General features: G+C 43.8%; 1 protein-coding gene across 1 annotated transcript; it reads right to left on the reverse strand.

Moving 5' to 3' along the window:
• Positions 1–25,616: 25,616 nt before the first annotated feature.
• BOD1 (biorientation of chromosomes in cell division 1) lies at positions 25,617–44,640 on the reverse strand. Its single transcript, XM_003404666.4, has 4 exons — positions 44,219–44,640; positions 39,840–39,964; positions 36,517–36,713; positions 25,617–35,463 (listed from the first exon to the last, which is right to left on the reverse strand). The coding sequence occupies exons 1-3, from the start codon at positions 44,447–44,449 to the stop codon at positions 36,518–36,520; spliced, it is 552 nt and encodes a 183-aa protein (XP_003404714.1). The 5' UTR covers positions 44,450–44,640; the 3' UTR covers positions 25,617–35,463; position 36,517.
• Positions 44,641–72,089: the final 27,449 nt, after the last annotated feature.

Here is a 72,089-nt window from a genome sequence, read left to right on the forward strand (position 1 = left end):
AAAAGCTCAATATCATCAGTCAGAACAGGACCAGGGGCCAACTGAGGAACGGACCCTCAATTGCTCATATGCAAGTTCAAGTTGAAACTGAAGAAAATCAGAGCAAGTCCATGAGAGCCAAAATATGACCTTGAGTATATTCCACCTGAATTTAGAGACCATCTTAAGAACAGATTTGACCCATTAGCCACTAATGACCAAAGACCAGACGAGTTGTGGAATGACATCATACATGAAGAAAGCAAGAGGTCGTTGAAAAGACAAGAAAGAAAGAAAGAAAAGACCAAAATGGACGTCAGAGGAGACTCTGAAACTTGCTCTCGAATGCTGAGCAGCTAAAGCAAAAGGAAGAATTGATGAAGTAAAAGAACTAACAAAAGATTTCAAAGGGCGGCTTAAGAAGACAAAGTAAAGCATTACGATGACATGTGCAAAGAGCTGGAGATAGAAAAACAAAAGGGAAGAACACGCTCAGCGTTCTCAAGCTGAAAGAACTGAAGAAAAAATTCAAGCCTCAAGTTGCAATAGCAAAGGATTCTATTCCACTGGGCATCCTGTATTTTATCTGGTAGGCCTAAGCCCTATTGTGCCTGTTGAGGAACTCCTGCTGGCATGAAGTGGGAGGGCGGGGTGGGCAGGAGAATGTCTGGGGGAAAAGTGTATGATGGACAGGGTGATGGTTCTAGCAAGTCTTTCCATGCGTCGAGGTGGCTGGAAGTTGTCAAGATTCCTTGCTCTGGGACAGTGGTGCTCAGCCCTGTCTTTACATCAACATCACCTGGGGAGCTTTGAAAAAATTACGTCTGGGCCTCACCCCCAGGGATTCAGATGTAAGTGTGTTTTGGTGAGTGGTGGGCAGGTTTTGGCATTTTTAAAAGTCCCCAGGCAATTCAAATGTGCAACTTCTAACCACCGCCCTAAGAGATCAGTTTCGGCAGTGGAGTGAGTGTGATGTGTGAGTGTGAGTGTGTGAGAGTTTGTGAGAGTGTGTGATACTATATGAGTTTGTCTGTGTGTGAGAGAGTACATGTGTGTGAGAGTGTGTGTGTGAGTGCATGTGAGAGTGTGTGTGTCTGAGTATGTGTGTGTAAGTGTATGTGTGAGTGTGTGTGTGAAAATGTGTGATACCGTGTGTGTCTGAGTATGTGTGTGAGAGTATGTGTGTGTGAAAGTGTAAGTGTGTGTGTGAGTGTGTGTGTGTCTGAGTGTGTAACGAAGTGAATGTGTGAGTGTGTGTGTGTGCCCAGATGACTGCAGTTTGCATATCCCCAAGTTCACCAGTCTTCTGGGGTCCTCCTTCCCAAGCACTCCCAGACCACGTGTTATGGAAAAGCCTAGGTTTCTCTCCAAGGCATTCCCAGATTCCTGGCGCTTATCCTTTACTGGTCACCCCCACTCTGGCTTCCTGTTCACACTGAGCACTCAGCCTCATCCTGCCTTCCCCTCAGGATTGTCTTTTTCTCTCTGTCCCATGTCAGCTTAATGCTGCTTTTCCTATGAGCACCAGCACACAGCTGTCAGGTTTAGCAGATGTTTCCTGAAGGTCTAGAATTACCGAGGGGTGTCACCCCCAAAGTCCATTACTTAAAACTAAAGATTCTCCATCTCTGTCCTAACATTCCCTGGCTACTTCTGCTAGGAGAAATCTCTCACTGGTCTGTTTCCACCTCAGACTCCCTCTGCTTCCTTTTCATTTCTGGGCCCACTCGCTCTCTCTCCAGAACCATCTCATCCACTCCAAAAAAAAAAAAGCAAATAAAGAAACAAATAAAAGTAGAAACACAGCCTTCCTGCTCCAGCAGCTGCAGGCCAGGTTCAAATGTCTGTCCCCTTCTTGGTCCCAACAGTTAACTCTTTTTCTCTGCACGTCTCCCATGTGGCCAGGTATTTCCAAAAGAGACCATCCTCCCTGTGAGGAACTGAGTGATTCCGGACTCCTCCTAGGCTAGCCAGCTCCAAGTGCAGCCAGTGTTTAAAAAAATATCATTTCTCACCTTCCTTTTACACGCGCTATTCCCTCAGTGACTTTAGCAAATTATCTTAACAGCTAGAGGGCCCTGCTGACTTCCATGCAAATATTCTGATCTGAGAAGTCCTGGGATAGAGCCCAGTAGTTAAGGGGTCATGGGTCCCCAGTTCCTGAGAAAGGCAGATGGTGTCTCAGCAGATATTCCTGAAGACCTGGGCTTTGGCAACATCTGTCCTTTGGGGAGGAGCAGAAGAAGGGGGTGGAGGAAGGGAAGAAGGGAATGTAAGAGAGGGCAAAGGAGACTGAAGATGGGAAGCTTCATCCATGGCTGGTGAGAATGTAAAATGGATAGCCGCTGTAGGGAAAGTCTGGCGGTTACTCAAACCGTTAAGTGTAGAGTTACCATTTAATTCAGCAAGCACGCTCCTAGGTATATACCCATCATGGATTGAATTGTGCCCCCCCCCCCAGATATTTGTCAACTCGGCTGCATCATGATTTCCAGTATTGTATGATTGTCTACCATTTTGCCACCTGATGTGATTTTCCTACGTGTTGTAAATCCTATTACTATGATGTTAATGAGATGGGTTAGCAGCAGTTATATTGATGAGAGCCACAAAATTAGCATCTTAAGCCAATCTCTTTTGAGATATAAATGAGAGAGGCAAGCAGAGAGACATGGGGACCTCATACCACCAAGAAAGCAGCGCCAGGAGCACAGCGTGTCCTTTGGGCCTGAGGCTTCTGCCCTGTGATACTCCCACACCAAGGGAAGACTGATGACAAGGGCCTTCATCCAGAGCTGACAGAGAGAAAGCCTTCACCTGGAGCCAATGCCCTGAATTTGGACTTCTAGCCTACTGGACTGTGAGAGGATAAATTTCTCTTTGTTAAAGCCATCCACTTGTGGTATTTCTATTATAGCAGCACTGTATGACTAAGACAATATTCAATGGAATTGAAAGGAAGAGGGACCTAAACAGATACTTGTATACCAGTGTTCATTGTAGCACTCTTCACAATAGCCAAAAGGTGGAAAAAGCCTGAATATCCACCCACAGATGAATGGATAAACAAAATGTGGTATTATCCATACAAAGGAACATTATTCAGTCATGAACAGAAACGAAGCTCTTATACATGCTACAGCTTGAATGAACCTTGAAAACATTACGCTGAGTGAAATAAGCCAGTCACAAAAAGACAAACATTGTATGATTCCACTTATATGAAATATCTAGAATAGGTAAATATATAGACATAGAAGTTTATTAGTGGTTACCAGGGGCAGAAGAGAGGAAGGGGGAAAGGAAGACACAATGCTTAGGGAACACTGAGCTTCTGTTAAGCGTGATGGAAAAATTCCGGAAGGGTTAATGATGATAGTTATACAACATGATGAACATATTTAAGGTCACTGAATGGTACATGTGAAGATTGTTAAAATGGCAAATGTTTTGTTACCCAGATATTTGCCACCATAAAAAATTAACTAAAAACAAAACTAAATTTGTCCCCCTAAGATAGAGTCTCCTCAGAAAAGGACTGAAGGATTAACAGGAGGAGAAAGAGTCCTGGTGAGGCTGAAGGCCTGGGATCCTGGGGCTCAGAGGCCAGGCTCGGCAGGATGCTTCTCCCTCCCTCAGCTCCCAGCATCCAGCCTTGGCCGTATGGAATGGACGCTGGTCAGCCAAGCTGCCTGGGAAGCCAAATTCCCAATGTCCAAGTGCATTTCCCACTTGTCTATGAGGTGGCCTGGGACTAGGATTTCCCAGGGTACCAGGCAGTCCAGACAACCTACCTTCCTGAGTCTTCCCACTCAGCCAGCTGCCTCTAACCTTCCTCCCCTACTCCCCACAAATTTTTCCAAAAGGATCAGAGGCCTTGTTTAAGAAGTTCAGTGTGAAACTTTTCACTCTGTATGCATGAGATTAGTGAAAATTAGGAAGCTGGACAATGCCAAGTGTTAGACCGTGTGTGGGAGAAAAAGGGACTCTTGTTTTCCTCGAGGGAGTGTGGGCAGATGCTACATTCTGGGGAGCAGCCTGGCTACCCAGGTTCAAGATAACTGTGTGTGTAGTTGTTATGGACTAACCATGTTTCCCAAAAGTATGTGTTGTAAATCCTGATGCCTATACCTGTGGCCTGGTAGTTAAGAGCTATGGCTGCTAATAAAAGGTCAACAGTTCAAATCCACCAACCGCTCCTTGGAAATCCTATGGGGCAGTTCTACTCTGTCCTATAGAGTTGCTATCAGTCGGAATCAACTCGACAGCAGTGGATTTGGGTTTTTGGTTATACCTGTGGTTATAATCCCATTGGGAATGGGTTTTCTTTGTTATGTTAATGAGGGAATATTAGCATAGGGTATGATTTACATCAATCTCTTTTGAGATATAAAAAGAGCAGATTAACCAGCATGCAAGCAAGCAGGGATGGGGGAAAATAGATACTCCAAGGAGCCAGGAAACAGAAGCTGAAAAGAGACGAAGATTTTCCCCAGGAGCCAACAAAGAGAGAAACCCTTCCTCTAGAGCTGGTGCCCTGAATTCAGACTTCTGGTTTCCTAAACTGAAGAATCTAGAAACTGAGGAATCGACTTGTGGTATTTCTGTTATAGCAGCACTAGATAACTACAACAGTACTTGTCTTAGTCATCTAGTGCTGCTGTAACAGAAATACCACAAGTGGATGGCTTTCACAAAGAGAAATTTATTTTCTCACAGTCTAGTAGGTTACAAGTCCAAATTCAGGATATTGGCTCTAGGGGAAGACTTTCAGTCTCTGTCGGCTCTGGAGGAAGGTCCTTGTCCTCAATCTTCCCCTGGTCGAAGAGCTTCTCAGGTGCAGGGACCCCGTATCCAAAGGAGGTGCTCTGCTCCTGGTGCTACTTTCTTGGTGGTATGAGGTCTCCAGCTCTCTGCTTGCTTCCATTTCCTTTTATTTCTTGAGAGATAAAAGGTGGTGCAGGCCACACCACAGGGAAACTCCCTTTACACTGCATCAGGGAGGTTACCTGCTTAAGGGTGGTGTTACAATCCCACCCTAATCCTCTCAACATAAAATTACAATCACAAAATGGAGGACAACCACACAATACTGGGAATCATGACCTAACCACGATGACACATATTTTTGGGGGACAGAAGTCAACCCATGACAGTACTCCACTAATGACCCAGCAATGCCACGCCTCAGAATACGGCCCAGAGACATCTTCTCAGGCGTCCATAAAGGATCATGTGAAAAGTTGTTCATTCAGCATCGTTTGTGGTGTGGGAGCTGGAGGCCACTCAGGTGCCCATCCATAAATGCACACCTTGGAGAAGCACCCGTCCAGTCAGGAGCAAGGGATAAGATGTATGTACACAGTCATGTGGCTGGGTTTTACAAATCCAGGGTTGAGTGGGGAAAGTAAAACAAAAGAGTGAGGTTTATGGCAAAATACACTTACAGAAATTAAAAATGCAAACACACATGCATCTCTTTAACAGAGTATGTTCACATTCAAGGATGCATGCCAAACACACAGAAAGGCTGCCTATGAGGAAGTGGTTATGAGTGGGAGATGGGGATTGTGGTGGATTAAAGGTGGCCCTGAATTTTTGGACATTCCTTCCATTAAGTTTTTTTTTTTTTCCATTGAAAGGGGGAACGTATGCCCCTGGCTGGGTGTGTGACTGCTTTGAGCAATATATTATGGCAGAAGAGAGGATGTGTCAGTTTCCAGACTGGCTTTAAGAGATTGACTTCCATGTCCTTGCTCTGGAAGCTATGAGTCTCCATGTAAAAATTCTAACTACCCTGATATCACCACACTGAAGAGGCTATGTTTAGATACCCTGGTTGGTATTCCCAGTTGAGGCCAGTCTTCTAGTCGCCTCTACTCCCCAAGTCTCCAGACATGTAAGTAAAGTCATCTTGGAGCCTCTCAACCAGACCCGACCAGACCACCTAAGGTTGATTATTACTGAGTGACCTCAGTGAATGTCACATGCAGCAGAAGAATCAACCAGCTGAGCCCTGCTCAAATTCCTGACCCACAACACTGTGATACTATAAAATGGCAGTTGTGTACACAGAGGCAGGAACACAGAGGTATAGGTGGGCTGAGAAATTATATTCCTTGCTTTCCTGAGCAGTTGCATAAATATAAGAGGGCTTTGAACTTCCAGGGCATGGGACTAGGGTACAAGACAATTTTATCAAAGGGATGGGGTGCTCTCGTATCATCTGCTTTTAAAAACAGTTCACAGGTATTGGCAGTACACAAGTCATAAATATTCTTCTTTTATTCTTTTCTTAAATACCAATTCATAGCTCCCAGTAGGAGCCCACGAAGAATCTCAGCTCCCTGTGAAATAACCGATTTACCCAAGTCTGCACTCAACTACTAACTTAAAGTTTGGCAGTTCGAACTTACCCAGCAGCGCTGAAGAAGAAAGACTTGACAATATACTTCTGTAAAGACTACAGCCAAGGAACTCTATGAAGCAGTTCTACTTTCTAGGGTTTGGAGATCAGTTTGAAGATCTCAGGGGGATTGGAATTGATTCAATGACAATGAGTTTGATTTGATTTTTTTTTTTTTTCCTTTGGAGCTATACAAAAGGAGTCCCTGGGTAGTGCAAACAGTATGCTTGGCTGCTAACCAAAAGGTTGGCAGCTAAAGCCCACCCAGATGCACCTCAGAAGAGAGGCCTGTCAGTTTACTTCCAAAAAATCAGCCACTGAAAACCCTATGGAGCATAGATCTACTCTAACACACATGGAATCATCATGAGTTGGAATCGACTTGACAGCAACTAGGATTATACAAGAAGCATTTGAACAGGATGTGGGTTCCCAAACCCCTGAAAGCTTTAAAAATGGCTAGGAAGACTGAGGGATACTAGTGTATTCATCTTTGGATAAATTACTGGCTCGATAGACTACACTTTTATAAATATCTGTAAAGGAGGAGAGCTAAGTAAATAAATGAAAAAAATGTTGTTGTTGTTAAGTGCCATTGAGTCGGTTCCCACTCATAGCAACCCTACGCACAATAGAATGAAACACTGCCTGGACCTGCGCTATCCTCACAATTGTTGCTGTGCTTGAGCCCATTGTTGCAGCCACTGAGTCAATCCATCTCATTGAGGGTCTTCCTCTTTGTCGCTGACCCTCTACTTTACCAAGTATGATGTCCTTCTCCAGGGACTGGTCCCTGCTGATAATCTGCAAAAGTATGAGAGACATAGTCTCACCATCCTCGCTTCTGATGAGCATTCTGGTTGCACTTCTTCCAAGACAGATTTGTTGGTTCTTTTGGCAGTCCATGGTATATTCAACATTCTTCGCCAACACCACAATTCAAGGCACCAATTCTTTTTCGGTCTTCCTTATTCATTGTCCAGATTTCTCATGCGTATGAGGCTATTGAAAACACCACGACTTGGGCCAGGCATATGTTAGTCTTCAAGGTTACATCTTTGCTCTTCAACACTTTAGAGAGCTCTTTTGCAGCCCATTTGCCCAACGCAATCCGTCGCTTGATTTTTTGACTGCTGCTTTCATGGGTGTTGATTGTGGATCTAAGTAAGATGAAATCCTTGACAACTTCAATCTTTTCTCCGTTTATCATGATGCTGTTTGTTGGCCCACTTGTGAGGATTTTTGTTTTCTTTATGTTGAGGCACAATCCGTACTGAAGGCTGTGGTCTTTGATCTTTATCAGTAAGTACTTCAAGTCCTCTTCACTTCCAGCAAGCAAGGTTGTGTAATCTGCATATTGCAAGTTGTTAATGATTCCTCCTCCAATTCTGATGCCCCATTCTTGTTCATATAGTCCAGCTCCTTGGATTATTTGCTCAGTTTAAAAATTGAATAGGTATGGTGAAAGGATACAACACTGATGTACAACTTTCCTGTCTTTAAGCCATACAGTATCTCTTTGTTCTGTTCGAATGACTCTGCCTTGATCCATGTACAGATTCCTCATAAGCACAATTAAGCATTCCAAAATTCCCATTCTCCTCAATGTTGTCCATAATTTGTTACGACTCACACAGCTGAACACCTTAGCATAGCCGATAAAACATACCAAACCAAAACCAAACCCAGTGCCGTCAAGTCAATTCTGACTCATAGCAACCCTATAGGACAGAGCAGAACTGCCCCATAGAGTTTCCAAGGAGCGCCTGGTGGATTTGAACTGCCAACCCTTTGGTTAGCAGCCGTAGCACTTAACCACTACGCCACCAGGGTTTAATAAAACATAGGTAAACATTTTCCTGGTATTCTCTGATTTCAGTCAGGATCCATCTGATGTCAGCAATGATATCCTTGGTTCCACGTCATCTTCTAAATCCAGCTCGAATTTCTGGCAGTTCCCTGTCAATATATTGCTGTGGCCGCTTTTGAATGATCATCAGCAAAATTTCGCTTGTGTGTGATATTAATGATATTGTTCGATAATTTCCGCATTCCATTAGATCACCTTTCTTGGGAATAGGCATAAATAGGGATCTCTTCCACCCAGTTGGCCAAATATTTTGGCATAGACGAGTGAACACGTCTAGAGCTGCATGTATTTGTCGAAACATCGCAATTGGTATTCCATCAATTCCCAGAGTCTTGTTTTTCACCAATGCCTTCAGTGCAGCTTAGACTTCTTCCTTCAGTACCATCAGTTCCTGATCACATAATACCTCCTGAAAGGGTTGGATGTTGATGAATTCTTTTTGGTATAGCTACTCTGTGTATTACTTGCATCTTCTTTTGATGCTTCCTGCGTTGCTTAATATTTTCTCTGTAGAATCCTTCAGTATTGCAACTTGAGTCTTGAATTTTTTTTTAATTTTTATTGTGTTTACAATAGTTTACAAATCAGTCAGTCTCTCATACAAAAATTTATATACACCTTGCTATATACTCCTAGTTGTTCTCCCCCAATGAGACAGCACACTCCCCTCCATTCTCTCTTTTTGTGTCCATTCTGCCAGCTTCTGAGCCCTTCTGCCCTCTCATCTCCCATCCAGACAGGAGCTGACCACTTAGTCTCATGCGTCTACTTGATCCAAGAAGCTCACTCCTCACCAGTATCATTTTCTATCCCATAGTCCAGTCCAATCCCTGTCTGAAGAGTTGGCTTTGGGAATGGTTCCTGTCTTGGGCTAACAGATGGTCTAGGGACCATGACCTCCGGGGTCCTTCTAGTCTCAGTCAGGGCCATTAAGTCTGGCCTTTTTATGAGAATTTGAGGTCTGCATCCCACTGCTGTCCTGGTCCCTCAGGGGTTCTCTGTTGTGTTACCTGTCAGGGCACTCATTGGTTGTAGCCAGGCACCATCTAGTTCTTTCGGTCTCAAGCTGATGTAGTCTCTGGTTATACGGCCCTTTCTGTCTCTTGGGCTCATAATTACTTTGTATTTTTGGTGTTCTTCATTCTCCTTTACTCCAGGTGGGTTGAGACCAACTGATGTATCTTAGATGGCCACATGCTAGAGTTTAAGACCTCAGAAGCCTCGAGTCTTGAAATTTTTTTTCAGTTCTTTCAACTTGAGAAATGCTGAGTGTGTTCTTCCCTTTTGGTTTTCTATCTCCAGCTCTTTGATCTTCTCATCGTAATACTTTACTTTGTCTTCTCTAGCTGCCGATTGAAATCTTCTGTTCAGCTTTTTACTTCATCATTTTTTTCTTTTGTTTTAGCTACTCGATGTTCAAGAAAAGTTTAAGAGTCTCTTCTGACATCCATTTAGGTCTTTTCTTTCTTTCATATCTTTTTGATGACTTCTTGCTTTCCTCATGTATGATGTCCTTGATGTCATTCCACAACTTGTCTGGTCTTTTGTAGTTAGTGTTTAATGCATCAAATTTATTCTTGAGATGGTCTTTAAATTCAGGTAAGATATACTCAAGGTTGTACTTTGGCTCTCATGGACTTGTTCTAATTTTCTTCAGTTTCAACTTGAACTTGCATATGAGCAATTGAGGGTCTGTTCCACAATCAGCCCGTGGCCTTGTTCTGACTGATAATATTGAGCTTTTCCTTTGTCTCTTTCCACAGTTGTGGTTGATTTGATTCCTGTTATTCCATCTGACAAGGTCTAGGTGTATAGTTGTCATTTATGTTGATGAGAAAATGTATTTGCAGTGAAGAAGTTGTTGGTCTTGCAAAATTCTATCATGTGATTTCCGGCATTGTTTCTATCACCAAGGCCATATTTTCCAACTACCAGTCCTTCTTCTTTGTTTCCAACTTTGGCATTCCAATCACCAGTGCATTCTGATTGCATGTTCGATCAATTTCAGACTGTAGAAGTTGGTAAAAACCTTTAATTTCTTCATTTTTGGCCTTAGTGGTAGGTGTGTAAATTTGAATAATAGTCATACCAACTGGTCTTCCTTGTAGGTGCATGGGTATTATCCTCTCACTGACAGCATTGTACTTCAGGATAGATCTTGAAATGTTCTTTTTGACAATGAATGCAACACCATTCCTCTTCAAGTTGTCATCCCCGGCATAGTAGACCATGTGATTGTCTGATTCAAAATGACCACTACCAGTCTATTTCCGCTCACTAATGCCTAGGGTATTGATGTTTTTGTGTTCCATTTCTTTTTGGACAATTTCCAATTTTCCTAGATTCATACTTCGTACATTCCATGTTCTGATTATTAATGGATGTTTACGGCTGTTTCTTGTCATTTTGAGTCCCGCCACGTCAGCAAATGAAGGTCCCGAAAGCTTTACTCCGTCCACATCATTAAGGTCAACTCCACTTTGAGGAGGCAGCTCTTCCCCTGTTGTATTTTGAGTGCCTTCCAACTCGAGGGGGCTCATCTTCCAGCACTATATCAATATTCCACTGCTATTCATCAGGTTTTCACTGGCTAATTCTTTTCAGAAGTAGACTGTTGGGTCCTTCTTCCTAGTTTGTTTTAGTCTGGAAGCTCAGCTGAAACCCATCCTCCGTGGGTGACTGTGCTGGTATTTGAATACCAGTGGCATAGCTCCCAGAATCACAGTGACACACAAGCCCCCAAAGTATGACAAACTGACAGACGCTGGGGAAAAAGATGATAAGATCAGCTAATCTGCGAAGGCTGGTAAGAAGTAGGTGCAGGTAACCCAGCAAACAAGACAAAAGATGAAAGTGAACCATCAATTTTTTTAAATAAATTTTTTATTTTAGAACCGTTCTAGATTTACAGAAAAATTGCAAAGATAATGCAGAAAGTTCTCAGATATTCCACATTCAGTATGGTGGTTAAGATTGTGTGTCAGCTTGGCTGGGCCATGATTCTCAGTGTCTTGGCAGTTGTATAATATTGTGATCACTTCCCTATTGAAATCTGATATGTGATCACCCCCATGATGGAATCTACTGAGTGGTACCGGCAGGGCTGGAGCTTCTGGCAACTCACTGCCCCTCAGCCTTCATCTCTCTGCCTTCCACTGCCTACTTCCTTCCTGCTTGCCTTGCAAAGGTTGTTGGCCTGTTCTGGATCCAGCAGCTGTCTCTTGTCTGAACTCTGGTTCTTGAGATTTGAGCTAGCAGCTTACCTGTCTATCTTGGGATTCACCGATCTTTACAGCTTAGGAGCAAGAGTCCTGCTCCCTGACCTGCCTATCTTGGGTTCGCCAGCCCCTGTAGCTACGTGACTCAGGAGAAATTATGTGGTCTTGCCTCCCAACCTTGGGAATTCCTCGACCGTCATAGCCTGTGAGGGGGAGCCCTGCTCTGTGACCTGCGCATCTTGGGTTCACCAGCTTCTGTGGCTCTGTGAATTGGGAAATGACTCTATCTTGATCCAAGGACCTGGAACGTTCCAACCCCTACAATCACGTGAGCTGTTTCCTTGATAGAAATCTCTCTTATGTATTTATACGCTTTGCTGGTTTTCCTTCTCTAGAGAACCCAGCCTAAGACATGCAGTTTCACCTGTTATTGACATCCTCCATTAATATGTACAATTGTCACAATTGTTGTTGTTGTTGTTAGATGCCATCGAGTGAGTTCCAGCTCATAGCGACCCTATGCATGACAGAATGAAACACTGCCAGGTCCTGCACCATCCTTACAATCGTTGTTTTGCTTCAGCACATTGTTGTAGCCACTGTGTCAATCCACCTCGTTGAGGGTCTTCCTCTTTTCCACTGACCCTGTACTTTGCCAAGCATGATGTCCTTCTCCAGAGACTGATCCCTCCTGACAACATGTCCAAAGTATGTAAGACTCAGTCTCACCATTGTTGCTTCTAAGGAGCATTCTGGTTGTACTTCTTTTAAGATAGATTTGTTCATTCTTCTGGCAGTCCATGGTATATTCAATATTCTTCGCCAGCACCACAGTTCAAAGGTGTCAATTCTTCTTCAGTCTTCCTTATTCATTGTCTAGCTTTCACATGCATATGTTGCAGTTGAAAATACCATGGCTTGGGTCAGCTGAACCTTAGTCTTCAAGGTGACATCTTTGCTCTTCAACACTTTAAAGAGGTCCTTTGGAGCAGATTTGCCCAATGCAATGTGTCTTTTGATTTCTCGACTGCTGCTTCCATGGATATTGATTGTGGATCCAAGTAAAATGAAATCCTTGACAACTTCAATCTTGTCTCGGTTTATCATGATGTTGCTCACTGGTCCAGTTGTGAAGATTTTTGTTTTGTTTATGTTGAGGCACAATCCATACTGAAGGCTGTGGTCTTTGATCTTCATTAGTAAGTGCTTCAAGTCCTTTTCACTTTCAGCAAGGTTGTGTCATCTGCATAATGCAGGTTGTTAGTGAGTCTTCCTCCAATCCTGATGCCCCATTCTTCTTCTTATACTCCAGCTTCTTTGAATATTTGCTCAGCATACAGATTGAATAGGTATGGTGAAAGGATACAACCATGACACACGCCTTTCCTGACTTTAAACCAATCAGTATCCTCTTGTTCTGTTCGAACAACTGACTCTTGATCTATGCAAAGGTTCCTCATGAGCACAATTACGTGTTCCGGAATTCCCATTCTTCTCAATGTTATCCATAATTTGTTATGACCCACAGTCGAATACTCAATAAAAAACAGGTGAACATCCTTCTAGTATTCTCTGTTTTCAAACAGGATCCATCTGACATCAGCAATGACATCCCTGGTTCCACGTCCTCTTCTGAAACTGTCCTGAATTGCTGACAGTTTCCTGTCGATATACTGCTACAGCCAATTTTGAATGATCTTTAGCAAAATTTTGATTGCATGTGATATTAATGATATTGTTCTATAATTTCCACATTCGGTTGGGTCACCTTTCTTGAGAATAGGCATAAATATAGATCTTTTCCAGTCAGTTGGCCAGGAAGCTGTCTTCCATATTTCTTGGCATGGACGAGTGAGCACCTCCAGCGCTGCATCTGTTTGTTGAAACATCTCAATTGATATTCCTTCAATTCCTGGAGCCTTGTTTCTCGCCAATGCCTTCAGAACAGCTTGGACTTCTTCCTTCTATTCCATTGGTTCCTGATCATATGCTAACTCTTGAAATGGTTGAACATCGACTAATTCTTTTTGATATAATGACTCTGTGTATTCCTTCCATCTTCTTTTGATGCTTCCTGCGAAGTTTAATATTTTCCCTATAGAATCCTTCACTATTGCAACTTTAGGGTTGAATTTTTTCTTCAGTTCTTTCAGCTTGAGAAATGCTGAGAGTGTTCTTCCCTTTTGGTTTTCTATCTCCAGCTCTTTGCACACGTCATTATAATACTTTACTTTGTCTTCTCGAGCCGCACTTTGAAATCTTCTATTCAGTTCTTTTACTTCATCAATTCTTCCTTTTGCTTTAGCTGCTCGACGCTCGAGAGTGAGTTTCAGAGTCTCCTCTGACATCCATCTTGGTCTTTTCTTTCTTTCCTGTCTTTTCAATGACTTCTTGCTTTCTTCATGTATCGTGTCACAATTAGTGAACCAATATTAATATGTTGCTACTAATGTATATTAATTCAGATCTCGTTAGTTGTAATCAAATATTCTTTTTCTGTTCCAAGATACCACGTTACATTTAGTCGTTGTACCTCCTAGACTCCTCTTGGCTGTGACAGTTTCTCAGACTTGCCTTGTTTTTGATGACCTTGAAAGTTTTGAGGAGTACTGGTCAGATATTGTGTACACTGCCCCTCGATTTGGATATGTCTGATGTTTTTCTCACAATTAGTCTGGAGTTATGGGTATTGGGGAGGAAGACTGCAGATGTGAAGTGCCATTCTCATCACATCATATCAAAAACACATACTGTCAACGTGACATCACTGTTGATGTTGACCTTGATCGCCTGGCTGAGGTAGTGTTTGTCAGATTTCTCTACTGTAAAGTTATCTTTTTTTTCCCTCTCTTTCCATCCTGTACTCTTTGGAAGGAAGTTGCCATGCCAGCCCACACTTAAGGAGTGAGGAGTTATGCACCACCTCCCTGAAAGTGGAATATCTACATAAATTATTTGGGATTTTTGGAATTTTTCTGCACAGGACAGTGAACCATTCATTTAAAATTTGTTACCAACCAAAGAGGGAAAAATGCCTCCAAGCCTCAAATTTCTCTTTCTACCCCTTACTGAAAAAAAGGAGATGGTGCCAATCAAGGAGAAGGGAAAGAGGAAAGAATGAAAGATGGGTACCACTGCCTGACTTCAATGCCCAGGCTGTTCCATTAGCCCTAGGATATGTCCCCAAATCTTGAGATACTATTGTGAAAAAGTTTTAATTTCTTTACTCTGAGCAGACTGGGGGGGGGGGAGGGGAAGGCCACACAAAACCACAGCAAAATAATCTTATCTCCAGAGGGTCTTTCCTCATTCTTCCCCTCCTGTGATGAGCAGCCCAGTGCTGAGCTGTTCACCTAGACTTCTTAAGTGAAGTCCTCAAGAAGCACTCCCCAGTTCTGTCCCAGAATCGCCTGGTCAGGGGAAGAGAGCCCTTGGGACTTATGAACAGGTCCCACCTCTGGAGCAATGCCACCAAGAATTTTTCCACTTTGTGATGGAAGGAAAGATGATTCTAGGTTGGTCTACTTAATGAAAGGCAGAAGCAATATGGAAAAAATAAGCTCAGGCTCTGAAATACAAAGGTTATTTTTTCTGCAGAGAGCCAACCATCTAATAAAATGCTGCAATGGCCAAAGTTTGTCGGGGCCCCAGGAAATTTTATGAGCACTTAAGTGTCTGTCCTTTTGATTACAGAGATGATTTGCTGTTAATGTCTCAAGGGGTTCAGTGAGAGCATTGCCAAAGTCGTGCAGTCCCTGCCAGCAGTCTGGTGTTGCCTAAGGGCCAACGTTGGTTTCCAGGAGAGACGATGATTTCTGTTTGTCACAGTCAGGTTACCATCCTTGCTGGTGCTGCCCAACCCCATGAGCTTCCACCCACATTCCTGCACACAGGCTACAGGAGACATCTTTTTATCCTGGGTTATTCTCTCCTGAGGGGCCCTGGTGGCAAAGTGGTTAAGCACTGGGCTACTAACTAAAAGGTCAGTGATTCAAACTCATCAGATGCTCTGTAGGAGGAAGATGTAGCAGTCTGCTCCCGTAAAGACTTACAGCCTTGGAAACCCTATGGAACCGTTCTACTCTGTCCTGTAGGGTCGCTATGAGTCAGAATTGGCTTGATGGCAATGGGTTTGGGGATTCTTTCCTGAGCAGCCTGCAGTCGCAGTGGCCTGAGATGCAAGTTTCTTGCTGAGGTCATGTACCCTGTGCATAGATCCATTCAAACTGGACAGAAGACGCCCTCCTATGGCTGCCTGTGAGCAAGTTTAGGGCTGAGTGAGATCCCTGTGTTCCTGAATCCTAAATTGAGGGAGCTATCCTATAGGGCTGCTATGAGTCAGAATCAACTAACGGCAACTGGTTTGGTGTTTTTAGCTTTAACCCAGATAAGGGAGCCCTGGTGGCACAATGGTTAAGCGCTTGGCTGCTAAGCAAAAGGCTGGGAGTTAGAACCCTCTAGTTGATCCCCCGGATAAAGATGTGGCAGTCTGCTTCTGAAAGATTTATAGCCTTGGAAACCCTACGGGGAAGTTCTACTCTGTCCTATAGGGTTGCTATGAGTCGGAATTGACTGGATGGCAATGGGTTTGGTTTTGGTTTTGGTTATCTAGATAAGTCCACCACTTGCCTGTCAGTTTGTTGTACTGTGGTGGTTTGCATGTTCCTATAATGCTAGAAGCTATGACACTAGCATTTCAAATTCCAACAGGGTTCACGCATGGTAGACGGTTTTCAGTGGAGCTTCCAGGCTAAGATAGACTAGGGAGAAATGCCTGGTGATCTACTTCTGAGAATTAGCCAATGAAAGCCTTATAGATCACAATAGAATCCTGTCTGACTTGTTTGGACACATCACCAGACAGGCTCATCGCTGGAGGAGGATATCATGTTTGGTGAAGTATAGGGTCAAGAAAGATTAGGGAGACTGTCCGTGAGATGGACAGGCACAGTAGCTGCAACTGTGGACTTGAACGTGTCGACGATTGTGAGGATGGTGGAAGACTGGGCAACATTTCATTCCATTGTACATAAGGTTGCCTTGAGTCAGAGCTGACGCTACAGCAGCTCTCTGTCTACCTAGCTAGATAAGTGGACCTGAAAGCCATTGCCCTTCTAGCAGGTATTGGAAAATAGTTTCCAGATGGGCACTCTCCCACTGGTTTGCTGCAGGCTCCCCATCACTTACAGAGAGAAAGCAGAGAGACAGTAGCAAAGAGGCTTTGGAGTCAGACAAAATTGGGTCAGCTTCCTCGATCTACCGTTTCTTTTCCATCTGATCTTAGACAACTCACTCTGAACCTTCTGTCCCTCAGTTTCTCTAATTGTGGGCAGAGGTATAAATGATGTACATCAAATGTCTGAAAAACAGTGCAAAAATTAAAGATGGTGAATTGCGAAGAATACATTTCCTCTTCTGATGAAGAGCTCCACGTCTGGATTTTTAAAAGACTACTTCCACTATTTTTTTTAAAAAGCAAACACTTGAACAGATTATTGATAAGGTTTTTAAAAGACTCCAATTTCCTCACAAATCCAAACATGATAACTTACCACAGTTAGCCTCAAACGAAGGAGCCCTGGTGGAGCAATTGTTAAGCATTTGGCTGCTAACCAAAAGGTTGGTGGTTCGAACCCACCCAGTGACTCTGTGGGAGAAGGACTATTGACCTGCTTCTGTAAAGATCACAGCCTAGAAAACCCTGTGGGACAGTTCAGCCTTGTCACATGCGGTCACTAGGGGTCAGAATCGACCCAACGCACCCAATAACAACAGACCTTAAACGAGGTTCCGCGTTGGATTTTCACATTCTAAAAAGTAGTTGAAGGGGGCGGCGGGGCGGGGGGGGGGGGGGAAGCAACAACAGAAGAGTATTTGACACATTTTATTTTGTTTTATATTGTGAGAGGTTTACTAAATTCTTTCCCCATGTTATATGGCTATGTAGGTGTGTGTATGCACTTACAAACTCTCGGATATATTAAAACGTTCGCCAATCTGATGAACTGAATAACCTTAGTTACCAACGAGCTTAACAGCGATGCAGATCTGTTTTTTCCTGTGGAACTGGTTTGGCCTGTACCAGTGGCTCCGAGTACAAACCTCGTTACATCTCTTTTTTTATAATGAATCATTTGAGTCCATCCTTTCCCTCAAGCCCTATTAATATAAAATTTAATGTCTCCGTTTTGAATTTTCCAAAACCCTGGGGCCTCCCTTAGTCCATCAGTCCTTGTTGCCCTTGCTCCTCCGCACCACTTCGTGGCACTGTTAAACACCAGTCCTACACAGCCCGGTGGTCAGGTAAACTGCTGTGGTGAGGTCATTGTTCTTCTGTATCTCTGCTATCTCTGCGGTGGTGCCCACACTTGGGTTCCATAGTTGGCTCCATTGGTTCATGTTCAGACACTACTCCCCCAAACCAGAGCCTGAGCAGCTCCCAGCCTCGCTATGATGGTACCAGAGCTACAGTCTCTGCTAGCTCTTAGGTGCTTGTGTTGAACCTGAATCATTCACGACCTAGACTCTCGTACTATTTTGGTGAGCTCCTCTGTAGGGCCCTCAGTGGCCGTTCCTTCCAACATCCTTTGCTCAGAGTCACCCTTGTCTTACTTGACAATAGGAGACGTGGAATACAGGTGGGCACATTCCTTGACCCATGCCATGTGGGAAGAGACTTGGACAGAGCAGATTCCTATAAAGTATGTGGCCTGGGGCATATTATCCAAGGGTCCCTTTTGCTAATGTCTAATGGAGTCCCTTTTAGCAAGATCTAAAGCCAGGCTGCCTAGGCTTAAATCATGGCTCTGCCATCCACTTGCGTGGGCCATCCACTAACTTTGAGCCTTGGGCAGCTGATTCACTCTCTTTGGGCCTCACTTTTCCCCCTAGAAAATGTGGATAATGCTGGGATTCACTTTGCAGGATCGTCGTGAGGATTACCTGAGTCAATCGATGTAAAATGTATGGAATAAGTCTGGCACATGGTAGCTATTATCTTTATAAAACTCACCCCTTCTTTGGGTGCTTTCAAAATAATCCGCTCACGCGTAAGCAGTAGTGATCAATGTAGACTCTCTTGAGATTTCATAGATGGGCCAGAGGCTTGGGGTTACGTTATTCTCTCTGCAATAAACAACCTAAAGATCTTCTTACAGAAAGTTCTGTTCCACCATTTTCTCTTTGGTCATCCTACCATCAGGCTGGCTGTCTCTCTCTGATCCTCTCCTTGTAGCCCCTAAACCAGTTGCAGTCGAGTCAAATCCAACTCATGAGGACTCCATGTGTTTCAGAGTGGAACTGTGTTCCATAGGGTGCCCAATGGCTGGTTTTTCACAAGCAGATTGCCAGGCCTTTCTTCTGAGGTGCCTTTGGGTAGACTCAAACCTCTAACCCTTCAGATAGCAGCCAAGCATGTTAACCTTTGCACCCCCAGGGACTCCTCTTGGCTTCTAAAAACCAAAGAAGCTCATTGCCGTCAAGTCGATTCCAACTAGTAGCAGCCCTTTAGGACAGAGTAGAACTGCCCCATAAGGTTTCCGAGGCTGTAAATCTTTACAGAAGCAGCCTGCCACATCTTTCTCCTGTGGAGCAGCTGGTGGGTTCAAGCCACTGATTTTTCAGTTAGCACCCCAGGGCTTGACCACTGTGCCGCCACGGCTCCTTTTTGGCCCCAGCCTTCCCATATTTCCCTGGCTCGTGTTCTGATCTAATCTTCACTCTCCTCCTCCTTGGGGCAAGACACATCCATTTCCTGGTCTCCGTGCCATTTAGTCATTTCACATGTTATTTGCATGTGTACCTGGGACGCTCCCACCACCCCAATTATTCTATCAAGATATTTCTTTCAAAGGAAATATTTGCTCTTGATCCTGCTCGAGAACATTTTCTCTCTTCTCTCATGTGTAGAACTGAGAGGAGGGCCATCGTGGCTTGTGAGGTTTTGCTACAGCATCTTATTTCTGTGTCTGTCTCTCTTCAAGTCAGGGGTGACCCTTATTAGTGACACCAGGGCCTGGCTCCCGGCAGGCACAAGTGCGGTGTGTGTGTGTGTGTGTGTAATGAATGAGTGGGTGGGTGCTGCCCTTGAGCTCTGCCAGGTCCCTGGGGCAGGCCTGCAAGTCCTTCCCCTGCTTTCATGGTGGGACAGCTTTCTGGTACACCCCATACCCTGACATTTCAACCTCCCTCCCTGGAACAGCACTTCCTAGCACCCGCTAGTCATTTCCATTTTCGTCTTCACTGCATGGCTTCTGAGAAGCTCTGTTCTCTGCTTTTTCCTAGCAACACAGCTTTGGCATTTAAAGTTAGTCTCGTTCATGCTGTTTCACCTTAAACAGAAAGAAAGCAAAGTGGCTGACGTGCCAAGACTAACTGGGGACCCCCACACCACATAGGTGTTCATGGGTGGGGCTCTGATATCAATCTATGAGACACACACAGAAAAGTACAAATTGAGTTTATACAAATATATTCAAATTCATGAGCAGTTAAGAAGGGATTCTGATATCATTTTGGTCAGATAGTCAAACCAGTAGCCACTGAGTCACCTCTGACTCATGGCAGCCCCATGTGTGTCAGAGTAGAACTGTGCTCCATGGAGTCGAACCCCATGTGACAGAGTAGAACTGCCCCATAGGATTTTCTTAGCTGTAATCTTTATGGAAGCAGATCACCAGGAGCCACCAGGTAGATTTGAACTGCCAACATTTTGGTTAGCAACCAAATGTACTTAGCTTAGATAAATGCGTAATTTTAAAAGTACACGCTACTGTGCTTGTTCCAAAAAACAAGTTGAGACAGCTTATCAAGTAGAATAATTTTTTTTTTTAATTTAACAAACACTTATTTGGCACTAATTTTATGCCAGAAAGTGTCCTAAGAATGTTACAAATACTCATTTGATCCTCATATCAACCCTACGAGGTAGGTACCATTATAATCCCCATGTTACTCGTGAGAAAACTGAGGCACTGAAAAATAATGTAACCTACTCAGAACACACTGGAAATCCTGGTGGCGTAGTGGCTAAGTGCTACAGCTGCTAACCAAAGGGTCAGCAGTTCGAATCCGCCAGGCGCTCCTTGGAAACTCTATGGGGCAGTTCTACTCTGTCCTGTAGGGTCGCTATGAGTCGGAATCGACTCCACGACACTGGGTTTTTTGGGTTTTACTCAGAACACACAGCTGGTCGGTGGCCGCAGGATTATGAACTCAAGCAGTCTGGCTCCAGAGCCTATTTTCTTAACCCCTGCCCTGGAAGGATCCCTGGTGGCACAATGGTTAAGTGCTTAGTTGCTAACTGTGAAGGTTGCTGGTTTGAACCCAGCCAGTGGCTCCACTGGTGATCTGCCCCCATAAAGACTGCAGCCTAGAAAACCCTATGGGGCAGTACTACTCTGTCACACCAGGTTGCTATGAGTCAGAATCTACTCGGTTGCCCCTAACAGCACGCTTCTAGAACTTCAGGGAGTCTAAGAAGTGTAGCCATTTATTGACCACACTTACGGGGACCACTGATGCTGGGCCAGCTCCACACTGGCTGTGGCCACACAGAGGGGAAGGTGCCTGCAGCCTGCCCTCAGGGGCCCCCATCTTGGTGTCCTCATCATGGCAGAGAGGCAAAATCAGCATGAGCATCCCAGTGCCGAGTCCAAGTATCAGCTGATCACCTGACTAAACTAGGCCCCAAGTGGAGCTGCTCGTGTTGAGTCCCACGGTGGCAAACCCAATCCTAAGTTTCCATTTCATGTAAATGCCTAGAGTTCCCAGGGGACAAAATCCAAGTCAATCAATCGACTTTCCCGACCCAGAAAACCTAAACTAGCCAACCCAGACTGTCTGCCATTATAAATGTTTCTCCACCAGTACCACACTTTGGAGCTCTTCTCTGACTTTCAGACCAGACCTTCCTCAGCTCAGGAACTGTAAAATAAAGCTTATGATTTCCTATGCAAATTTAGTATTGTAAAAGTTTTCTTTTTCACACAGCCCTGCCTCTCCAGAGCTGGGTGACCCTTGAGCATGTTACTAACCTCTCAGCATCTGTTCCTTGATTTGTAAAATGGGAATCATAACACTGACCCTATTGGGTGGTTTTTTAACGTTTAGATGAGGTGTCCTTTGCAAAGTGGTATGCGGAGCGCTGACACGTAGGAGATGCTCAATAAATCCATTTCTCCCTTCAGGGAAAAATTTCCTAGTCTACTTCTTGTTTCTATATCTGTTTGTAGAGTCAGTCAGTAAACATGCTTTACTTATTTCGGGCATTAGGAGTGTGCCTGGCACTGGTAAGGGAAGGGTGGGAAGAGCCTGAGAAGCTAGGAGGGCTGAAGCTGGGGCAGCAGAAATGATTTTCCAGGTGGAGCAGAGGTGAAAGCAGAGGTTCAAAGCCACACCTGGATTCTGATTCCAGCCCTGCCTCTGACCAGCACTGTGATTTGGGGCTAGTCTCCGAGACCCAGTTTCTTCCTATGTGATGGCCCCTATGCCATTGGGAGGTGGCAAGTATTAAATCAGAAGGTGCACGTGCAGTGGCCAGAGCCTGCACTGTTGATACTATTGTGATCATGCCTAGGGGTGAGGGGAGGCCATGGCTGAGTTAGGAGAAGAGCCAAGGACCCCAGGGCAGGGTGGTAGCCAGTCCAGCCAGGGGCGGAGGGCTGCAGAAGCCAGGAACATGCCCTGGATGCTCCCTGGCCCCTGGCTTCTCTTGCTGCTCTGCCTGGCCAAGGGCCTTTCATAGCTCGCCCTGCCCTGGGCTCTGTCATTATTTCCATCCAACCAGGCAGCCACCCTCCAGCTGACCTCCAGAGAGGCTGGTGGCCTCCTGGGCGACCAAGGAGTGGGTGTTTACTTATACTGTCTCAGGTCTGTTTATAGCAGTGGCACAGGCTGGGCCTGGGTGGCTGCCCCACAAAGACAGCTTTCAGGCCACACTTGCATGGAAAACTTGGGGACACAAGGGTGTTGAGACAGAAAGCAAGGTCAGGAAAAGGTCTGGTGGAAAGTGAAACGGGCATCACTAGTAACAGCTACCATTTTTAAGACCTTTCGGCATACCAGACTGCACTAAGGTCTTCATGGGCATTATCTCAGTCATTTGTGTACTTCACACAGGTGAGGAACGGAGGCTGAGAAGCTTGCCCAAGGCTGCTGGGGCACTGTTCTTTGGGAACTAGGATTTGAACCCTGATCTGAGGGTAAAAACTGTGCTGTCTCCATCTTGGTTACTTTGCCTCCCCCTAGGTGTCTCTTCCATGGAGCCCCGGTGGCACAGTGGTGAAGAGCTTAGCTGTTAATCAAAAGGTTGGTAGTTCAAATCCACCAGCCACTCTTTAGAACCCCTGTGGGGCAGTCTGTCCTACAGGGTTCCTATAAGTTGGCATTGACTCGACGGCAATGGATTTTCTGTTTTGTTTTGTTTTTGGTGTGTCTCTTCTTTATGTTGGTCCTAATTCACATCTTTTATACTGCAACCATAATTGTAAATATAGTGCTTCCTGAGTTGAGTCATTTTCCTGAGTTATTAAAACTGAGGAGCAGTGGGAATGCCCACATTTGTAGCCAGGTGGACAGAAATGTGGGAATCCTGGGGACCCCTGAGAGCCTGAGGTCTTGGGCAGATTTGGCAGTCTGAAGGACTGGGCCCTTTAACTGTGAGCTCTGACCTAGATCCAGGTGGTTAGGGTCAGAAGAACTTCACTGCAGTTAGAAACAGAATTGAACTACAGTTGATCCCCATTTTGGAGCTCAGAGAGTTTTTTCTTACCCTTAGTACCCAAAGTCATCTGGCTGTCCATCTGAGATGTGAACCCAGGCCGTCTGCAGACCATCCAAATGGCTGAGGGTCCGTTACATTCCTATGTCCAGGTCACACCCTGTCCAACATGCAATCCTTTCTCTCTCTGCTTTCCCCCATGCCCTACAGCATCTGTGCCCCACATTTCCCATCTCTTGTTCTTCTACCCACATCATTTGGACCCTGTTCCAGGCCCCTTGGAGGGTAAAGTCCATGCCCTGGGATGGGCTCCTGTGTCCTGCTGCAGGGTGGTGGTGGCCAAAGCAGGGGAAAACCCCTTGCTCCATTTCTACTTCCCTCTTGGGCCGGCTGGGTGACATTGGCCAGGTTACTTCGTGGCTCAGGGCTTCAGTTTCTCCATCTGTAAAATGGGGTGCTAATGGCTTCTCTCCATTCTGGGGTGTTGTGATGGTCAAAGGAACCAACACCATCACCAATATCAACAACCCCACTGCTCCTGGGGCTACTCTGAGCAATAATAGTGTTAATGAGCACTTCCTATGTGTCCTCAGCTTGCCAGTGCTCTGCAGGCACCATCTCGTTTGATAAACAATGCAAGGAGGCGAGTAAATGATGCCGGGGTTTCTGTGGCTCCTGTTATCTGCCCTGTTCCTTCTTTGATTACCTGTCAGAACCATCGAGTGGCTGTGAGGTAACAGCCCCCATGGAGCCTGGCCATGAGGGGAGTGTCATGCCTCAGATCCCACAGAACGAGAGAAGCTTCAGGACAGAGAGAAGAGGTTGAGCAAAGTGACCTTGGGCCTCGAGGATGTGTTGTGTTGTTCTCACAAGTGGATGGGGCCACAACTACACAGCTGGTCCCCACATTAGGGCACTAAACACCATCAAGGGAGACTTTGCAGCCTCTGGTGGATGTACCCTGTTGGAATTGGTTCAATCCCAGGACCCTGATTGGAGCATAGAGCTAGCACCAGTCTCCACTCACAGGCCCAGTGCCCTTTGCCTTCACCCTCTCTGACCATCTCATGAGAGTGCAGTGGGCACAGAGCTAGCACTGCCCCTTCAGTGCAGCCCTGCCAGCCTCTTTTTCTCTTTTTGCCTTAAAGGCAGAAAGCCCTAAACTAGGCTTGCCCCTCAGATTCCCCTCAGAAGAGCTCTCTCTTTGGGGCTCTCTCCGGCCTGACAATGTCCAGGACTCATATTGGTTCTCCTCTGGGTCTGGGACAGCCCATGTGCCTCTCCTGCTGTCCATCTTTCTCACGCTCTTTTTCTGCCTCAGGTAGGAAAGACCTTGCATCTGATGCTAAGCTCCAAGACCTGGTTTAGGCCCGGGCAAAGCAGGCAGAGCTGCCTTCTCAGCTCTGGCTGTGGTTCCGTGCTATGTCATTCTAGCCGGCTTGGGCAAACACGGCCCTGGTGTGGTCCAGCTTGTCTCCCTGGAGTTCTGTGTCAGGGTTTGGGGCCGAGGCCTCTGCTGGCAGTAAAGGCCCACTCTACCAGCATCAATTGTGCAAACATCTTCCTCGGGGACGTGTGGGAAGCCAGGAGGCTGGGCCAAGGTGAAACAAGTGACCCTGGGTCTCCAGGTCAAATGGGACCCATTTTTATAACTGCAAACCACAGGATGTTCCCAGCATCTAATGAGGAAAAGTAAAACGACATAGTACAATACTCCTTTTACGAAAATTTCATCGAATAAGGGTCACAGTGTTTTCATCCACCCTTGCCTAAGCATTTATGGAGAGATTTGTGCTTGGAACGGAAGCCAGTAAAATCCTAACTTATTAATAAGTTATGGAGTATAAACAAGTTTCTCTCTGCTAGTTTCTACAGTTTGCAAAAACTGCTGTGTGATGGGTTTTCACCAAATGGTGTGGGTGTGTTTGGGATGGTCTAACCTGGTGTAAAGGAGTCCCTGGGTGGTTCAAATCCACCCAGAGGTGCCTCAGAAGACAGGCCCAGTGATCTACTTCCAAAAAATTAACCATTGAAAATCCCATGGAGCACAGTTTTACTCTGACCCACATGGGGTGGCCGTGAGTCAAAGTTCACTCAATGGCAACTGTTTTTTTGTTTTTTAATAATCTATGGACATGGAATAAGTCCTGAACAGGGGAGCCTTCTACCAGTCAGCCAGAATAGGAGATGCAAAAACCAGATGAAGGGTAGCCTGGAGGCTACACGATATCGTAAACAAAGGAAAAACAGAAGGCTACTTTCAAAAGCCTGCCTTCTTTATGGTACACCACACTGACAAGGAGGTGAGCTTTCTTCTTGTCTCTAAGCCTAAAGTCAGCCCACCACGGCTCCTCCTGGCAGGCTGCTGTTACATGGTTTCGATCCATTGTTTCAGCACATCTCAGCTTGAGAGGCAGCCTTTTATTGTCCTTACTCTGTGGCCAGGTCCTTCTCAGGAAGACACTGCTAGTTCATATTATGGCACAGTGGTTAAGTGTTCGGCTGCTAACTACAAGGTAGGCAGTTCGAATCCACCAGTTGTTCCTTGGAAGCCCTGTGGGGCAGTTCTCCTTTGTTCCATAGGGTCGCTATGAGTCGGAATCGACTTGACGACAATGGGATATGACCTTAAAATAGGAATCTGATCAAATCTTTACAAATAGGTATTGAGCCATTAGATAGGACTGAGCAAGACAGGTGTCCGTGGGAGATGGAGGGGAGAGGATGGCAGTGGACCAGTGTGGGTGTCAGCTAAATTGCTTCAGGAAGAACAGTTGTCCTGGGGAGTGGCCTGATGGCAGTCCTCTTGCGTATGTGAGAAGCTTTTGTTGTGTTAAACTGCTGAGATTTTGGTGTTCCTATTGCTTTGCTTTACTCCGGCACAACCCTGTGGAGCACAGTCCTATTCTGACACATGAGTTAGAGTTGACTCAAAGGCAACCAACAACAACATGGTAACTAATGCAGCCCCAGGGGACAAGGGGCAGTCAGGATTCAGGTCTTGAGTCTTTAGCTAGGGCACCCACCTTAGGAGCTCGTACGACTGTGTGAGGATGGCCATCGCTGTTTTTAGACTCCAATGCCACGCTGAGCCTGACAAGCACCTCCCATTCCCCTCCAGAATTACCTCTATTGTGACCTGAACCCTGCCCCTTAAGAGTGTGGGCTAAACTGTGCTACCTTCAGTCTCTTGGACCATTGTTTTACTTCTCCATCCTCAATCTGTTGTTCTCGTTTTAAAAACTGTAAGCTATAGACATTGATTAGACTGTACAGCCAACCCGTCTTCTGGCTTTGGCCCTGGAGAGAGTGTGCCCCTTGAGGGGAGCTGGAGAGACTTTGGAGGATGCTGTGTGTTGGCTTTATCAGTCTGCATCCTGGTTGTTTCCCCCTCTGTGTGCCTCTGTGTCCTGCCACCTTCACTCTTCCTTGGATGGGTTCAATCCTGACAACCAGAGGGATGTTACAGAGGGAACTCCAGGCTCCATTCCAGTGTCAAAGATTCTAGAATTCAACTCAAGTAGCTGAAAACCTAGTCCCTATGCCTGTAGATCTGGCCCTCTAGCTAAAGAAATGTTTTTGAATAACCTTAAGTAATCACAGGCAATGACACTGTAGAGTAAGGATCTCCACAGAGGTCAGCAGGGCAATGGAAAGGAGGGAAGCCAGCCAGGGAAATTTGCGTGTCTCAAAGGTTGTCTAAAATGGTGAGTTGCTACTTAGCTCTAGCAGGTTGTTATCCAGTGGGAATACAGGGCAAACTGCCACACCTTGACACTTTTCGTAAGGAGCCAGAAATACAGATCTATACAGGAATCTCAGTTACTTGAGAACAAAATGGTAGACAACAACCACAGATCCATACATAGCCAACAGAACAGATCTGAGCAGCCTGTCCACTTGGTAAACTGCCCTGTGATCTACATTTGAGTGAGGGGAGCAAAGGGTGGCCTCGGTCAAGCTGATTTGATTATGGCCAAGATTTGGACAGGACTGTGGGCCCCAGAAGATTGACAAGTATGAACTTGTTAAGGAATAGGGAGACAGAGTGGCAAAGGGGTGAAAAGAAATCATGGGTTTTAAATCGAGAGAGGCTTGGATTCAAATCCCTGCTCCTCTGCTTAGGAGTTGTATGAGTTAGTTGCTTCACCTCTCTAAGCCTTGGTTTTCTCATCCATAAAACACAGAATTAATCCTACCTAACACACGTGTGTGTGAACAGGGTCATGAGAATTAAATAAAATTATGTATAAGAAAATGTCTGCCGCCCAGCAGGCTTTTAGTTCCTTTAGTTCTTCCTTTAAAAGGTCCGAGTGTGGAAGATACGTGATGAACACAATGTCTCAGGAAGGGTGGCCAAGTGGCAGTTTGCAGAAACTGGAGTCAGAAGACTGGCTAAGTCTCAGGTGGTGGGACCAATTTGAGAGGACAGATGATTATTCCCATGTGGCCTTGGGTCAAGCCCATCCCCAGTGACAAGACAGGAAGTAGACCCTCCCAAGGGTCTCCCAAGGTGATGGACAGGGTGCCTCGTGCATTGCCAACAGCAGCTCAGCTGTGCCAGCTTTCCCATCTGCTGCCCACCCCAGGCCTCAGCATTCTTATTGAAGCCACAGGAGGCAGGGCCTGGCCCTCCTGCCAGTGCTGATCTGGAGACAACTTTCAAACCCAAACCTCAGCTCCAGCCTCAGACATATTCCAGGCCCTGATCGTTACTGATGTCTGGTGGGGCAGTGGTTAAAGTACTTGGCTGCTAACCAAAAGGTCAGCAGTTTGAAACCACCAGCCATTCCATGGGAGAAAGTTGTGGTAGCGTATTTCTGTAAAGATGTACAACCTTGGAAACTTTATGGGGCAGTTCTACTCTGTCCTATAGGGTCACTATGAGTTGGAATCGACTTGACAGCATTGGGTTTTTTATTTTTTTGATTCTTGCTAGAGCCCCCACAGGCACTGTTCCTCTGGCTTTGATAGCAATGAAAGTCTCCTACAGAACTCCAGGTGATACACTGAGCAACTCTTGCAAACTCATCTCCAGAAGATGGCTTATTATTTTTTTCAAAGCCTCTGAAAACCCCAATGCCATCAGTCAATTCCGACTCATAGTGACCCTGTAAGGCAGAGTAGAACTGCTCCACAGGGTTTCTAAAGAGTGGCTGGTAGATTCAGACTGCTGACTTTTTGGTTAATAGCAGAGCCCTTAACCACTGTGCCACCAGGGCTCCTTTCAAAGCCTGAGGGGTTTAAATTACGAGCAGACCTTTCTAAGTCAAAGTGCCAAAGATGAAGAAATTGAAGATTATTACCAACTTCTGAAGTCTAAAATTGGTCAGACATGCATTCAAGATGCATTGATCATTATTGGTGATTGGAACACAAAAGTTGGAGACAAAGAAGGACTAGTAGTTGGAAAATATGGCCTTGGTGATACAAATGATGCAGGAGATCACATTTTTGCAAGACCAACAACATCACAAATACCTGTTTTCAACAGCATAAATGGCGACTATACATGTAGACCTCACCGGATGGAATACATAGGAATCAAATCAACTACATCTATGGAAAGAGATGATGGAAAAGCTCAATATCATCATTCAGAACAAGGCCAAGGGCTGACTGTAGAACAGACCATCAATTGCTCATATGCAAGTTCAAGTTGAAGCTGAAGAAAATTAAAACAAGTCCACGAGAGCCAAAGTACAACTGTGAGTATATCCCACCTGAATTTGGACACCATCTCAAGAACAGATTTGATGCATTAAAGACTAATGACCAGACAAGTTGTGGGATGACATCAAGGACATCATACAGGAAGAAATAAAAAGGTCATTAAAAAGACAAGAAAAGACCAAAATGGAAGTCAGAAGAGACTCTGAAACTTGCTCTTGAATGTAGAGTAGCTATAGTGAAAGACGAAATGATGAAGTAAAAGACCTGAATAGAAGATTTCAAAGAGCTGCTTGAGAATATTCAGTATTATAATGGTATGTGCAAAGACCTGGAGTTAGAAAACAAAGAGGGAAGAACACACTAGGCATTTTTCAAGCTGAAAGAACTGAAGAAAAAATTCAAGCCTTGAGTTGCAATATTGAAGGATTCTATGGAAAAAAAAAATCAAATGACAGAGGAAGCATCAAAAGAAGATGGAAGGAATACAGAGTCACTGTACCAAAAAGCACTGGCCAACATTCAACCATTTCAGGAGGTAGCATATGATCAAGAACAAATGGTACTGAAGGAAGAAGTCCAAGCTGCACTGAAGGCATTGGTGAAAAACAAGTCTCCAGGAATTGATGGAACACCAATAGAGTGAGGTATTTCAACAAACGGTTGCAACACTGGAAGCGTTCACTCATCTATGCCAAGAAATTTGAAAGACAACTACCTGGCCAACTGACGGGAAGAGATCTGTATTTGTGCCCATTCCAAAGAAAGTTATCTAACAGAATCTACAAATTATCAAACAATATCATTAATATATGCAAGTAAAATTATGCTGAAAATAATTCAAAAACAGTTGCAGGAGTACACCAACAGGAAACTCCTGGAAATTCAAACTGGATTCAGAAGAGGACGTGGAATGAGGAATATCATTGCTCATGTCAGATAGATTTTGGCTGAAAGCAGAGAATGCTAGAACGATGTTGTCTTAGGCTGGGTTTTCTAGAGAAGCAAAACCAGTAAAGTGTTTAAATATATATATATAGAGAGAGAGATTTATATCAAGAAAACTGTTCACCCGGACGTAGAGGTTGTAACATGGGTCAAGAAAGATGCTTTTCCTGATTCACACAGCTGCAGGGTGAACCCAAGATCAGCAGGTTAGGGAGCAGTGTTTCTGCTCATAGGCTGTGAAGATTGGTGAATCCCAAGATCGGCAGGCAAAACCACAGGTAAACTACCAGCTCAAGTCCAAAGAACCAAAGGTCAGATGAACAGGAGCCAGCATCAGAATCCGTAACAAGCAAAAGCCCCTTGAGTCCTGCCTGGACATCTGCCCACCCTTTATCCTGGCCATATGCCCAAACTCCTCTTCAACCGATTGGCTACTCACAGCAGATACCATCACGGGGGTGATCGTATCAAATCTCAACAGGGAAGTGACCACAACACACGCCTGCCAAAACAGAGAATCATGGCCCAGTCAAGATTCGCACACTCTTAATCATCACAGATGTTTACCCGTGTTTTATTGACTATGCACATGCATTCAACTGTATGGATCATAACAAATTATGGACATTTCAAAGAATGGAAATTCCAGAACACTTAATTGTGCTCATGAGGAACCTATACAAAGGCCAAGAGGCAGTCATTGGAATAGAACAAGGGGATACAGCTGGGTTTAAAATCAGGAAAGGTATGCATCAGGGCTGTCCTTTCATCAGTTATTCAATCTATATGATATGTGAATAATCTGAGAAGTTGGACTATAAGAAGAATGTGACATCAGGATTGGAGGAAGGCTCCTTAACAATCTGAGGTATGCAGATGACACAACCTCGCTTGCTGAAAGTGAAGAGGACTTGAAGCACTTACTGATGAAGATCAAAGACTACCGCCTCAACATAAAGAAAACAAAAATCCTCACAAATGAACCAATAAGCAACATCATGATAAATGGAGAAAAGATTGAAGTTGTCAAGGATTTAATTTTACTTGGATCCACAATCAAGGCCCATGGAAACAGCAGTCAAGAAATCAAAGGACATACCGCATTGCACAAATCTGATGCAAAAGACGTCTTTAAAGTGTTAAAAAGCAGTCACTTTGAAGGGTAAGGTTCACCTGACTCAAGCCACGGTATTTTCAATAGCCTCATATACATGTGAAAGCTGGACAGTGAATAAAAAAGACCAAAGAAAAATTGATGCCTTTGGATTATTGTGCTAGTGAAGAATATTGAATATGTCATGGACTGCCAAAAGTAGGAACAAATCCGTCTTAGAAGTACAACCAGAATCTCCTTAGAAGTGAGGATGGCAAGACATTGCCCTGTTTACTTTGGACATGTTATCAGGAAGGATCAGTCCCTGGAGACAGACATCATGCTCGGTAGAGGCTCAGTGAAAAAGAGGAAGACCGTCAAGGAGATGGAATGACACAGTGGCTGCAATAACGGGCTCAAACACAGCAACAATTATGAGGATGGCTAAGGTTCTTTTTTTTTTTTAAGAACCATGCAACGTTTCACTCTGCTGCGCACAGGGTCACTGAGTCGGAGTCTCTCTGAGTCGGGGCCAACTCGAGGGCACCTAACAACAGCTGAATCACCTGGAGGGCTTGTTGGGCCCCTACCTGCAGCCATTTCTGACTCAGCATGCCTGGAGTGGGGCTCTAGAGTATGCCCTTTCTGTCAAGTTCCCAGGTAACGATACAGGCTCTGTTACAGGTCAGTTGGTTACTGAGATTTGAGAACTGCTACTGTCATGAAAGGTCATGAAAGGCACCCTGGTGACATGGTGGTTAAAGTGCTCAGCTGTAAACCAAAACGTTGGTGGTTCAAACCCACCAGCCTCTCTGTAGCAGAAAGATGTGGCAATCTGCTTTTGTAAAGATTCCAGCCTTGGAAAACCTACGGGGCACTTCTTCTCTATCTTACAGGGTCACAATGAGTTGGAATCAACCAGAGGGCAGTGGGTTTTCTGGGCTCTCATGGCTATCTGTTAGTATTTACTCAGTTCATGTGCTAGTGATACAAAAGGCCTAAGAAAAAATGCCCCCCACCTTGGAGAGTATTAAATAGAGGTTAAGGAAAAAATGAGGAGCCCTGGTGGCACAGTGGTTAAGTGCTCTGCTAAGGGAAAGTTTGTTCGAACTCACCAGTCGCTCCGCAGGAGAAATATGTGGCAGTCTGCTTCCATTAGGATTACAGCCTTGGAAACCCTATGGGGCAGTTCTACTCCGTCCTACAGGGTTGCTATGAGTCAGAATCAACTCAATGGCAATGGGTTTGGTTTTAATGCAAAAAGTGTAAAACTCCTGGAAATCTGATAGAGGAGCCACAAACTTCACTAAAAAGCCAAAAAAAGCGTTAAAACCATGACTGGATGGAAACAGTGAGTTGGGCAATACCACTCACGCATTTTAGCTAAAGACTGGAAGCCCCACATGGCCAGTAGCGATTGCAGAAGCTGCCCCAGGTCCTAAGAACGAGGCTCCAAAAGGAGACACCATCCTCTTCACCTTAATCCATCTTAAGGGTAAGATTCCTAAATTAAACCCTCTGACTACAACGCTAAGGCTGATGTTGTGCCTTGATTCTGACTCATAGCGACCCCATAGGGTTTCCTAGCCTGTAATTGTTATGGGAGCAGGGCTTTTCTCCTGCAGAGGCCCTGGGTGGGTTTAAACCAACTTTTCAGTTGGCAGCTGAGCACTTAATCATTGCTCCACCAGGGCTCCTTAAGGCTTTGATAGGTTTTCAAATGTTGGTAATATCTGTGTCTCACCGGGTTTTGCAAACGGCAGTTTTTACAAGTCTGAAAAGAGCAGCGACAATTTTTGGCTTATGAATGAATACAGCAATGGTGTTTAGTGGCACGTCCAATGGCTTAGCCCTCTTTGTGGGGGGCTTTTTCCACTTTACCTCAACATATGCTTTTTTTAGGCTTTGCTTGACTAACCCAACTACCCAGAGAATCAAGATTCAGTTAAGGTTGCAAATAGGTTTGGCTGGTAACCAGCTCCTAAGGAGGGAGAAGAGGTGGCTTTTCTTCCTAGCCCGTTGATGCTGTTTTTGTCTTGACTCACCTTCCCAGGCCCGCCAATCTATATATTACTTTGCCCAAAAGTATGTGGGCACTGCTTCCCTGGAGATTCACCTCAGCTAAGAGCCAAAGTCATTGCGAAGGACTTAAGGGGCAAGCCAAAGAAAAATGACATGAGGTCTTACCCCTCAAAAGTTATGAGAAGGAGCACCGATGGATCCACTAATTATCACGCTTTCATTTCCATCCAATATCACCCACTTCCCTAAAAGGTTTCCTCAATGAAAATGTTTATTGTACACCAATAGTTACGTGACTAGTTACTTCCGAAACCTGGTAAAATTCTGCTCCATTTTCTTAAATGAAATCAACTCTAGCCTTGGTAACCCTTAGTGAATTTAACACAATGATTTAAAAAAAGAAAAATGAAAAAGAAACCCTTTGTTATTTTGGCATATTTACTGTTCTGTGAAAATTAGGCTGTTTCCCATCAACTGGTACACCTTTCTCTGGTAATAAAAATAGTAAAGTAAGAAATAGGACCAAAAATTGCCTACTAAAAAATACACAAAATGTAGTAAATTGAGCACTGGGAGGTAGAAAGGATCATTTTCTCCAGGCTGCTCTATTTTTCCCTCCTCTGTTGCTGAGTTGAGGCCAGTGTTGGGTGGGCAGAATGTTGGGAGGATCAGAAAAGTGGCTCTCCAGCGAGACTCGCCCCTTGTGCAGTTGCCTCGCTGCCAGTTTTCCACCGAAAGCTCGTCTAGCAGATTGTTCTGAGTAGAGGACACTACGGTTAGTCTGAGAAGCTTCTTTGCAAAGCAAGGCTGGTGAGATTGGCCACTCCACACTTTTCTATCAATAGAGTGGAGAGGACTAGGGGGCACCCCTCCTCTGGGCACTGAAAACTTTGGTTACTCAAGAGGACAGCAGCCTACGTTAGCTGACGGAATTAAGCCAGTCAAGACGCAGGAAACAGAAGATAATTCAGATATAAATGCCACCTGGCTCAAACACAGAGCCCTCGTGGTGCAGTGGTTAACAGCTCAGCTGCTAAGCAAAATGTCAGCAGTTCAAGCCCACCAACTGTTCCTTGGAAACCCTATGGGACAGTTCTACTCTGTCCTATAGGATCACTATAAGTCAGAATTGACTCTTAAGGCAATGGGTTTTTTTTTTTGGTGGCTGAAACATGGCTAACAGAGGGCACATGCTGCCAACACATCTCAATGAATACAGCAAAACAGTCCTATAGATATTTAGGGATGTTTATGGCAAAAGTAGAACATTCGTTTTAACAGAGACTCAACTGAATAGGTTAACGTTTATTAGATTAGCAATATCCAGTAGCTGATTCAACTAAAAACCAAAGGCTCTTAGTTTAAGTAAGTGTTGATCAGATCCAAGGCTTGCTACAGAGTGTACTCCCAGGGCCAGCTGCATCAGCAACACTGGGAGGGCTAGAAATGCAGACCCTCAAGTCCCAGCCCTGACCCGCTGAGTCAGAACTAGCATTCTCCCCAGACCCCTAGGTAATGCTTCTGTACACCTGCATGTGAGAAACACTGATCCTTCACTAAAGACCAGGGCCAGTAACAGACCTGGGGAGCAGGAACTGCCTGCCCGCTCCCAGCATCAGTTTCAGGGTGAGGGTAGATCCAAACCATGTCTCCCCACCTTTCGCTGCCATTCAACCACATGCAGTGCACAGGACAAGAGCAGCAGCGAGGCAGAGGAAAAAGTGACCCTTCCCAGCCCTGCAGCCTAAGAGTCAGTGAAAGCTTCACAGCAAGAGTATCAAACTTAAGTCATTTAATGATAATTCACTTCTCTAAAAAAAAAAAAAAACCACACAAAAATGGGGAAAAAAGGAACACACCAAGACTTACTAGTCCTTGTAGGGCAGGAAGAAGCCTGGTCAGCCACTGTTTTTCCTTATACTTAAGGTCTGAGCTTCCTCCCTCATTCTAGCGCTCCATGTTTTCTCACCTCGTACCAAGAGAAGAAACTGGAGAGAACATTCATGTACAAGAAGGTCACCAGGACTTTAAAGCTATTTGATTCTAATGGTTTGTACATTCTAGTTTGCAACTCTAAGAAACAATATCAAACACTGCCAAATCCCTACTCCCAGCTAATGTTTCCTGTTGCTTGTTGACATTGCATCTCTGGGACCACATCAATGTTCCTTCACTGTAGCTTTTGTTTATCCTAGCACACAGACCCTAAAATCTGTATGCAATCTCCAAGTTCAAGTATAAAGGTGTGTTTCAGGACAACAGCAAGCTGCTGTAGTGTTTATCTCTCTGTAGTGCCACCTGGTGTCACCCCCTAGGACGGGCTAGCCAGTGGCCGCACAGTCCAGGGGCACCCTGTCCATTTTCCCACTGCCAAACTTGCTCCCTGTTAGTCTGGACACTGCCCAGTCAAGGATGGAATCTTGAAATTGGTGAAGACCTTGGACTATCTTCATTCAGAAGCTGTACTCCTGTGCAGTTGAAGACATTTCTTCACCGTTAATTAGGAAGAAGGAGCTTTTAGCAGATGTCAGGCATTTTCTAAAAAAGAAAAAATAAGCACATCAAAATGCTGCTTTGGAGTCAGAGGCAATATTCACGTAATTTTATGTTCCTAAAGGAATTTGGTTAAACTAGAAAGACAGACTTGAAGCAAATGCTTTGCATTCCGTAAGAGACCCAAGGTTTTTTCTCAACACAGGCACAAAAAGGCAAGCCCTCTCCGCAGTGCGAGCGCTCGCAAGGCTGGGGCTCTGGCGTGGCTGACCTGCAGATGCTGGGGCCAACTCACTGCATTTATCTGACTTACTGAGAAAAACAGAATCCCTTACAGAATCTGAAAAAAAGAACACCAATGGCAGAATGAAGGGATAAGGCACACCCGAATGGTTATCAATGATGGCTGGGTAGACACGTTGCCTGCGTCCTTGCTGATCACTGCTCATGTTTACCACTTTATCTCCCAAACCAAGTAAAAAGCATCCTTCTGTGTATCTACAGCTGATTTTTAAAATAAAATTTAATCCCACATTTTGTAAAAAAGGGAGTGCTCCTGATGGAAGAATCCCTTGGTAACAGACACAGGTAAACTAACTCTCCTCCTTAACACAAGGAGTCCTGCAGGGCTTAAAGCTGACCTCAAGCCCCAAGCCCCTCAGCAGGTTGCTGCATTAGAGCGCCTGCCTCGATTTACATTAAAGCTGCACACCCAACTTCACTCATGTCCAGGGGAGAGACTCATTTAAACAATTTCAGAAAAACAAGGTTTTCATTTGTGTTTTCCTTGTGCACACCAATCACCCCAGTGGGCTTCGAATGAAGTATCTACTCATAGCTTAAATGTTTAGCTCTGCTGGCACAGAAAATCACTCTGTGACACAGGAAAATGCTAATTAGCTCTCAATAAAAACTGAGTATGACAGTAGGTGACGTCCACCTGCAGTAAATACTTCTCTGAAGAGATAAGAAACACAGTCCCCAATACGGCCGACCCCATTTCTATCCATTCTGACACCCCCATCATCCAGAGAAGAACAGTCCCGCATAAAGGGTGATCTGAATGGTCTGGCATAAAGGACGTTCTGGGTAACAAACCTTATGACGTGTCCTGGGATGGAGCTGCAGGGTCCTGGCTCTCAGGCTCTGGAGGAGGCGCTGGCGTGGCGTCTTTTTTCTGGGCTGCCAGGAATTCATGAATTGCTCGTTCTATCTGAGGCCTGAAGATGTGGTTTAGTTTTGGATCCACCACCTGAGAAATAATTCTGTCTACTCCGGCTTCCAACATCCCTGACCTTGTGGAGACAAACAGGCCATTCAGTTATTTAATTCCTTTCAGACTCATTTTTAGCCCCAACCAGTGTCATGTGAGAGCCCAATAAAAGGCCACTGGTCAACACTCCAGCCCTCCTAGGGAGTTCTTTCAAAGGGCAATCTACTTACCGTACAGTTCAAGACATTTTATTTTTACTTTGGAGGGGCAATTCACAACCAACAAGCACCTATTCCTGCTAATTCATAATCTGGTCTACTACCATTTCAACCTTGTATGAAGGAGCCAAACGAAACTAAGCAGACTGTCCAAGACAAAGGACAAGTGACAACATGATGGGAAAACTTGATGACACGTGCAGATCTGAAAATCTTCATACCATCAAAAGCCAGTGAACCTCAGCTCTGACTCCATTTCCTTAACATTGATTCTCTTAATAGACAAAGCTGGAGAAGCAGCCTCCACCAGCAACCTGGCTATTACAGGTAATCCCCAACTTAAAATGACTTCAAGTTAAGACGAACCATACTTACAACTTTTTTTTTTGTACATTTTATAGTTAGCAATATGTACTACATACAATGTTGCAGTGTGCAATTTGCTAATGTTATCGTTCTCATATGTTCACTTGCACATGTTCAGTGTTACGATTTATAAAGATACTGATAATACAAGACAATAATAATTTAAAAAATGAGGTATTAGACTTATGCCGGAACTGACTTATGGTTGGAACAGACTACCTGTAATCCCCAAGCCCTGTACAAATCAGTCACAGCTGAGTGTTTACACCTTATCAATCTAACATGGCCTTTGGCTGTGGCTGGTCACCTGTAATACATAACAGACAACTGGGACACAAACGGGTGAACACACAAGATCCAAATTGGTCCTAAGTCAAAATAAATTTTGACTAATTTTATCAATGTCTACATTGTGTTTATTTACTAATCAGCAGTGCAGTGCACAATTTCACAAGGGTTCCAGTACATCTTTGATGTGGTGAAAAACAGGTGAAATCGTGTATTACAGATCTGTAAGTAAGCACAAGTAAGCCTGTGCATACCTGCTTATTGGGTCATCTGTCCCTGGAAGAAACAAATCACATTTGAAAAGTCTGGAAAACAGCCCATGGAGGTGCAAACCGCAAACTCAAGTATTTTCCTCAAAGGATTAAAATATTCAAATACCAAGACAAGCATATGAGCAGGTCTTACTAACTGGGGTTCTTAGGCCATCCCAGCCTTTGCTTGGGTAGAAAGGGGGCCCACAGTAACTGGGCAGGTGGTCTGTCAGGACAGGGCAAAGGAACAAATGAGTGAACATATATAGTGACAAGTAAGACAGGAAATAAGAAGCCCTGGTGGCACAGTGATTAAGAGCTCAGCTGCTAACCAAAAGGTTGGCAGTTCAAATCTACCATGCTCCTTGGAAACCCTATGCGGCAGTTCTACTCTGTCCTGTAGGGTTGCTCTGAGTTGGAATTGATTCAACCGCAATGGGTTTTTTGGAAGATGGGAAATAGCCCTTGAATATGGAGTCAGTGGTGAAAACCAGCTTATCTGCAGGAAGCCTCAATGTAAACACACAGCTATCAGAGCATTTACAGGGCACAAGTTCAGGGAGCCTGTGAGTTAGACCTTATCTGCCCTTACAACCAGGAGCAGGAACCAGAGCGAGGTCAGCATCAGGCCTTGGATCAGTTATGAAGCAATCAAACGTAGAAGGTGCATGTTGTGTAAAAACATGGTAATAGCACCTTTCAAAATACTCCGTTTTGATATATTCTGTTAATATGCCGGCCAATCCTTTTGTAGACCTAAACTTATCTAGTCTGCTACAATAGCTGTAAAATAGGCTTGTTATGAAGATTAGCAATAACACACTTAAGGACCAGGGCCAGACATGTATAGGTGCCCAGTAAGTAGTAGTCACTGTCCCCTTCTTTCTGAAAGATCCCTGCACCACCAGTCTGGTTGAGCAGGAAACAAGAAAGGTATCAGGTAACAGCTCCAGAATAACAAGGCACTGGGCATCTTTTGAGAGCATGCTTCTTCCCCAACCCTCAGAAATATTTTACAAACTTTAGCTTTCTTTGTTTAAAAAGGTTCAGACGTCAGTGGCCATAAGCCATATTGAAAGTTCTTGCCTGTTAGTAATAGCAAAAATTCTTTCCCATATTTTTAAACTTATTTTCAAATTATCGATGCACAGGAAATTGCAAGATGGGTACAGGAAGGTCCATGGATGCTTCCCCCAGCCACCCCTCGTGCTAGCGTCTTGCCTAACTAGAGTACAACATCAAAACTATGTCAATATCAAAGGAACATTGGTAACAACCACAGACCTTATCCAGATGTCACCAGTTACTCGTGTGTGTGTATAGTTATATGCAATTTTATTACATGAGTCGCTCTATTTGGCCACTGCAATCAAGATGCTTAGTTGTACCATCAGCACAAGACTCCCCCTTTATAGTCACAACCACCTCCTCCCACAGCCCTAGCCCCTGGCAATCACTAATCTGCCCTCTATCTCTACTGTGTGTTCTCTCACGAAGGTCATGTGAATGGAATTGCGCACCCTGCATCCTTTTGATATTGGCTTTTTCACTCTGCATAATTTCCCTGACTTTTCTGTTTTTCAAGAGGCAGGCTTCAGGAGCTTTTATCCCAGGAGAGTTTAGCGGAGCAGGAAGGCCTGAACACAAATGCACGTATTAAGAGTCAACAAAAATTCTACGCAGGACCAAAGATTCCATGGTCCATCTCTACTTTTGTGCCTGGTGACACACTGGGTGAAGTATCCATAGCACAGTCCCAATGCTGACACCTTGGATAACATTTATTATATGTATGCTCTAACTAGACGGAAAACTTCAAAGAGCAGGAAACTTGCCTTGTACTTTGGGACAGCTTTTGACACACCCAGTTGAGATGACATTGGAGGCCTACCTAGGTTGGATAAACCAGCAAGAATTTCAGCTATTTGCCTGCTTTAACGTTAATGCTCATAAAATAACAGATTTCTGTCACTCCTACGTGATCTCTGACATAAAGCACCTCCACCCTAACAGTGCCTTAGATAAGCGTTCTTGTGCATCACACTTTTGCTCACAGCCCTTGCAATCTAGGTTCTGCTTACTTACTGAACCACGCTCTGCCTCAGACCATTTCGCAACTGGTTTTTGTTCATCGTGGGGTTCCATTCCTGCTTGTCCAGATGTGTTGACACAAAATTATCCACTTTCTGCCTCAGGTTTTGGTAAGCTGGCTAAAATATTAAAAAGAAGGGGCAAGTCAGAAGTTAAATGCACCAAACTTTTCGAAAATAGTCATTCAGAATACTGGTTTTCATAGAAATTCATACTTTCTCATCTAAATATATTCCCACTATAATTACATGGCGATCACCATGCAACACGGTAGGGCCAGAGCATTAGAGCTAGCAGGAGAGCTCGTGTGATAGTGGGCTGAATGCTGGATGCTTTACTTACATGATCCCACTTACTTTTCAAGCAACTCTAAGAAGGAGGTCCTATTATCTCCCTCCTCTTCCACATCACAGACCAGAAATTTAGCCTTAAAGAGTAAATAACTTGCCCACATGGCTGAAGTGTGATAAAACCAAGGTTAGACCTAGGCTGCATTGGATCAAAGAAGACTAGGTTCTCGCCCTGCTTCTATCGCTTACTAGCTATCTTAACTTTCGACAAGTCACTCACCTCCTAAGTCTGTTATTTCCATCTGTAAGACTGAAATATTACCATCCTGTTACCTCACGGGGTGTTCTCGGCAACAAGGTCCTGGGGAAGCCCTCTGCGTAGAATGAAGATCTACCCACACCTCAGTAAGACATTAGTCCAAAAAAGAGCATTCTCTGCTTGAGAGGCACTTACTGGTGGCAAACGTTCTAGACAAAACTAGCGTCAGAAGAATTAGAAATAACTTGGAAACCCTGGTGGCATAGTGGTTAAGAGCTACACCTGCTCACCAAAAGGTTGGCAGTTCGAATCCACCAGGCGCTCCTTGGAAACCCTATGGAGCAGTTCTACTCTGTCCTCTAGGCTCGCTGTGAGTTGAAATCTACTCGACGGCAATGGGTTTGTTTTTTGTTTTGGTGAACACAGGAATGCACGTCCTGAGCCAAAGACCTTCTGACTCTATCAGTGCCTCTCCTCTCCAAACCAGATATGAGCGTGTAGGCCGCTGGTCGGCACTTCACGCTGTAGCCCACCCAAGGTGGGCAGTGCATATGTCTCCCCCCCAACGGTGCTGGCCTGAACTGTAATTTGCTCTGGCCAATGGAACGTTAGTGACATGAGGCCTCAAATGTGCTTGTGCATCTGCCTTGGCTCTTGCATGACTTTGGGAGGGCATGTCCTGTGTCGCCACTGCCCCTTCAAGCCTGGAATCTAGAATGAGCGCATGTGCACCCAGACCTAAACCCAACCCACAGCCTGGACACGAGCCCAGGCAGCCTAGTGCTGAGCCACCCAGCTGAAGCCTGCCTAGGTCAGCCGAACTTAAGCTGACTCTCAGCTCTAGCCGCATAAATGAGCGCCAATGCTTATTGTTATAAGCCACTGAGGTTTGGTTTCCTATGCAGCATTACTATGGCAAAAGCTTCCTAACACATCAGGCAAATGAATTCATCAAAGCAATCACCAGGCCTCCTGCCATGGGTAGACTCTTCCAAAATGCCAAGAAAGCAGGCTTACAAGCCTACTAAAGAATCTCCACTAAACCTGAAATGAGGAAGGCTGGGAGGAGGCTGAAGAGGAGTAAAATTCACAGTTAACAACTCCTTTTTCCTGGTAACCATCTTCTCCTCACAAGGGGTTGGCAAGTGGCTGCCACGTTCTTATGGCCCTGTTCACCTGCCGCAAGCTAAGACAAGGCAAGCGTTGCCTGAGATCTTTACAACCGGAGCTCAGAGAGGAAAAATCTGTTAAGAGTGCTCAAGTGATGTTGGCAACCAAATGGATGACTCCACTCTGCAAACACAGTAACATAAATGTAAGAGCAGAGAGGAAAGAGCGCCCTAATGGAGAATCCCAGGTTGCAAACGCATCCCTCCTGTTCTGGCACAGTTTGTTCATTCAATCCTTCCTTGGATTCCACGAGTCAACAGACTCCTCCCTTTGCTTAAAGGACTTAGAATTAGATTTCCGTCACTTTTAACCATGAATCCTGATGCTGTACCTTCTACCACTCAGAACAATTCACACAGTTTGAGATGACAGAAACTGTTCACTGAAAAAAGGCAAAGGATAGCAAATGCTAGTACCAAACCTTTAACAGACTTGACATACAGTTCATGTAGTCAAAGGACCTAATGTCCCTATATTAACACCTTACTATAAATGTTTTATCATTTATCTATCCAACCAGTCCTCTCTTAATCAGCCATCAGGTCATTCTATTTAATTACTTGTATACCGGGTGGATGGCACAGCAAATTACAGACATCAATACACTTTCCCCTATGCACTTTGGTACTTGAGTGGGGCCCAAAACTTCCACCTCTAATAAGTTCCCAGGTGATACTGGTGCCGCTGATCCAGGGATCACACTTTGGAGAAACACTGAGCTAAACAAAGGTCTCAGATAGGACATGCCTGAAGACACTGACTTTAAGAATTAAAACCACCCGGTAACTACCAGAAGAAACAATTAAGAAGGTATAAGTGGTTGTAAGGAGCCCTGGTGGCACAACGGTTATGTGCTCAGCTGAACCCACCTAGTGGCTCTGCAGGAGAAAGAACTGGCGATCTATTCTTGTAACGATAACCCACTGCCATCAAGTCGATTACCAACCGATAGTGATGCTACAGGGCAGAGGAGAACTGCCCCACAGGGTTTCCAATGAGCTGTAAATCTTTACGGAAGCAGACTGCTACATCTTTCCTCTTCGGAGCGCCTGGTAGGTTCCAACAGCTGACCTTCTGGTTAGCAGCCAAGCACTTAACCACTGCACCACCAACCTAGAAAGTCCTATGGACAGTTCTACTGCCACACGGGGTTGCTATGAGTTGAACTGACTTGATGGCACCCAGCAACATATGTGGTTGCCTTCCGACCCCCTGCTTCCCAACAGCTTCTTAAATTCTGGATCATTTCTTTTTTTTTTGATTAAGCCACAAAACCTAATCATAAGAAATGAGTGGAGATTTTGTTGATGGGAAACATTCAGGGTCCTTCTGAAGAAGGAGAAAGCAGGTGACATGGTTTTCCGGGTTCCTTAAAGAACAGCAAGTACCTTGTTTCGCTTCTAACATGGGTTTTTTATCTTGGAGGAGTAAAACGGCAAGCAGAACTTTACTATATATACTACCTGGTTTACATGTAAGTTTTCTATCTTAAAACATGAGCTTTGAGATGGGGTCAGTGGCTTACTTATTCCGGCACCTTCACAGGAACACTGCCATATTATTAGTTCAGTAAATGTTCAATGAATAACTAGATTACGTCCTTCCCTTATCTTTAAGGTCTCATTTTCAGGCCACAATCTTCCTGTAAAGTACCAAAAACACACCAAACCTATTGCTGTAGAGTCGATTCCGACTCACAGCGACCCTACAGGACAGGGTAGCACTGCCTCATCGAGTTTCTAAGGAGTGCCTGGCGGATTTGAACTGCTGACCTCTTGGTTAGCAGCTGTAGCACTTAACCACTACACCACCAGGGTTTCCTCCTGTAAAGCAGGCAACAAGATTTCCATAATAGGTTAAAAGAGGGAAAAATCATATCCCTAGAGGAGCCCAGCCAGTAAGAGCGCCGCCAAAACCTACAACTTAAAGAGTCTTTGATCGTGCTTGGAAAAGCTTCTAAAAAAAGAAAATGAATATTCCAGAAATTAAGTGTCTGACATTTAATACACATTATTTCATTGAATCCCAACAAACCCTGACAAGTAGGTAAAGTGAAATTGCAGTTTTACGGGGGGTTGACCTATGGCATTAATTCTCAAATAAGCACCAAACCCCCTTTAATCAATGATGGAATACAATATATGGGTGCTTTAACAACAACGGACTTTAACTAGATACTAAAGTTTGCAAATCACTGAGGCAGAGCAAAGGAACAAATGAATCGCTATAATACGCTGATGACTGCATTCAAACTACCGCGTTCAATAGAGAACTTCTGGAAATTCTAAACCATTCTTGCTTACCTACCTGGTTTTCTCCACCGCTTGTAACGAATTGAGGTTTGTTATTGAGGGATTTAAAAGAGTCCCATCTCGGGAATGATAGAATCTGGGTTCTAAAAACTAGTATTAATCGCCCTGAAGTTCTGAGAAGCGATCAGGCTAAAATCGTACAGCTACAAAGTGGCGGGCTGGGAGTCTGCTCCACAGAAGTACGACTCAGCTCTCTGTACTGCCCCAAGCGGTTTAACACCTCACCGCTGAGATTTAAAAGGTATCTTTTGTCTTTTTGTCTCTGCTTTAGAAAAAAAAGGCTGCAACCTTGGCGGCCTCACACCCAGCCCGGCTTCGCTCGACCCAGGCGGTCTCAGCTACCTTCGTGTCCACGTCGGCCAGGCAGTCCCGGCGGAAGCTGTCAAACAGGCCCCGGCTCTTGAGCTGCTCCACGATGAGCGCGATGAGCTGCGGGTCGCCGGGGGGCAGCGACGCGGGGTTGATGGGGCCGCCGCTGCCGCCGGCGCCTGTCACGCCCGACGCTGCCCCTGCGGAGGCCGGGCCCGCTCCGCCACCGCCCACCGCGCCCGTTCCCCCGCCGCCGTCAGCCATGGCTGCGCTCCGGCCCCGCGACCGAGGCCGAATAAAGCTTCTTCTCAGGGCAAGAGGGCCCAAGTCGCGTAGAGGGGGTGGCGGAGCAGTAGGCTCCCAAAGAGATGAGGGAAGCGGGGGAGGCTGCGAAGGAGGCGGCGGTGCAGAAGGCAGGCTCTCAGGCGGCGGCGGCGGCGGCGGCGGCAGCAGAGGCGGCCGAAACTCCCCGCTCAATACCTGGCGCGCTCCAGATTGCGTCACTCTTGACTTTTGCATTCTGGGGCGGGAAGTTTTCGGCATCATTTCAGGCTTTCTTATAAGCAGGAGTGTGGCGCACGAAAACTACAATTCCCGGCAGGCTCCGGACGCGCCCGTCGCGAGTTTGCGGGGGCAGTATGGGAATTGTAGGCTCAGGCCCTCGTGGGTGCTGCAAGCGGGTCGCCTATCCCAGTCGAGTCACTACTATCCTCACATTAATCCAATTTATCTCAACAGTGCTTGATTATAAGAATCATCTGCGGTGCTTGCTAAAAGTGTAGATTACCAAGCTGATCCCTTGGAGACTCTGATTCAGTATTTCTGGGTCGGGGCCAAGGAATTTGTGTTTTTAACATGTACTCCCACCCCCTACTAAACAATATAATCAGGGAAATTTAAAAAACAGCGGACTTGTCAAATTTCTATTATTCAAAAATTTGACTTTTTCTTCTGATTTTAAGAGCAATGCATGCACATTTTAGAAAATTGGAAAAGTGTGAGGAAAGAAAATGAAGATCTCCGGTAAGTGTCTTACACGTGGGTGGATTTTCTCTCAGATATTAAATAATAATTAAAAACCTAGTATCGAGTAACTGGAATATGCCAGGCATGATGCTAAGCACTTTACAAGCACCACTTCAGAACAGTCTAAGAAGTAGTTGCTATTTTTCGCATTTTACAGATGCAGAAATGAAGGCGCAAGAGTTTGTTAACGTGAGCACACAGCTGGAAGTGGAAAGATAGGATTTGAACCCAGGTTTCCTGAATCGAAATCTTGCGTGCTTAACCTAAGGCGTGCTACATCCCAAGAGCTATCTGACATCATACAATAGATAAGGTTTTATATCCAGATTTTTTACAGCCACAATTCACTGTTGGAACTCTATGATTGCCACCATTATTCTCTCTTCTTTGCATCTTTTTGCGCTTTAGCTCCTGCCCACAACCCCGGCAATTATGTCAGCTGTTGTTATTTCCAAATCATACATGATAATGGAGGGGATGTAAATAATAAATTCTGCAATATCCTTGGCTTCCTGGAAGATGCAGGATTGGCAGAGATCCAGGATATTCTCCATTCCAACATTTACTACTCATGATAGTTTAAATTAACCCTCAAGATAAATATTCAGGTGTTAGTTTCTACTCGTCGTTTGGCATCAGCTCAACCTTCCTCATGATAAGTTAATGTCAAACATTCTCCCTTAATACCATCACCGTCCTTGAAATCACCTGAGATCTATTCCTACTAATGAACCCTACACTTTCATCATTCACAGTTAGCCTCAGAAGAAGCCCAATTCAGGCTGCCTGGGCCCCAGGTTCATTCTCTTCCAAGCTCCCTGATCACCTTGGCCAACCTCCCCTCCAGTTTAGGCACACCACACCTTACTTTCTTTCCTCAGGGCAAATTTTTCTGATCTCCAACCCTAATCTGGTTTTTTAGGGTAATGCTTCAGCTATAGGTATTTCCTTCTAATGGAGTTAGTTTTGCTCTTCCCCAAAGCATGCTGGGGATGAACTCGGGATGGACTGGGACTAAGGTACAAGGCCAGGAATGGTGTGACTAGGCCAGTGGCCAAGGCCGAGGAATGCCTTAGCAAGAAAGGGCCTGGATGAGAAGTCCCTGGGAACGCTACCTGCCCAAGGACATGGGAGTAAAACCATGAGCCTTGGTCCCAGCTGAAACGGTATGTAAGCTTGTTCCCCTTGCTAGGCAATTGCAGAGCACTAAACTCGTCCAGCCACTGCCCTGGGTCACTGTCCCATAAGTAAGCTTCCCAGTAAACCATATGTCATGATTGCTGGTTCTGGAGTCTTTCTTCGGTCTCTTGGAGATGTGGCTAACCTTGGGTCCAGGTGCTGCTTGATTGTTACACAACAGGTTTTGTCTCCCTGATATAGACTCTTAGAACCTCATTCTTGTAGCATTTACTGTAATTCAAAGAGAATCATTTATAGGCTAATTGGTGGCCTGTCTCCCCTGCCGGAGTATAACCTTTAGAGCAGGGACCACAACTTATTCATTGCTATTTCCCCAGCCCTTACCACAATGTATAACTCTGAGAAAACCAAACCAAACCTGTTGTGTCGATTCCAACTCATAGCGATCCCACGTTTTAGAGTAGAACTAGCTCCGTAGAATTTTCAATGGCTGTAATTTTATGGAAGTAGATTGCCAGGCCTTTCTTCTGTGGTGCCATTGGGTGGACTAAAATTGCCAACCTTTGCATTAGTAGCTAAAAACAAACCATTTGTACCACCCAAGGACCTATACTTAGACCAAGAGCCTGGGCCCCAAGAACCTGGCTCAGAGAGGGTTCCAATAAATATTGGTTGAATGGGTGAGTGTTTGCTTTAGTTCTTGTCTGTTTCCTGTAGCCATGGGATAGGGTCAGAGACTGTGTGGATGGGGACATTTGTGGCGACAATCTTGAGAAAAGAAAGAAGCACTTTAGTAGGAGATGGCGGGTTAGTCTGTCATGACCTAACGGGTAGGTGATCCCAAGTGATCCTGGTTGCTATAAACTCTGAACTGTGAAAAGATGCTCACCCCATGCCCTTGACGTTGCCTCTAGAATTGGTATAAATGGGGCAGGCAAGGGGAGCACAGGTGACCGGGACTAGTAGAGCTTATTCACTCAAACCCTGCAAATGTGCTGCTTCCCAAGGTCAAGGAAAGTGTAACAAACCACAGTGGTCACCAGGGAGCGCCATTGCTGTATTAATCATCTAGAATGTTTAGCAATCTCTGCACAGAATATTTTGTTAAATTTTGGCCTAGGTAGTAATCTCTTTTTTCCAGGTATCCTTTAGGTAACGTTGGAAACCCTGGTGGCATAGTGGTTAAGTGCTACAGCTGTTAACCAAAAGGTTGGCAGTTTGAATCCGCCAGGAGCTCCTTGGAAACTCTATGGGGCAGTTCCACTCATCGACTCAACTGCAGCGGGTTTGGTTTTAGGTAACAATCACTGCTGATTCTCAGTCTTAAAATTTGCCTGTAATGAGTGACATGACATAGTGACTTGTACATATTAGATGCTGGAATATATTATGTCAAAGACTGCATGGAGGGTATAAATTCTGCAAGCCTACAAGCCCAAATCCAGACCTCAAAGGAGAAAGGGCAGAAACGGGGAAAGAAATGAGATCCATAGGCTGCCAAGGGGGGAAATGGAAAAGTAGCCAAACGCATGGGTTTTTTGCATCAGATTGTGCTGGATCGGAATCCCAGCTCTGTCACTTTGTAGGTAGTATGACCTAGGACCTTGGAAAAATTGCATTACCTCTCGGAGCCTCAGTTTCCTCAGATCTGAGGAGGGGATAAAGCATAGTCTTGGCAATCCAGTTAGTATAATTCCTGGTCCTTATTCAGTGCTTAACAATAGATTGCAGTCACAGTTGATGTTTGGGCTGGGAGGCTATTTGATTAACCTCTGCCTCCCCTGACTAACCTCTAAATTCCATGAAGGCAGGGACTGTCTACTGCATTGTTCACTGTTGTGTTCTCAGCATCTAGAACAGTGCCTGGTAGGTACAGGCTCTTGGTAAATACGTAATGCATGGATGGAAAAGGAAAAAAAAAAAAGAATGAGAATGGGAAGTTTACTCTTCTAGATACAGATAAGACCTTTTAAGACTTGATATTATCTTAGACTCTTAGACTGAGTGTCAGGATATAGCCAATATTCGGAGGGGTCGGGTACAATCTAGTGAGCCATTTATAATATACAACTAGACTGGACTAGGAGGCTGGAGGTCAGGGCAGGCCTAAAGGTTAGAAGTCTGTCTGTAGTTGCCTTGCTAACCTTCCAGCCTTCTAATCTAAGATCCTGATCCTTCAGCAAGAGCATTTCAGAACCCTATGGGGACAGAGTAGCCCTGGTGGTGCAGTGGTTAAGAGCTTGGCTGCTAATCAAAAGACTGGCAGTTCAAATCTACCAGCCACTCCTTGGAAACCTGTGGAGCAGTTCTACTGTCCTTTAGGGTCGCTATGAGTCAGAATCAGCTTGATGGCAATGGGTTAAGGGGACAGTAAGGCACTCTGGTGGCCCAGTGGGTAAGCACTTTGGTACTAAGGGAATGGTTGATGGTTCGAACCCACCAGCCACTCTGCAGAAGAAAAGACCTAGAAATCCTATGGGACACTTCTACTCTGTCCTGTAGGGTCACTGTGAGTCAGAATTGACTTAATAGTGTATGACAACAAGGGGACAGTGATGGCTCAGTGGTAGAATTCTCACCTTCCATGTGGGAGACCCAAGTTCGATTCCCGGCCAGTGCACCTCATACACAGCCGCAAGCCATCTGTCAGTGGAGGCTTGCATGTTGCTATGATGCTGAACAGGTTTTAGCAGAGCTTCCAGACTAAGTCAGGCCAGGAAGAAAGGCCTGGTGATCTATTTCCAAAAATCAGTCAGTGCAAACCGTGTGGATCCCAGTGGTTCGATCTGTGACACATCAGGAAGATGCACAGGAGCAGGCAGCTTTTGGTTCCATTTTGCGTGGGGTTGCTGTAAGTTGGGGACCCGCTTGACAGTAGCTAACAACAACAAGGCTGAACTCAGGCCTGTATACCCATGTGAGATAGACCAACAGGTCATTTTTCATGTACGTGGCTGTGGCCCTTTTTTTTGCCTCCATATATCCATCCAAGGAGCCTTGCCAGCTCTTGGGCTGGACAGCTGCTCATTTCTTAATTAACAGCATCCAGAGTTTTTCCAGACATCATTGATTACCTGTCTGTAGCTTATTGGCTACATCTGCACCATTTGATCTCTGCTTCTTTATACATATATTTGGTTCTTTATGATGTTTTCCAGCATCTCCAGTGACAGATGGGATCTAAATATACACCAAGAAAACAAGGCTTTAACAAGCAGGAGTCCTCAGCACCACTCAATACTACCTCCATCTCTCCAACCAAATATGCATCTTAGAAAACACACCAGGCTGCGGTGTTTTTAACATATTGCCATTTTCAACTACTAAAGGAGGGCTAGTGAAAAAGCAACCTGATACAGAGACAAGAGTAAGAAATTTGGAATTGGTTTGGGTTTGGATTCAGGACCTCTACTTATTGGCAGTTTGAACCCACCCAGAGGCATCTCAGAAGACAAGCCCAGTGATTTGCTTCTGAAAGGTCCTAGTGTTGAAAATCTTATGGAGCAGTTCTACTCTGCACACGTGGGGTTGCTATGAATTGGAATCGACCCAATGACAACTAACAGTAACACCTATTGGCTCTGTGACTTAGGGCAGTCTAAGCCTCAGTTTGCTCATCTGTAAGATGGGGAAAATAAAATACCTCACAAAGTTGTCATGAAGATTATAGATAATATTATATGCAGAACCTGGCACACAACAGCTAATACTGGTAGTCCCTGACTTAGGACAGATTCCCTTCTGACGACTCTGTCGTAAGTTAGTTCTCACGTAAGTTGAGTACCTCATTTTTTTTTTTTTTAGTTTTCATTGTTATTGCCTTTTATTATCAGTATCTTTCTAAATCATAATATTGAACATCTGCAAGAGAACATCTTAGAATGATAACATCAGCAAATTACACTCTGCAACATTGTATGTAGTACATATTACTAATGATAAGCTGTACAAGAAAAGAAAAACAGATGGTTGTAAGTGCGGTTCGTCGTAACTCGAATATGTCGTAAGTTGGGGACTTCCTGTAATATGGCTTTGAAACAGTAATCCTAATATTGTCTGTTATTGGGCAGAAATCTTGATTAATATGTACCTAGAGTTAAAAAAATTTTTTTTTTTTTTTTAGAGTTAACGCTAGTAACTATGTTACTTTGATAGTTATAGTCTTGTGATGAAATGGGGAACCCCTCAGCCAGTGCCTAAACTGGGGCTCAGTGATGCCAAGTTTACAGTCAAGCCCTCCTGCCCTTGCTGCTGGGGCCTGGATCCATCCTTACCTTTGTCTTAACCCTTCCAACACTGTCTCTCATTCTCCAGAGATACTCACTACCCCTGAATTACCTCTAGTTGCCCACCCATATCCATTCTCCCTTCTTTATAGACAGAACCCCAATTTGGAGCTGCAGTTTGCCCTGTTGAAGTATATATTTCGCTAGATGCCCTTGCTGCTAGTAGTGGGCATCAGTCCCAATTTATAGTCAAGGAGACAAAAGCTGAAGATTTCTGGGGAAGCTTTGCTTCCCTGGTGGAAGCACCGCCCCTTCCTGCCATGCTTCCCTTTGTCTTCCCACATGGGGGTACACCAGCCATCTTGTGACCACTAAGTGTCAAGTGTGAGGATGAACCAACCCCATAAGGGAGAAGTCCAGAAAGGAAGAAGGAGCCAGAATCCTCCTCATTAGTCATGAGTACTGTGTGTCAGATGCCTAGGTGGTACAAATGGTTAACATGCTTGGCTGCTAACTGAAAGCTTAGAGGTTTAAGTCCACCCAGAGGCTCATTGAGAGAAAAGCCTGGAGATCTACTTCCAAAAAATCAGCCATGGAAAATCCTATGAAGCACAGTTCTACTGTAATACACATAGGGTTGCCATGAGTTAGAGTAAACTCAACAGCTACTGGCTTCGGTTTTTCTCTTCCAGGCACATAGTGGGATTGTAATTTCTGGACCCCTTGTGGTTTGTTGGGGCCATGTGACTAGTTCTGGCCAATAAGTTATGAGCAGAAGTGACTTGTGTCAGTTCTGTTGTTGTTAGATGCCATTAAGTTGGCTCTGACTCATAACGGTCCAATGTACAATGGAACGGAACACTACCAGCTCCTGTGCTGTCCTCACAATCCTTGCTATGTTTGAGGCCATCGTTACAGCCACTGTGTCAGTCCATCTTGTTGAGGGTCTTCCTCTTTTTCACTGACCCTCTACTTTACCAAGCATGATGTCCTTCTCCAGGGACTGGTCCCTCCTGATAACATGTCCAAAGTATATGAGATGAACTCTCGCCATCCTGGATTCTAAGGAGCATTGTGTCTGGTACTTCTTCCAAGACAGATTTGTTAATCTTCTGGCAGTCCATGGAATATTCAGTATTCTTTGCCATAATTCAAAGGCATCAATTCTTCTTCGACCTTCCTTATTCATTGCCAAGCTTTCACATACGTATGAGGTGATTGAAAATATCATGGCTTGAGTCAGGTGCACCTTAGTCTTCAAGGTGACATTTTTGCTTCTTAACACTTTAAAGAGGTCTTTTGCAGCAGATATACCCAATGCAATACATCCTTAGAGTTCCCTTTTTTTTTTTTTTTTTACATCATTTGATTTCTTGACTGCTGCTTCCATGGGTGTTGACTGTGGATCCAAGTAAAATGAAATCCTTGATAATCTCAGTCTTTTCTCTGTTTATCATGATGATGTTTATTGGTCCATTTGTGAAGATTTTTGTGTTCTTTATGTTGAAGTGTAATCCATACTGAAGGCTGTGGTCCTTGATCTTCATCAGGAAGTGCTTCAAGTCCTCTTCACTTCAAGCAAGCAAGGTTGTGTCATCTGTGTAGTGCAGGTTGTTAATGAGTCTTCCTCCAATCTGGATGCCGCATTTTCCTTCATAGAGTCCAGCTTCTTGGATTATTTTCCCAGCATACAGATTGAAAAAGTATGGTGAAAAGATGCAACCCTGATGCACACCTTTTATAATTTTAAACCCTCACTATCTCCTTGTTCTGTATGAACCACTGCCTCTTGGTCTAAGTAAAGGTTCCGCATAAACACAGTTAGTGTTCTGGAATCCCCATTCTTTGAAATGTTATTCGTAATTTTTAATTATCTCTACCGCCTTTGCATAGTCAGTAAAACACAGGTAAACGTCTTTCTGGTATTCCCTGCTTTCAGCCAGGATCTATCTGACATCAGCAGTGATAACCTTCCTCCACTCTTTCTTCTTAATCTGGTTTGAATTTCTGGCAATTCCATGCCAATGAACTGCTGCAACCATTTTTGAATTATCTTCAACAAAATTTTACTTGCCCATGATATTGTTCGATAATTTTTGCTTTCTGTTGGATCACCTTTTTTTGGAATAGCCATAAATATAGATCTCTTCCAGTCGGTTGGCCAGGTAGCTGTCTTTCAAATTTCTTGGCATAGATAAGTGAGCGATTCCAGCATTACATCCGTTTGTTGAAACATCGCAATTGGTATGCCATCAATTCCTGGAGCCTTGTTTTTCTCCAGTGTCTTTAGTGTACCTTGGACTTTTTCCTTCAGTAAAAGTTCATTGGTTCTTGATCAGATGCTACCTCCTGAAATGGTTGAACATTGACCAATTCTTTTTGGTCTAATGTCTGTGTGTATTCCTTTCATCTTCTTTTGATGCTTCCTGAGTCATTCCATATTTTGCCCATGTTGTTTTTGTTAAGTGCTGTCAAGTTGATTCTGACTCATAGCGACCCTGTGTACAATAGAACAAAACACTGTGCAATCCTGTGCCATCTTCACAATTCTTGTTATTCTTGAGCCCATTGTTGCACCCACTGTGTCAATCCATCTCATTGAGAGTCTTCCTCTTTTTCACTGACTCTCTATTTTACCAAGCATCATGTCCTCCAGGGACTGATCCCTCCTGATAACATGTGCAAAGTATGTGAGACATAGTCTTGCCATCCTTGCTTCTAAGAACCTTTCTGGTTATGCTCCTTCTAAGACAGATTTGTTCATTCTTTCAGCAGTCTTTGATATATTCGATATTCTTTGCTAACACCAGAATTCAAAGGCATCAGTTCTTCAGTCTTCCTTATTCATCATCCAGCTTTCATGAGCATGGGAGGCAAATGAAAATATCATGGCTTAGGCCAGGCACACCTTAGTCTTGAAGGTGACATCTTTGCTTTTCAACACTTTAAAGAGGTCTTTTGCAGCAGATTTGCCCAATGCAATGTGTTTTTTGATTTCTTGACTGCTGCTTCCATGGGTGTTGATTGAGGATCCAAGTAAAATGAAATCCTTGACAACTTCAGCCTTTTCCCTGTTTATCATGATGTTGCTTATTGGTCCAGTTGTGAGGATTTTAGTTTTCTTTATGTTGAGGTGTAATCCATACTGAAGGCTGTGGTCTTTGATCTTCATTAGTAAGTGCTTCAAGTCCTCTTCCCTTTCAGCAAGCGAGGTTGTGTCATTTGTGTAATGCAGGTCGTTAATGAGTCTTCCTCTGATCCTGATGCCCCATTCTTCTTCACAGAGTCCAGCTTCTTGGATTATTTGCTCAACATACAGATTGAATAGGTATGGTGAAAGGATACAACCCTGATGCACACCTTTCCTAACTTTAAACTACACAGTATTCCCTTGTTCTGTTCGAACGACTGCCTCTTTATCTATGTACAGGCTCCTCATGAGCACAATTAAGTGTCTGGAATTCCCGTTCTTTGCAGTGTTATCCATAATTTGATATGATCCACACACTCAGATGCCTTTGCATAGTCAATAAAGCACAGGTAAACATCTTTCTGGTATTCTCTGCTTTCAGCCAGGATCCATCTGACATCAGCTAAGATATCCCTCGTTCCATGTCCTCTTCTGAATCCAGCGTGAATTTCTGGCAGTTCTGTGTCAATGTACTGCTGCAGCCACTTTTGAATGATCCTAAGCAAAATTTTACTTGTGTGTGATATTAATGGTATTGTTCAATAAATTCCGTGTTCAGTTGGATCACCTTTCTTGGGAATAGGCATAAATGTGGATCTCTTCCAGTCAGTTGGCCAGGTAGCTGTCTTCCAAATTTCTTGGCATAGATGAGTAATCACCTCCAGCACTGCATTTGTGTGTTGAAACATCTCAATGGGTATTCCTTCAGTTCCTGGAGTCTTGTTTTTCACCAGTGCGTTCAGTGCAGCTTGGACCTCTCTCTTCAGTACCGTTGGTGTCTGATCATATGCTGTCTCCTGAGATGGTTGAACATCAACCAGCACTTTTTGGTATAGTGACTGTGTGTGTTCCTTCCATTTTCTTTTGATGCTTCCTGCGTCATTTAATATTTTCCCCATAGAATTCTTCAGTATTGCAACTCAAGGCTTGAATTTTTTCTTCAGTTCTTTCAGCTTGAGAAATGCCAAACATGTTTGTCCCTTGTGGTTTTCTGTCTCCAGGTCTTTTCACATTTCCCGGTAATACTTTAGTTTTTTGGAGCCACCCTTTGAAATCTTCTGTTCAGCTCTTTTACTTTATCATTTCTTCCTTTTGGTTTAGCTACTTGACGTTCAAGAGCAAGTTTCAGAGTCTATTCTGACATCCATTTTGTTCTTCTCTTTCTTCCCTGACTTTTTAATGATCACTTACCTTCTTCATATATGATGTCCTTGATGTTATTCCATAGCTCGTCTGGTCTTCAGTCATTAATGTTCAAAGTGTCAAATCTGTCATTGAGATGGTCTCTAAATTCAGGTAGAATATACTCAAGATTGTACTTTGGCTCTTGGGAACTCGTTTTAATTTTCTTCTGCTTCAACTACAACTTGGATATGAGCTATCGATGGTCTGTTCTGAAGTCGGCCCCTGGCGTAGCTCTGACTGATGATATTGAGCATTTCCATCATCTCTTTCCACAGACGTAGTCGATTTGATTCCTGGATATTCCATCTGGTGAGGTCCACATGTATAATCACTGTTTATGTTGGTGAAAAAAGGTATTTGCAATGAAGAAGTCATTGGCCTTGCAAAATTCTATCATGCGATCTCCGGCATTGTTTCTGTCACCAACGCCATATTTTCCAACAATGGATCCTTCTTCTTTGTTTCCAACTTTCTCATTTCAGTCACCAGTAATTGTCAATGCATCCTGATTGTGTGTTCGATTAATTTCAGACTGCAGAAGTTGATAAAAATCTTCAATTTCTTCATAGAAGTTGGTGCATAAATTTAAATAACAGTCATATTAACTGGTCTTCTTTATAGGTTTATGGATATTTTCCTATCACTGACAGCATTGTATTTCAGAATAGATCTTGAAATGTTTTTTAACAATAAATGCAACGCTATTCCTCTTCAAGCTTTCATTCCTGGCATAGTGGGCCATATGATTGTCTGATTCGAAACGGCCAATACCAGTCCATTTCAGCTCACTAATGCCTAGGATAATGATGTTTATACCTCCCGTTTCATTTTTGACAATTTCCAGTTTTCCAAGATTCATCCTTTATACATTCTGTGTTCCTGTTATTAATGGATGTTTGCAGGTCTGTGTTCTCATTTTGAGTCGTGCAAATGAGGGTCCCCAAAGCTTGACTCCATCCATGTCATTAAGGTCGACTCTACTTTGAGGAGGCAGCTCTCCCCCAGTAGTATTTTGAGTGCCGTCCAACCTGAGAGGCTCATCTTCTGGCACTATATCAGACAATGTTCTGCTGCTATTCATAAGGTTTTCACTGGCTAATTCTTTTCATAAGTAGACCGCTGGGTCCTTCTTCCTAGTCTGTCTTAGTCTGGAAGCTCAGCTGAACTTTCCAGCCATGGGTGATCCTGCTGGTGTTTGAATACTGGTGGCATAACTTCCAGCATTACAGCAACATGCAAGCCCCCACAGCACGACACACTGACAGACGTGTGGGGATTTTGCCCATAGACTCCTTCAATATTGCAACTCAGGGCTTGAATCTTTTCTACAATTATTTCAGCTTGAGAAATGCCAAGCGTGTTCTTCCCTTTTGGTTTTCTAACTCCAGGTCTTTGTACTGTTCATTATAATTCTTTGTCTTCTTGAGCTGCCCTTTGGAATCTTTTGTTCAGCTCTTTTACTTCATCATTTTGTCCATTTGCTTTAGCTACCCTACGTTCAAGAGCAAGTATGAGAGTCTTTTCTGACGTCCATTTTGGTCTTTTCTTTTTTTGCTGTCTTTTTAATGACCTCTTGCCTTCTTCATGTGTGATGTCATCCCACAAATTCTAGGCCAGGATGTTAAATGCTAACACAAGATCCTCCAGAGCTCTCTTTTCTCCTGCCATTTGAGACAGTGAACCCCAGACTGAGAAGACATGAGCAGAGGTCCCAGGTGATGCATGATGGACGTGTACCGTGAATTTGAAATAAGCCTTTGTTGCTTTAAATCATTGAGTTTTGGGGGTTGTTTATTATTGCAGCACAACATAGCCTATCGTGATTGATAAAACTGTGACCATGTTCCTCCACTAAATCCATCATTTGTGGAAAGACTAAATGTAAAAACTAATAATCAGTGAATGATGGACTCAGTGCATGAATGAATCAACTTCCTTCTCCTGGCTGTGTTCCTTCAGATCATCTTTAGTGGTAAACCTCGTTAACTGTGCTTTTCCTTCTAGAAGCTTAGGTTAGTCTTTCTTATTAAACTTTGGTGTTCATGAACAGCCCCTGACGAGCTCATTAAAATATAGATGCCCAGTCATCCCCCAGACTGACAGAATCCATCTCTAGAGGTGGGTCACAGGGGTCTACATTTTTTAAACAAGTTTCCCAGGGGATTCTGATAATGGGTCAAGGTTGGGAACTGTTGCCTCTCTGGGCAGAAATATCATGCCCAGTCAACAGACCAGATGATTTTAGGTATGTGGGTTTTTCAGCTTCTTTTCATCTTCCTTTCGCCAACTCCTTCTCCCATCCTGCACCCTGTTTCCCATTTGGCTACTTCTTTTACCTAAAAGCCATCACTTTTGGTAAAGACTCCCTTGAATGCAAAGACAAAGCTGTGTGACCTTTGTCAGCAACCTCTCCTCTCTGGTCCTTATATTTCTTGTCTGTAAAAAGAAGGGAGTTGAAACAGGGTGACCAGCAGAGGGCTCTGTTATAAACATTTAACAATCTAACAACTTTCATACACATAAAATAGAGTGCAGTTGGGCTGCTTCTAAGATAATACTAGGATTAAAATATATATCCAAAAAAAAAACTTTTTTGCTGTGGAGTCAATTTTGACTCACAGCGACCCTATAGGACAGAGTAGAGCTGCCCCATAGGGTTTCCAAGGAGTGGCTGGTGGATTCGAACTGCTGACCTTTTGGATAGCAGCCAAGCTCTTAACCAGTGCTCCACCAGGGCTCATATATATATATATATATATATATATATATATATATATATATATGTATGTATGTATGTATGTATATGTACATGTATATATACACACACATATGTGTATATGTATATACATATATGTGTATATGTATATACATATATATATATATGTATGTTGGGGTTAGCTGCTGTTGAGTTGGCCCCTCAACTCATGGCTACCCCATACACAATGGAATGAAATGCTGCCTGGTCCTGTGCCATCCCCATGATCTGTAGGGTTTTCTTTGGCTTATTTTCAGAGGTCGATCTCCAGGCCTTTCTTCCTAGTCCATCTTAGTCTAGAAACTCAGCTGAGACCTGTTCAACATCATAGCAACACACAATCCTCCGTTGACAGATAGTGGGTACATATGAGGTGCATTGGCTGGGAATTGAACCCAGGTTCTCCCGCATGGAAGGTGAAAATTCTACCACTGAACCACGACTGCCCTTTAGTATATGTATGTTGTTGTTGTTAGGTGCCATCGAGTTGATTCCGACTCATAGCGACCCTATGTACAACAGAACAAGACACTGCTGGGACCTGCACCATCCTCACAATCCTTGTTATGGTTGAGCCCATTGTTGCAGCCACTGTGTCAGTCCATCTCATTGAGGGTCTTTCTCTTCTTTACTGACCCTCTACTCGACCAAGCATGATGTCCTTCTCCAGGGACTGATCCCTACTGATAACATGTCCAAAATACTTGAGATGAAGTCTTGCCATCCTCACTTCTAATGAACATTCTGGCTGTATTTCTTCCAAGACAGATTTATTCCTTCTTCTGGCAGTCCACAGTATATTCTATATTCTTCTCCAACACCATAATTTAAAGGTGTTGATTCTTCTTTGGTCTTCCTTATTCATTGTCCAGTTTTCACGTGCATATGGGACAATTGAAAACACCATGGCTTGGGTCAGGCTCATCTTAGTCCTTAAAGTGACATCTTTGCTTTTTAACACTTTAAAGAGGTCTTTTGCAGCAGATTTGCCCAATGCAATGTACCTTTTGATTTCTTCACTGCTGCTTCCATGGGTGTTGATTGTGGATCCAAGTAAAATAAAATCCTTGACAACTTAAATCTTTTCTCCATTTATCATGATGTTGCTTATTGGTCCAGTTGTGAGGATTTTTGTTTTCTTTATGTTGAGGTGTAATCCGTACTGAAGGCTGTGGTCTTTGATCTTCATCGGTAAGTGATTCAAGTTCTCTTCACTTTCAGCAAGCAGGGTTGTGTCATCTGCATATTGCAGGTTGTTAATGAGTCTTCCTCCAGTCCTGATACTATATTCTTCTTCATATAGGGTTGCTATGAGTTGGAATCGACTCGACGGCACTGGATTTTATAGTCCAGCTTCTGAGATTATTTGCTCAGCATACAGATTGGATAAGCATGGTGAAAGGACACAACCCTGATACACACGTTTCCTGACTTTAAACCCTGCAGTATCCCCTCGTTCTGTTTGAACTACCTACAGGTTCTGGGTACTTTAAACCCTGCAGTATCCCCTTGTTCTGTTTGAACTACCTACAGGTTCATATGTACCCACTATCTGCTTCCTGGTCTACCTACAGGTTCCTCATGAACACAATTAGTGTTCTGGAATTCCCATTCTTTGCAATGTTATCCGTAATTTGTTACGATCCACACAGTCAAATGCCTTTGCATGGTCAGGTAAACATCTTTCCGGTATTCTCTGCTTTCAGCCAGGATCCATCTGACATCAGCAATGATATCCCTGGTTCCACGTCCTCTTCTGAACTCAGCTTGAATTTCTGGCAGTTTCCTATCAATGGACTGCTGCAACCGATTTTGAATGATCTTCAGCAGAATTTTATTTGTGTGTGATATTAATGATACTGTTTGATAATTTCCACATTCTTTTGGATCACCTTTCTTTGGGATGGGCACAAATATGGATCTCTTCAAGTCTGTTGGCCAGGTGGCTGTCTTCCAAGTTTCTTGGCATAGATGAATGAGCACTTCCAGCACTGCATCGATCTGTTGAAACATCTCAGTCTGCATTCTATCAATTCCTGGAATCTTGTGTTTCACCATTCCCCTCATTGCAGCTCAAACTTATTCTTTCAGTACCATCAGTTCTTGACCATATGCTACCTCCTGAAAATGACCGAACATCGACCAATTCTTTTTGGTACAGTGACTCTTTGTATTCCATCCATCTTCTTTTGATGCTTCCTGTGCCATTTAGTATTTTCTCCATAGAATTCTTCAATATTGCAACTCAAGGCTTGAGTGTTTTCTTCAGTTCTTTCAGCTTGAGAAATGCCAAGCATGTTATTCCCTTGTGGTTACCTATGTCCAGGTCTTTTCACATTTCCCAATAATACTTTACTTTGTCTTCTGCAGCCACTCTTTGAAATCTTCTGTTCAGCTTTTTTACTTCATTATTTCTTCCTTTTGCTTTAGTTACTCAATGTTCAAGAGCAAGTTTCAGAGTCTCTTCTGACATCCGTTTTGTTCTTTTCTTTCTTTCCCGTCTTTTAATGACCTTTTGCTTTCTTCATGTATGATGTCCTTGATGTCATCCCACAACTGCTCTGGTCTTTGGTTACTAGTGTTCAATGTGCCAAATCTATTCTTGAGATGGTCTTTAAATACAGGTGGAATATGCTCAAGGTTGTACTTTGGCTCTCATGGACTTTGTTCTACTTTTTTTCAACTTCAACTTGAACTTCCATATGAGCAATTGATGGTCTGTTCCACAGTTGGTCCCTGATGTTGTTCTGACTGATGATATTGAGCTTTTCCATTGTCTCTTTCCACAGATGTAGTTGATTTGATTCTTGTGTATTCCATCTGGTGAGGTCCATGTGTATAGTCGCCATTTATGTTGGTGAGAAAAGGTATTTGCGATGAAGAAGTCCCTGGTCTTGCAAAATTCTATCATGGGATCTCTAGCATCGTTTCTATCACCAGCAGCGTATATTTCAACTACCAATCCTTCTATGTTTCCAACTTTCACATTCCAATCACCAACAACTATCAATGCATCTTGATTGCATGTTTGATCAATTCAGACTGTAGAGGTTACTAAAAATCTTCATTTCTTCATCTTTTGCCTTAGTGGTTGGTGCAGAAATTTGAATGATAGTCGTATTAACTGGTCTTGCTTGTAGGCGTATGGATATTATTCTCTTACTGACATCATTGTACTTCAGGATACATCTTAAAATGTTCTTTTCAACGATGAATGCAACACCATTCCTCTCAGTTTGTAATTCCCAGCATAGCAGACCATATGATTGTCTGATTCAAAATACCAGTACCATCCATTTCAGCTCACTAATGCCCAGGATATCAATGTTTATGCATCCCATTTCATTTTTGACAATTTCCAATTTTCCAAGATTCATACTTCATACAGTTCACATTCCTATTATTAATGGGTGTTTGTAGCTCTTTCTTCTCATTTTGAGTCGTGCCACATCAGCAAATGAAGGTCCCGAAAGCTTGACTCCATCCATGTCATTAAGATCGACTCTACTTTGAAGAGGTAGCTCTCCCAGTCATCTTTTGAGTGCCTTCCAACCTGAGGGTCTCATCTTCTGGCACTATACCAGACAATGTTCCGCTGCTATTCATAAGGTTTTCACTGGCTAATTTTTTTCCAAAGTAGACCGCCAGGTCCTTCTTCCTAGTTCGTCTTGTTCTGGAAGCTCGGCTGAAACCTTTCCACCATGGGCATAGCTTCCAGCATCACAGCAACACGCAAGCCCCCACGGTACGACAAACTGACAGACGTGTGGGGGTTAATATATGTAGAATGTATGTAAATTCATAGTGTGCTGTGTGCTCTGCGGTCTAATGATGGGATAGTTTAAGGCTGTGTGACAATGTCTTCTTTATTCCTTTCAGTGTGTCTGTGTGACCTATGTTCAGCTTTATTTGGAGAGAATATCTGTATTTGAAGACCTTGGACTGTGAGGCCCAGACAAATGGCCCTCCCGACATGCTGCCATCCCACCCAGTCCTTACATACCATGATGCAACCAGGAGCAACATGAAGATGCCTGGTGCTGGATATCTGGTGGCTCAGGCGATATCTTTCTACAGCCACAGCATACCAGGAGCAAGCAGAAATATCTCAGCTGAAGGGAGTCCCTTCCCTTTCTGATGGTAGAGCTGGCCCCAGGGTGTACTGGACCTTCATGGAAATGTGGCTGAAACCCCAAAGATTCATGGGAGGAGGAGAGGCAGAACAGCAGGTGACCCCAGCCAGGGAAGGGAAATAATATTGCTCAAGCACCTACTATATACCTGGCCCTGGTAGAGGCTTCTTACCCCCGTTACCTCTGTTTGGGACAACACCCTTGCAGGGCAAAACAAAACAAGCAAAATCAAAGTAGTTGCCCACGAGTTGATTCCCACTCATGGTGAACCCGTATGTGTCAGAGTAGAAATGTGCTCCATAGGGTTTTCAATGGCTGCGACCTTTCAGAAGTAGACTGCCAGGCTTTTCTTCTGATGTACTTCTGAGTGGACTTGAACCATCAACCTTTTGGTTAGTAGCTAAATGCTTAAGCATTCGTGCCACCCAGGAGCCCTCCCAGTTCCCCCTCCTCCTCACAAGGCAGGCAGGTGTTGTTATTCCCATTCTACAGGTGAGAAGACTGAAACCCAGAGAAGGGCAGTTGCTAGCTTGATGTCAGAGCCAGAGTTCAACCAGGCCTGCCTGATGTGTAAAGCCTGAGGTCCTTCTTCCGCGATGTATTGGGCTGACTCCAGCTCCATCACAATGTAGCTGTTAATTAGTGGGTAGTCTCTCTTTCCTCAGAGCCTCATATGTGAAATGAAGATAATAACAGAACCTGTTGCGTAGGGTGTTGTGAGAATTATATGAGATAATGCTTGGCAGGTGCTAAGTTCTAGGTCCTTGGTACCCACGATTGTTCTAGAGAGAAGACGGGCAGTCATGGTGTGTACCAGACAGCGAAGGGCTGTGCGGTGGTGAGGATTACACCGGGGCGGATGTACACATGGGTTTTATTGATCCTGAATTCAGACAGCTTTTCTAAGGCAGGGGTAGAGGTGGCTGGTTATGTGGTCCCTGAGTGGTCTAGTCCAGCTCCATGGCAACCAGCTGCACTCACCCCTTCCCCTGGTGGTACTCTGCTGGGCATTCCAGGGTATCCTGGGACAGTCACATTCTTCCGGGCTTGGGGGTAGGGGCACAGGGGGAGCAACTGGGAGCTCCCACACTGTGTCTCCTCACCCTCACCCTTGGGCAACTGAGGCAGGAAGGTATCCATGGGCTTAGGGAGGAAGTGAGCGCTGGACCAGCCTTCTGACGTCCTTCCATTGCCTTCTCTGGAAAACCCTATGTTGTGGCTTTTGGTTGAGAGCCCAGGCCCTGGAGAAAGACTGCCAGGGTTTGCATCCTGAATACATAGGTAGAAAGGGAGTGGCCCATGGTCCCAGGAAGGGGGCATCGTCTGAGCAAAGGCCCAGAGGGTTAAAGCGCATGAAAATAGTCTGAAAAGTGTAGCAAGTCTGATGGGGCTGTGTGGGGTTACAGGAGCAGAACAAGTATTTGGGGTGGGGTAAGGTCGTGTGATTTCTGGATGGGGCAAATAGTTAATGATCTCAGCAGCTACTGCAAGGTTGGAGGTTTGAGTCCACCTAGAAGAACCTTGGAAGAAAGTCCTGGTGATCTGCTTTTGAAAAATCCACCACTGAAAACCCAGCGTGGCACAGTTCTGTTGTGACGACACACGGGAGGTTGCATGGAGTTGGGCCTGACTCAACAGCAACAGGTTTTTGCTGATTTAAAAAAAGGACCAGCAAAAAATGAAGTTGATGAGGTGGGCTGGGACCTTGAACGATGTCATTTGAGAGCTTGAACTTGATCCTGGGGTGGAGACAATGGATTTTAAATAGGGAAGGAGCAGCATCGGATGTCAATCTTACAGACTTACCTGGGAGAGCACAAAGGTTTGATTGGACCAGGTGAGGCTGGAGGCAGGGAGACCAGTGAGAAAGCGGCAGGGGTCATCTGATGTGGCAGATGTTGGCTAGGATGTCCCTGCACCTTGAGATCTAGCGAAGATTGCCTCACCTCTCCTTTCTCCGCCCCTCACCATGTCCTTCCTAGGCCCTGCAGAAGTACGAGCCCCGTGCCCATCACGATTTCTGCGAATTCTACAGATTCTGGTTTGGAACTGCTTTCACTGTGTATGGTTTTAGTCTGTGCATTTTCATGTGAAGTTCAGCACCTTGGTTCTCTGGTACTGACTGAAGTTTTTTTTTTTTCAGTTGTCATTAATTGTGCTTATTTTTTTATTTTTTTTAATTAACTTTTATTAAGCTTCAAGTGAACATTTACAATTCCAATCAGTCTGTCACATGTAAGTTTACATACATCTTACTCCCTTCTCCCACTTGCTCTCCCCCTATTGAGTCAGCCCTTTCAGTCTCTCGTTTTGTGCCAATTTTGCCATCTTCCCTCTCTCTCTATCCTCCCATCCCCCCTCCAGTCAAGAGTTGCTAACACACTCTCCAGTGTCCACCTGATTTAATTAGCTCACTCTTCATCAGCATCTCTCTCCCCCCCCCCCGCTGACCAGTCCTTTCATGTCTGATGAGTTGTCTTCGGGGATGGTTCCTGTCCTGTGCCAACAGAAGGTCTGGGGAGCATTGCCTCCGGGATTCCTCTAGTCGCAGTCAGACCATTAAGTATGGTCTTTTTATGAGAATTTGGGGTCTGTATCCCACTGATCTCCTGCTCCATCAGGAGTTCTCTGTTGTGCTCCCTGACAGGGCAGTCATCGATTGTGGCCGGGCACCAACTAGTTCTTCTGGTCTCAGGATGATGTAGGTCTCTGGTTCATGTGGCCCTTTCTGTCTCTTGGGTTCTTAGTTGTTCTGTGACCTTGGTGCTCTTCATTTTCCTTTGCTCCAGATGGGTTGAGGCCAATTGATGTATCTTAGATGGCCGCTTGTTAGCATTTAGGACCCCAGACGCCACATTTCAAAGTGGGATGCAGAATGTTTTCATAAGAGAATTATTTTGCCAATTGACTTAGAAGTCCCCTCAAACCATGTTCCCCAGACCCCAGCCCCTGCTCCGCTGACCTTTGAAGCATTCATTTTATCCCGGAAACCTCTTTGCTTTTAGTCCAGTCCAATTGGGCTGACCTTCCTTGTATTGAGTGTTGTCTTTCCCTTCACCCAAAGCAGTTCTTATCTACTGATTGATCAATAAAAAACCCTCTCCCTCCCTCCCTCCCTCCCCTCTTCGTAACCACAAAAGTATGTGTTCTTCTCAGTTTTTTCTATTTCTCAAGATCTTATAATAGTGGTCTTATACAATATTTGTCCTTTGCCTCTGACTCATTTCGCTCAGCATAATGCCTTCCAGATTCCTCCATGTTATGAAATGTTTCACAGATTCGTCACTGTTCTTTATCGATGCATAGTATTCCATTGTGTGGATATACCACAATTTATTTACCCATTCATCTGTTGACAGACACCTTGGTTGCTTCCAGCTTTTTGCTATTGTAAACAGAGCTGCCATAAACATGGGTGTGCATATATCTGTTTGTGTGAAGGCTCTTGTATCTCTCGGGTATATTCCAAGGAGTGGGATTTCTGGATTGTATGGTAGTTCTATTTCTAACTGTTTAAGATAACGCCAGATGGATTTCCAAAGTGGTTGTACCATTTTACATTCCCACCAGCAGTGTATGAGAGTTCCAATCTCTCCGCAGCCTCTCCAACATTTATTATTTTCTGTTTTTTGGATTAATGCCAGTCTAGTTGGTGTGAGATGGAATCTCATCGTAGTTTTAATTTGCATTTCTCTAATGGCTAATGATCGGGAGCATTTTCTCATGTATCTGTTGGCTGCCTGAATATCTTCTTTAGTGAAATGTGTGTTCATATCCTTTGCCCACTTCTTGATTGGGTTGTTTGTCTTTTTGTGGTTGAGTTTTGACACAATCATGTAGATTTTAGAGATCAGGGGCTGGTCTGAGATGTCATAGCTGAATATTCTTTCCCAGTCTGTAGGTGGTCTTTTTACTCTTTTGGTGAAGTCTTTAGATGAGCATAGGTGTTTGATTTTTAGGAGCTCCCAGTTATCTGGTTTCTCTTCATCATTTTCGGTAATGTTTTGTATTCTGTTTATGCCCTGTGTTAGGGCTCCTAGGGTTGTCCCTATTTTTTCTTCCATGATCTTTATCGTTTTAGTCTTTATGTTTAGGTCTTTGATCCACTTGGAGTTAGTTTTTGTGCATGGTGTGAGGTATGGGTCCTGTTTCATTCTTTTGCAAATGGATATCCAGTTATACCAGCACCATTTGTTAAAAAGACTATCTTTTCCCCAATTAACTGACACTGGTCCTTTGTCAAATATCAGCTGCTCATACATGGATGGATTTATATCTGGGTTCTCAATTCTGTTCCATTGGTCTATGTGCCTGTTGTTGTACCAGTACCAGGCTGTTTTGACTACTGTGGCTGTATAATAGGTTCTGAAATCAGGTAGAGTGAGGCCTCCCACTTTCTTCTTCTTTTTCAGTAGTGCTTTGCTTATCCGGGGGTTCTTTCCCTTCCATATGAAATTGGTGATTTGTTTCTCTATCCCCTTAAAATATGACATTGGAATTTGGATCGGAAGTGCGTTATATGTATAGATGGCTTTTGGTGGAATAGACATTTTTACTATGTTAAGTCTTCCTATCCATCAGCAGGGTATGTTTTTCCACTTAAGTATGTCCTTTTGAATTTCTTGTAGTAGAGCTTTGTAGTTTTCTTTGTATAGGTCTTTTACATCCTTGGTAAGATTTATTCCTAAGTATTTTATCTTCTTGGGGGCTACTGTGAATGGTATTGATTTGGTTATTTCCTCTTCAGTGTTCTTTTTGTTGATGTAGAGGAATCCAAGTGATTTTTGTATGTTTATTTTATAATCTGAGACTCTGCCAAACTCTTCTATTAGTTTCAGTAGTTTTCTGGAGGATTCCTTAGGGTTTTCCGTGTATACGATCATGTCATCTGCAAATAGTGATAGCTTTACTTCCTCCTTGCCAATCTGGATACCCTTTATTTCTTTGTTTAGCCTAATTGCCCTGGCTAGGACTTCAAGTACGATGTTGAATAAGAGCGGTGATAAAGGGCATCCTTGTCTGGTTCCTGTTCTCGAGGGAAATGCTTTCAGGTTCTCTCCATTTAGAGTGATATTGGCTGTTGGCTTTGCATAGATGCCCTTTATTATGTTGAGGCATTTTCCTTCAATTCCTATTTTGGTAAGAGTTTTTATCATAAATTGGTGTTGAACTTTGTCAAATGCCTTTTCTGCATCTATTGATAAGATCATGTGGTTTTTATCTTTTGTTCTATTTATGTGATGGATTACATTAATGGTTTTTCTGATATTAAACCAGCCTTGCATACCTGGTATAAATCCCACTTGATCAGGGTGAATTATTTTTTTGATGTGTTGTTGGATTCTATTGGCTAGAATTTTGTTGAGGATTTTTGCATCTATGTTCATGAGGGATATAGGTCTATAATTTTCTTTTTTTGTAATGTCTTTACCTGGTTTTGGTATCAGGGAGATTGTAGCTTCATAGAATGAGTTGGGTAGTATTCCGTCTTTTTCTATGCTTTGAAATACCTTCAGTAGTAGTGGTGTTAAGTCTTCTCTGAAAGTTTGGTAGAACTCTGCAGTGAAGCCGTCCGGCCAGGGCTTTTTTTTGTTGGGAGTTTTTTGATTACACTTTCAATCTCTTTTTTTGTTATGGGTCTATTTAGTTGTTCTACTTCTGAATGTGTTAGTTTAGGTAGCTGGTGTTTTTCCAAGAATTTATCCATTTCTTCTAGGTTTTCAAATTTGTTAGAGTACAATTTTTCGTAGTAATCTGAAATGATTCTTTTAATTTCATTTGGCTCTGTTGTGATGTGGTCCTTCTCATTTCTTATTCGGGTTATTTGTTTCCTTTCCTGTTTTTCTGTAGTCAGTCTAGCCAATGGTTTATCAATTTTGTTAATTTTTTCAAAGAACCAGCTTTTGGCTTTGTTAATTCTTTCAATTGTTTTTCTGTTCTCTAATTCATTTAGTTCAGCTCTAATTTTTATTATTTGTTTTCTTCTGGTGCCTGATGGGTTCTTTTGTTGCTCACTTTCTATTTGTTCAAGTTGTCGGGACAGTTCTCTGATTTTGGCTCTTTCTTCTTTTTGTATGTGTGCATTTATTGATATAAATTGGCCTCTGAGCACTGCTTTTGCTGTGTCCCAGAGGTTTTGATAGGAAGTATTTTCATTCTCGTTGCTTTCTATGAATTTCCTTATTCCCTCCTTGATGTCTTCTATAACCCAGTCTTTTTTCAGGAGGGTATTGTTCATTTTCCAAGTATTTGATTTCTTTTCCCTAGTTTTTCTGTTATTGATTTCTAGTTTCATTGCCCTGTGATCTGAGAAGATGCTTTGTAATATTTCGATGTTTTGGACTCTGCAAAGATTTGTTTTATGACCTAATATGTGGTCTATTCTAGAGAATGTTCCATGTGCACTAGAAAAAAAAGTATATTTTGTAGCAGTTGGGTGGAGAGTTCTGTATCAGTCAATGAAGTCAAGTTGGTTGATTGTTGTAAGTAGGTCTTCCGTGTCTCTATTGAGCTTCTTACTGGATGTCCTGTCCTTCTCCGAAAGTGGTGTGTTGAAGTCGCCTACTATAAATGTGGAGGTGTCTATCTCACTTTTCAATTCTGTTAAAATTTGATTTATGTATCTTGCAGCCCTGTCATTGGGTGCATAAATATTTAATATGGTTATGTCTTCCTGATCAATTGTCCCTTTTATCATTATATAGTGTACTTCTTTATCCTTTGTGGCGGATTTAAGTCTAAAGTCTATTTTGTCAGAAATTAATATTGCTACTCCTCTTCTTTTTTGCTTATTGTTTGCTTGATATATTTTTTTCCATCCTTTGAGTTTTAGTTTGTTTGTGTCTCTAAGTCTAAGGTGTGTCTCTTGTAGGCAGCATATAGATGGATCGTGTTTCTTTATCCAGTCCGTGACTCTCTGTCTTTTTATTGGTGCATTTAGTCCATTTACATTTAGCGTAATTATAGATAAATAAGTTTTTAGTGCTGTCATTTTGATGCCTTTTCATGTGTGTTGTTGGCCATTTCATTTTTCCACATGCTTTTTTGTGCTGAGACGTTTTTCTTAGTAGATTGTGAGATCCTCATTTTCATAATGTTTAACTTTATGTTAGTTGAGTCGTTAACGTTTTTCTTGGCTTTTTTCTTGAGTTATGGAGTTGATAGTCCCCTTTTTGTGGTTACCTTATTGTTTACCCCTATTTTTCTAAGTAAAAACCTAACTTGTATCGTTCTATATCGCCTTGTATCACTCTCCATCTGGCAGTTCAATGCCTCCTATATTTAGTCCCTCTTTTTGATTATTGTGACCTTTTATCTATTGATTTCCATGATTCCCTGTTATGTGTATTATTTTGTTTATTTATTTTTTTAGAATTAATCTTAATTTGTTTTTGTGCTTTCCGTATTTGAGTTGCGTTGATATCAGGACGTTCTGTTTTGTGACCTTGTATTGTGCTGGTACCTGATATTATTGGTCATCTGACCAAACAATCTCCTTTAGCATTTCTTGTAGCCTTGGTTTGGTTTTTGCAGATTCTCTAAACTTGTGTTTATCTATAAATATCTTAATTTCTCCTTCATATTTCAGAGAGAGTTTTGCTGGATATATGATCCTTGGTTGGCAGTTTTTCTCCTTCAGTGCTCTGTATACGTCGTCCCATTCCCTTCTTGCCTGCATGGTTTCTGCTGAGTAGTCTGAACTTATTCTTATTGATTCCCTCTTGAAGGAAACCTTTCTTTTCTCCCTGACTGCTTTTAAAATTTTCTGTTTATCTTTGGTTTTGGCAAGTTTGATGATAATATGTCTTGGTGTTTTTCTTTTTGGATCAATCTTAAATGGGGTTCGATGAGCATCTTGGATAGATATCCTTTCATCTTTCATGATGTCAGGGAAGTTTTGTGTCAGGAGTTCTTCAACTATTTTCTCTGTGTTTTCTGTCCCCCCTCCCTGTTCTGGGACTCCAATCACTCGCAAGTTATCTTTCTTGATAGAGTCCCACATGATCTTAGGGTTTCTTCATTTTTTTTAGTTCTTTTATCTAATTTTTTTTCACCTATGTTGGTGTTGATTCCCTGGTCCTCCAGATGTCCCAGTCTACATTCTAATTGCTCGAGTCTGCTCCTCTGACTTCCTATTGTGTTGTCTAATTCTGTAATTTTATTATTAATCTTTTGGATTTCTACATGCTGTCTCTCTATGGATTCTTGCAACTTATTAATTTTTCCACTATGTTCTTGAATAATCTTTTTGAGTTCTTCAACAGTTTTATCAGTGTGTTCCTTGGCTTTTTCTGCAGTTAGCCTAATTTTGTTTGTGATGTCTTTAAGCATTCTGTAAATTAGTTTTTTATATTCTGTATCTGATAATTCGAGGATTGTATCTTCATTTGGGAAAGATTTTGATTCTTTTGTTTGGGGGGTTGGAGAAGCTGTCATGGTCTGCTTCTTTATGTGGTTTGATATGGACTGCTGTCTCCGAGCCATCACTGGGAAACTAGTTTTTCCAGAAAATCCGCTGGTACGCTGGCTCCTGGCTCTGAAAACAATCGCTGTCTCCCCGTATTTGTTCGTTCTCGGTCTCTAAATCTGTGTTTGTTGTTCAGAGTTCGTAGATTGTTATGTATGTGATCGATTCACTTGTTTTTCTGAGTCTTTGTTGCAAGAGGGATCCGCGGTAGCGTCCACCTAGTCCGCCATCTTGGCCCCGCCTCCTGACTGAAGTTTTTAAGGTGTCAGGCGAGAGACTGACTTTTCAGCAACATTAAAATAAACTGCAATTTCTACTTTTAACCATTTTTATTCTTAGAGGACCTTCCATGTCCTGCCTCCCAGCCCTACCCCAAGGAATCTTAGCCAATTGTTTCTCTTCCTGAGCACCAGCCTCGGTCCATCTCGCCACCTCTCTATCCCTCGCCTCATGTCTCCTCTTCGCTCCCAGCCTCACAATGTGCCCACAGAATGCCAAATTCTCCTCATTATAGGGTGCACATCAAGGCAGCTCTCTCCAGCTGCTTCTTCCAAACTCAGCTCCAGGCCCACTTTTTTTTTTTTATTTTATCTCCAGACCCATCAAGGAGGACATCCAAACACAAGGTCATCCCTTTAACCAGCTCCATCCTCCTCTGAAGACATTAAAATCCATGGAGTCAGTTCTGACTCATAGCAACCCTGTAGGTCAGAGTAGAATTGCCCATAGGGTTTCCTGGCTGTAATCTCTATGGAAGCAGGCTGCCACATCTTTCTCCCCCAGAATGACTGCTGGGTTTGAACCGCTGACCTTCAGTTTGCAGCCAAGCACTTAACCACTGCGCTACCAGGGCTCCTTTTGAAGACAGTCCAAGCTTAAACCAAACCCACTGCCGTCGAGTTGATTCCAACTCATAGCAATCCAGTAGGACAGAGTAGAGCTGCCCATAGAGTTTCCAAGGCTGTGAATCTTTACAAAAGCAGACTGCCACATCTTTCTTCTGTGGAGCAGCTCATAGGTTAGAACCACTGATCTTTTGGTTAGCAACTGAACACTTTTACACACTGCGCCACCAAGGCTCCTTTTTGAAGACAGTTGTTGTTAGGTGCTGTCAAGTTGGTTCAGATTCATAGTGACCCTATGTACAACAGAACAAAACACTGCCTGGTCCTGCGCCATCCTCACAATTGTTGCTATGTTTGAGCCCATTGTTGTAGCCACTGTGTCAATCCATCTTGCTGAGGGTCTTTCACTTTTTTCCTAACTCTCTACCAAGTATGATGTCCTTCTCCAGGGGCTGGTCCCTCCCAATAACACATCCAAGGTACATGAGAGGAAATCTCCCCATCCTTTTAAGGGAATTTTTTTTTTTTATTCCTTCTAAGATATATTTGTTCATTCTTCTGTTCTCCTGTTCATCTGAAGGCAGTAATGGGTAACAATTCTTTTTCTGCCTCTACTGTTGGTGTTAACAGTTGCATTCTGCTGCTAGTAATTGTCTTAGTTACCTAGTGCTACCATAACAGAAATACCACAAGTAGGTGGCTTTAAAGAACAGAAATTGATTTTCTCACAGTTCCGGAGGCTAAAAGTCCAAATCAGAATCTCATCTGCGTTGATTCCTTCTGTGAGCTTCTCTGCTAGTTTCTGGTGTCTGCCAGCGATCCTTGGTGTTCCTCAGTGTCCTCACGCCTTAGGAGATAGGCAGGAAAAGAGGGAGGTCACATAGCCAAAATCACAGGTAAAAATCCTGCTACAGAACCAGCCCTGCTACAGAAACAG

The sequence above is a fragment of the Loxodonta africana genome, chromosome 2 (genome assembly GCF_030014295.1).
Source record: "Loxodonta africana isolate mLoxAfr1 chromosome 2, mLoxAfr1.hap2, whole genome shotgun sequence".
Taxonomy (NCBI): Eukaryota; Metazoa; Chordata; class Mammalia; order Proboscidea; family Elephantidae; genus Loxodonta; species Loxodonta africana.

What these genes read in the sequence shown, in the direction of transcription:
- BOD1 (XM_003404666.4), bottom strand. Translation starts at nt 44,449, where the DNA reads ATGGCTGACGGCGGCGGGGGAACGGGCGCGGTGGGCGGTGGCGGAGCG. An exon ending in TGGCCGACGTGGACACGAAG is followed by an intron (nt 39,965 to 44,218) that starts GTAGCTGAGACC and finishes TTAATATTTTAG; the next exon opens with CCAGCTTACCAAAACCTGAG. An exon ending in CTGAGGCAGAGCGTGGTTCA is followed by an intron (nt 36,714 to 39,839) that starts GTAAGTAAGCAG and finishes TGTCTCCACAAG; the next exon opens with GTCAGGGATGTTGGAAGCCG.